Source organism: Sorex fumeus, unplaced genomic scaffold, assembly GCF_029834395.1.
Source record: "Sorex fumeus unplaced genomic scaffold, SorFum_2.1 ptg000007l, whole genome shotgun sequence".
Lineage (NCBI taxonomy): Eukaryota > Metazoa > Chordata > Mammalia > Eulipotyphla > Soricidae > Sorex > Sorex fumeus.
Window position 1 is genome coordinate 44683280 of NW_026606064.1, and position 72089 is coordinate 44755368.

At 39.8% G+C, this 72089-nt stretch overlaps 1 protein-coding gene and 1 pseudogene across 1 annotated transcript; both read right to left on the reverse strand.

The window, feature by feature from the left end:
- Positions 1–9341: 9341 nt before the first annotated feature.
- ADSS2 (adenylosuccinate synthase 2) lies at positions 9342–52173 on the reverse strand. Its single transcript, XM_056133910.1, has 13 exons — positions 51759–52173; positions 36643–36745; positions 35386–35454; positions 31969–32019; positions 30318–30384; positions 29960–30067; positions 27624–27705; positions 25518–25644; positions 23982–24136; positions 20566–20690; positions 18784–18881; positions 11803–11952; positions 9342–10460 (listed from the first exon to the last, which is right to left on the reverse strand). The coding sequence occupies exons 1-13, from the start codon at positions 51939–51941 to the stop codon at positions 10408–10410; spliced, it is 1371 nt and encodes a 456-aa protein (XP_055989885.1). The 5' UTR covers positions 51942–52173; the 3' UTR covers positions 9342–10407.
- LOC130041395 (60S ribosomal protein L36-like) lies at positions 26803–27599 on the reverse strand (annotated as a pseudogene).
- Positions 52174–72089: the final 19916 nt, after the last annotated feature.

Genomic DNA, 72089 nt, shown 5'->3' on the forward strand with positions numbered 1-72089 from the left:
ATTATCTTATACATTTCCTTTTTAAGTCATGTAGGAAGTAAAAAAATGGAGTTATTACCCAAATATGCTGGAGCGATAGCACAGCAGTAGGGCATTTGCCTTGCACCATGGCCAGCTGGATCAATCCGGGTTCGATTCCTCTGCCCCTCTCGGAGAGCCTGGCAAGCTACCAGAGTATTTTGCCCGCACGGCAAAACCTGGCAAGCTCTCTGTGACGTATTCGATATGCCAAACACAGTAACAAGAAGTCTCACAATGGAGACATTACTGGGTCCGCTCGAGCAAATCAATGAACAACGAGAGGACAGTGCTACGGTGCTCTTATCCAAAATACATTAATATTTGCTCTTGGTAGTTACTTCTGGAGATTTTTGTTTCTTCTTTCAGTTTCAGATGCATCTAGTTTCTCTTCACTTCAACCTGAAGGGCCCTCTATAGCAAGTTTTCGGCTACCAGCTTGGGGACTGGAGCAGTCCACAAGTATAAAAAGCCAAAACCACCATTCTACAACAGGGTTTTTGTTTTGGAGGCCATACTTAGCGGTGTTAAGGTCTTACTCTTGGCTCTATGCTCAGGGATCACTCCTGGCAGTGTTCAGGGCATGATATGCAATGTGGGGATTGAACCACAACTGACCACATGAACTGGCCACCTTAACCCCTGTACTATCTCTCCAGCCCTCAAGAACACTTCAAGAGATCATGGTTAGTAAGCTTCTTCTACATTTGCTATTCTATCTTAATTTTTCAACTTTCCAATGGATAATTTTGCTGCACATATAATTCTTGTCACCACATACTAGTTTATCATACAATACCTTATTTTGGAGGCCTCCTGAATGCTGCTCAGGAACAGCTGAGGGCCCCACCAGTGAACCTGGCCAACCAGGCTGGTGGATCAAAGGAAGTGTCTGAAGATGTGGTGCTGCTTGGGCCCGTGGGGCCAGAAATTATCCAGGACATCCTGGCAGAGCTCGAAGCCTCCAGGGCTGCACTCAGAGCTGGTTGGGGGGTTAGGGAGCAGGGAGTGCACTCTATGGCGCTGGGGGCTAACCCAGGCTTGGTGGTATACAAATCGTGTGCCTTATGCCCTATGCACTCCCACTAGTCCCTCCAACATCTTAAGTGTTAGTTTGTAACTTTCTGGCCTCCATGTTTCTGATGAAAAACCAGTTGTTGGTGATACCGAGGATCCTTTGCCTGATACTGTTTTCTCACTGTTCAAGATTCTTCTAGCCTGTTCATGTGTCTCCGTGTGGAGGACTATGATTTTATCCAATTACGAGTTGTGCTTTTTATACTTGTAGAATGTCATTTAAAAAATTATTTTCTCAAATATTCTGCCTCCTCCCAGTGGTAGGGCGTTTGCCTTACAAGCAGCCAACATGGCCGACCCGAGTTCGATTCCTCCGCCCCTCTCGGAGAGCCCGGTCAGCTACCGAGAGTATCTCGCCCGCACGGCAGTGCCTGGCAAGCTACCCGTGATGTATTCGATATGCCAAATACAGTAACAACAAGTCTCATGATGGAGACGTTACTCGAGCTCGAGCAAATCGATGAACAACGGGAGGACCGTGACCGTGACCTCTCATCTTCTATGACACCCATAATGCAAGTAGGAGCACTTGGTGGGTATCCTACTAATCCCATGGCTCTATTCACTTTTCTGTATTTTTCTTTCTCATATTAAAAGAAATTTGGGGTTTTTTTTTTGTTTTTGTTTTTGTTTGGGGCCATATACCTGGCTGTGTCCTAGTTCTGCATTCAGGGATCATTCCTGATGGACCTGGGACCATTTGGGCTGTTGGGTAATTCTGAGTCAGCAACATGCAAGGAAAGCATCATATCCCATGTACTATTGTTCTGCCCCCTCTCTGACATTCAGACTGACCACTCAATTATACCATTTTCAAGTTCACCGATGCTTCTGCCTATTAAAATCTCCTGCTGGACTCCTCTAGTAAATTTTCCATTTTAATTATTATATATGCATTAGAAGTTGTTTGGTTCTTTGCTTTCTCTTTTTTGCTAGACTCATTTTACTTTTTGGGCTTCGGACAGTAATGTTCAAGAGCTACTTCCAGTTCTGTTCAGGAGTCATTCTTAGGTACTACCTATCTTTCAGCATTTAATTATTAATTTTGAGAGCTTCCTAAATACAGGAGTCACGCTCTTACAGGCAAAGCATGTGATTAGCCCATTCAGTACCTCTCTGGCCACTGATAATCTCATTTTGTACAGATATAATTTTCCTAATTTCTTTATATTCTTTGTCCATGATTCTCTTTATGCTCTTTGAACATGTTTGAGACAGTTGACTTACTTCTACTTACTTCTGTACGTCCAGTGTCTGGTTTTCTCAGTAATGGTTTTAACTTTCTCCCCTTAAGAACAGGGCATATATTTCCCTGCTTGTGATTTTGTTGCATTGTTAATGAAAAATACATACCTGAATATTATAATGTGGTAACTTTGGAAAGCATATCATGTCTTCTGCAAAATTGGCTGTCCTTGGCTGTTAAAAGCTTGAGTCACCTGTAATCTGTTTTATAACCTTGTGCAATTCATGACTATTCCATGTCAAATTGGCTACAGGAAGTCTCTTCCTTTACTTGTGTTCAGCTAAGGTTCAGACAGGTATTCTCTTAAAGGCCAAGAATTAAAACATATCGGAAACTTTGCAAATGATGCCACTGTGCAAAATGTCATCAAGATGCACCTTCAATACCTAGTCTGGTACTGAAGTTATTTATATATGACTGCTTTGACTGTTTCTTCATGTTTGTATCCTGGAGCTCAGTCAACAGTTCAAGCCTAGATCTTTTCTAAGCATGTTTACTTCCCTGAGCATGCATGAATATAGACTTTCCATATTCCCCACTAAATAACTAAATACACATTTTTGGGATTTTTTTTGGGGGGGGGGCAAGGGGAGACACTTGCTTGTGCTCAGAGATTACTCCTGGTAGGCTTGTGGGACCGTATTTAGTGCCAAAGATGGGATGTGCAAGGCAAGCACCCTACCACTGTGCTATTGTTCCAGCCTTAAAACAGGCACTTCTGAATGACTTAAATTCTCAGAGAAATTCTCCCCTCCTCTAATTCCTCACTGGAAATAGATTTTCTATTGTGTACCTCAATTCTAATCAGTTATCCCAAGAAATTACAGGCCTTCATTTGTTTTACACTATTTTCAAAAAGTATCTACCACTTTCCATTCTAGTTCACTTTAAAGTTAGCTAAGACAGAGACAAGTGCCCGCGCCAGCCCTACAAATAGTCTCAGACATGTTTAGACAGAAACAGATTAATTTGCCATTTAGGCTCGCTTTAAACTCTTCGTGACCATCTCTCCATGACCAAGAGTCAGGGTCCCACACTGGAACAAAGATTGCTGTTACTGAGCAAGTCAAGAGCAGGTAAGAACAACACAAACATCTCTAGTTTAAACTTGCTTTGTTCTTGCTTGCTCAGATGCTGTACTTTTGCCATCCAGATTTTTCAGAATGTTAATTCTGGAGGACAGAGAGAATAGTACAGGGGTTAAGGCTTACATACAACCAACTCAGATTACATCCCCGACACCGCACTGTCCTTCAAGCATGGAGGCTCCCAGCATCACCAGTTGTGACCTTGGTGATCCCACAAAACTTCAAAAACAGTTCAAAAGAAACAAATAAAATGACAAGTCAAAAGTATCTAATAATTTGTATCTAAAATATATAATGAACTCTTAATTAAAAGACAAGCTAGGGCAGGATCAGAGCTCTGAGCCAAGAGTGGTGTGTTCCCCTCAAATGAACAATAAAAATTTAGGCCTGGGACTGTGGTTCAGAAGTAAGGAACAAGGCTTGCAAGTAAGACTTTGGTTTCCATTCCTGGTACAACAAAAACAAACAAAACAGGTAAATAAAAGATGAAACTGGATCCCTATCCTACCACCACACATAAAAGCTAATTGAAAAGAGATAAAATATTAGATCAGAATTCATAAAAATACATAAGCAGATCTTGCCAGGACATAAACCTCAGAGATATTTTTAAATTAGACTATACTAGCAAAGAGGACAAAAACAAAATGAATGGGACTATAGCAAATTAAAACATTTCTTCATGGCAAAAGATACTTGGGCTAAAATAAAAGGATTCTAATGCATGGAAGAAATTATTTACACACTATACACCAAATAAAAGGCTAATATCCAAGATATATAACACACACACAAAGTTCAAAAACAAAAATCATTAAGTCCATCAAAAAATGGAGAGATTTACAGATATTTCCCTACAGAGAGAACATAGATGGACAGAAGGCATACAAAGCGGTTATTTATTGAGAGTGGCATATATCAAAGACTGGAAACAATCAATCTGGGCAGAGATATGACGTAAAAGGAACCCTCTCTGGGAATACCGTCTGGTTCAGGCTCTGTGAAACATAATATGGAAACATCTCAAAAAAAAACCTTCCTTCAAACCCAGCAATTCTACTTAGCATCGATCCCCAAAACACACCAAAACACTCTAGCACTGTCTTCCCATTGTTCATCAATTTGCTCTAGTGGGCAACCAGTAACGTCTCCATTGTGAGACTTCTTGTTACTCTTTTTGGCATATCAATATGTCACGGGTAGCTTCCCAGGCTTTGCCATGGGGGCAGGATACTCATGGTAGCTTTCCAGGCTCTCTGAGAGGGGTGGAGGAATCGAGCCCGGGTTGGCTGCATGCAAGGCAAACAACCTACCCGCTGTGCTATCATTCCACCCTGTCCCCAAAACACAAAGACATTAATTTAAAAAGATAATTTAAAAACACACAGAATATAAAAAAAGTTTATCTGTATAATTACATATCCTATATAATCCATATATTATGTATATTTACATTATATGAACCATGTAATTCAAATATAGATATATTAATATCAAAAGTTATCTATGTTCATTGCAGTGCTAAGTGCAACGGCCAGGATATGGAAACAACCCAAATGAAACAATGTCCAAAGACAAATACACAAGGGGTGTGTGTGTGTGTGTGTGTGTGTGTGTGTGTGTGTGTGTATGTATAAATATATGTGTGTGTGTGTGTGTGTATTACTTAAAAATGGCAGGGTGCAAAAGACAACATCTGAATATTGCATGGTTTCCTTTCTATGAAATATCCAGGTTAAGACAAAAAATAAATTTGTGAGATTGGAGATGGGAATGGTTAGCTAATAGATCAAAGGACTTTCACTGGGTAATATCAATTGCTCTAAAACTAAGGTGGTGAGTACACAATTCTACAAATTTTCTAATTCAGCAAACTTTTTTTTTCTACTGAGGTATGACTGACATGTAAAATTAAATAATTTACAACAGCTTGACATTTGTATACAAGAGCAAAACGATGACTTCATTAATTCATCACTACATAAATCATTTTTGGTGGATTTTACAATCTCAACTTTCAAATATGTTAACTGTACATTACATTTCCATGAGTTATAACTTTCCATTTGTACCTTTTTTCTTTTGTTTTGCTTCTGAGCCACACCTGGTGTAGCTCAGAGCTCTATTCCTAGCCCTGTGCTCAGAGATCCCTGCTGGCAAAGCCCAGGAGAGCTTATTTGTTGTTGGAATTGAACCCAGGTTGTCTTCATTCAAGGCTAGCATCCATCTACTGTACTATCTCTCTAGCCGTTAAGTTTCACTCTCTTTCTTGCTGCCTTTGGCAACCACCTTTTTGGTTCCCTATCTATATATTTTTGTTGTTTATATGCAGGATTTTTGTTTTTGCTTTTTATTCTTTTGTTTTGTTTTTGTTTTTTTTGCTTTTTGGATCACACCCAGTGATGCACAGGGGTTACTCCTGGCTCTGAGCTCAGGAACCACCCCTGGCTGTGCTCAGAGGACCATATGGGATGCTGGGAATCGAACCTGGGTTGACCTCGTGTAAGGTAAACATCCCACCTGTTGTGCTATTGCTCCAGCCCCTGTTTTTGCTTTTTTGAGGGAGCAGTAGGGGGTTGGGGCCACACCTCACTGTGCTCTCTAGGATAATCCTGGCTCTATGTTCAAAGATCACACACTCCAGGTGCTTCTCAGGGGATCACAGATGGTGTTGAGAATCAAACCAGAATTGGCCACATACAAGGTCAAATTCCGTACTGTCTCTCTGGCCCACTTTTGCTTTTTAGATTCCACATATAAATGAGATCATTTAGTATGTGTTTTTCTGATTTCTTTCCTTGAGAATTCATTCATGATTCATTTACACTGTTGCAAATACCAATACTTCCTTTTTATGGCTGAGTAACATTTCTCAGTGTATGTATATGTGCACCCACATATGCACACACATAGTGAGATCACATTTTATCTATCAATAAACATTTACATTGTTTCTGTATCTTAGCTAATGTAAGTGCTGGAATGAACATGGGACAATATACATCTGAGTGTTAATCATTTTTTTTTGGGGGGGGGGAATGAGAAGTTAAATAGATGACATGCAACCTATAGTCTTTAAAAAAGTAAATATTGTAGTGTTATTAACTAACACCTTAATAAAGTCATTTAAATAAAAGCTGCATGTATGGATCATTTGAATAAAAATAAATCAGGCAAAGAGGCTTCTAAGAAAGGTAGCACTGTCCTCCCATTGTTCATCGATTGGCTCGATCAGGCACCAGTAATGTCTCCACTGTGAGACTTGTTACTGTTTTTGGCATATCCAATATGCCACAGGGAGCTTGCCAGGCTCTGCTGTGTGGGTGGGATACTCTCAGTAGCTTGCCGGGCTCTCTGAGAGGGACAGAGGAATTGAATCTGGGTTGGCCGTGTGCAAGGCAAATGCCTTGCCTGCTGTGCCATCGCTCTAGGCCCCTAAGGAAGGTAAGAAAGATAAATGGACTAATGCAGCATATAGGGATGATCCAAACCTTATTTTCCTTCTCAGAAACATGCATGGTAAAAGTTTTCTCAATTCATTTCTACACTAATAGAATAGGTTCTGGAAGCATTTTCCAAACAATTCTTTGTGAACTAAAACACTGTTCCCTTGCTTTTGTCCCTCAAGTAAAAAAAAAAAAAAAAAAAAAAAAAAAAAAATATATATATATATATATATATATATATAACACATGTAAGGGCTGGAGCAACAGCACAGCGGTGGGGCGTTTGCCTTGCACGCAGCCAACATGGCCAACCCGAGTTCGATTCCTCCGCCCCTCTTGGAGAGCCCAGCAAGCTACCAAGAGTATCTCGCCCGCACGGCAGAGCCTGGCAAGCTACCCGTAATGTGCCAAACACAGTAACAACAAAGTCTCCAATGGAGACATTTCTGAGCCCACTCGAGCAAATCGATGAACAAAGGGAGGACAGTGACAGATAACATGTAAAAAGTTGGTCAAATATACACGTTTCCTTTAGGGTTTCCTGTTTTTTCTTCTATAAAGATTTCCCCCGAGGTTATACATTTTCCCAAATTAATACCATTAAAACTTCAAAATTTTATTCTATCTTAAATTCATGTTATTTTGCTTTTAATATAATCTTTCCCCAATAATATAAAATATCTTATTTATATGCATTATGTAAGTCTCATCTATTTCTAGACAACTTCTTGATTTCCTTTTTGCAAGATCTCTACACACATTCCTTTCAATACAGTATAGTGGAAATACAAAGAATCGCACATAATTCTTTATTGGCATTTAATTCATATACTCACTTGTGAAGAACTCCAATTTCCATTCAACTCTATTACTCAATTAATAAAAATATATACCCGGAGAGATAATCAGGAGTTAAGGCAGTTGCCTATCTGCCTATGTGGCATATCCTTGAATCCCTAGAATTATGTATGTTCTCCTGGGCACCACCAAGTGTAATTCCTGAGCACCTCTGGTTGTGTAGCCAAAAGAAAACAATACTATGCAATAGACCCACTTTTCACTGAAGTACCCGTTTTGACACCGAGTTTCCTTCTTCCAGATTTCAAACATTAGAGTACAAGTTTTTTATTTCAATAATTTTCCAGTGCTCTCATTATGTATGCCTCTTAAAGTACTCATCTTTCAACTTAAACATGTTTTAGCTGTTTAGCTTAGTTTCTTCCTCCAATGTACTGCCAACCTCATGAACCTGACCAGTCATTTAATCTTTTTGAGCATATTCTTCCTGTTTATTTTTGTTTGTTTAGGGTCCACACCTAGCAGTGCTCAGGGTTTACTTCTTGTCAGTCATTATGTATCATATCCTTTCTGTTTATTTTTGGGTCATACCCTGCAGTGCTTAGGGTATATACCTGGCTCTTTGCTCAGGAAATCAAATGCTTGTGAGCTCTGGGATCCATATGGGGTACCAGGGATTGAACTTGGGTCAGCCATATGTAGGGCAAGCAACCTCACTGTACTATCTCTCTGACCTCCAACCTATCCTTTCTGCTTAATGTTAAACCTTTAAATGGTATTTTCACCACTGGCATTTTCTGACACTTTCCAAATTCAATAGCTTCTGTACTTTTCCTTTATATGCCCATAATATCACTTACAAATACATGTTTATTTAACATTGAGTCAACAACAATGATCAAGAGACCAAGTATTTATGACCACTGCATAGTCAGTGCTTATAGAATCTAACATATATAATATTTAATAAAGATTTGTCATTTTAAAGACAACTATAGCAAAAGAGCAGTTTGCTTTTATCACTTTTAAGTAGCAAGCAGTTTACTTTTAAAAATACATGAAAGAGAATCATGAAAACTGGTTTTTAAAAAATGAGCAAAATGTCCATCAACACCAATAGGAGTTTTAATTTTTGGTTTAAAAAAAAAGACCACTACTGACTTGAAGAATGGGTTCTTTATACCTACTTCTAGTTCACTGCTGAAACTGTATTTCAATAATGAAATGCTTATAGCCAAGATAACAATGTGGAGTTTGAAATGCTTACTTCTAAGAGGGCTCTCATCTCTAGGTATAATATAATTTAACATTCCAGCAGCAAGATGAAACAGTAAGGAGAAATAAAAGTCCATTCATTTTACATTAGGATAAATAAAAATTATTTATTATATGTTAAATATAAATTATTTTTACAGAAGTCATTATCGGTCAGTAATGGACTTGTCAAAACATCTGTCATTTTTTTGGTTGTGAGTCCAAGAATGCTGATCTGTTTTAGAATTTTTAAGTAAAAGTACATTTATTAAATATAAAAGATATTAAGTCCTATCAAAGATTCCACTTTGATCTCTCTTTACCTTATCACCAAAGATTGCAATGATAAAGCTCCTTCCTATATACTAGTATTATTACTTCTCTTATCAGAACAAAAACACAGCACACAAAGCATACTAGAAATATTTAGTTCTTTTTAATCAGCTGTTTGATGATATAATAAAATAAATTTAAGTGGCACCTAGTTTAAACAGTTAAAATAGCTCATTGAAGAATAATCTTAACATGATATGTTAAGCCTAATTGTCAAAATAACACCTCTTTTTTTAAAGAAAGGAGAAATAAAGGCAGATCAAAGTTATGACCAACAATTTGGGGTTCATTTAGACCCTTATTGATGATTTTGTACGTATATTGAGAGGCACAAGTTAAAAAAAATCAACCTACTAGATTTAAAAATATAAAGATTTTAAAAGGGAAGCCATACATTTCAGTTCATGTCAAAAAGTAAAGAAAAATAGCCACTAAAAATCACAAATCCTTTAATGACTAAATTTTTAAGCATTAAGATTATTTTGGGAAACACCTTTTCTCTTTGAAAATTTAATTAAATGTTTAACACGTGAAATAATTTACAGAAGTTTTTCATGTTCATACAAATTAAATGACCCATGAATATAACACCCCCAACCCCCCAGCAAGCTCAAGTTTGCAATGGTCTCAGCAGAAAATACATAGCTTACAATTTAAACAGAATTTGCAGCATTACAAAATTTTATGGGACCCCTATATTTTCATTTTTTATAACAGCAAAGATTATAATGACAGAATTGAATAATCAGAATGTAATAAAAATATTTGTGCAAAACTGCATTAGTTATTTTTACCATTTAATAGAGGTAAAACTTAATGACACAATGACAATAATGAAGAAAAACTACATTGAAGCCATTCTATTTTAGGTCTCAAACAACAAGAATTAAACTAATACTAAACATTAAAAGAAAACGTGGCACCATGAGCAGCAGGAGCAATAAATGATTCAGCAATTTGCCAGCTAAAGAAGCTGACAACTGAATTCGCCAAAGTATCTCCACAGCCATATTAAAAGACTGGAGGACTTAAATCGCACTTCAAAGTTGTTGTTATTGAAATTTGCAGATAGATCAAAAAGGAAATATTCATGAAAGTCTTTCCCTCCCCCACTTTCAAGGAGTGTATCTTGTTTCACTGGAAATCCTTAAAAGAGTTGAATAATAGATTCTCTGGATTTTCCTACACCGATCCATTTAACTGGGAGGGAAAAAAACTGTATTAATTTAGTTACATTGCTCAATCTTTAGAATTAGCAGACATTCATTCCCCATTTTTCTCAGTGCCATTAGTGAACTTCTAAAGTGCTTTTTGCTGTTTTTTTTGTTCTATCCTAGAAAAAAATTTTGTGTATTTATAAATATATGGTAGCAAACACAGGGTAAACTGTGTTTTTGTTTTCTGTTTTAATTAAACAATATTTACAATTCCTCAATTCTAATAACTAGAACAGTAAATTATTGCCCAGAACCAGGACAAGTAACTGATAAACAAAAAAAATTAGTTTTTGACAAATGAATGCTAATAGTGATACTAAGAGTGACAACTTTTATACAATAGAAAAGTAAAAATATCTTTGAGATAATACTATTTAAATTCATGTCGGAGTTGCTGACTGTATCGGCAACTATTGGCCTTTAGGAATCTCTAATCAAATTAAACAAAATAGTCAAAATGTTTTACATTTTTCATTGCTAAATTTACTACGGTTTTAATTTTATAAAATATGAACCAAAAACAATAAACTAAATAAATAAAAATAAATAAATAAATAAATAAATAATTACTAAATATAATATCAAAATGAGAAAGGCAGATGGAGAAACAGAAAAAAGCTTCATTTATAAGATGATCCATAAATATAAGTGAACCACAATACAAAATCATAAAAATTACCTAAGAGATTTTATTATATGCAGGATAATCTCAACCACTTTACTTTTTGCCTCTCAAATCTCCAACAGTACAAATTAAAGAAAACAAGCAATATATTAAAATAAAGACTACGCAATTAGTTCAGCCATAACCAGGTCTAACTCTGTGTTTTAAATTAGTAGATTTTATTGTTTATTCTTCTATTTATTTCAAATTGGATGCCCTATTTCCTGTATCTTTTATTTCCTAAGATCTAATCAAGAAACTCCCACACCTCTCAAAGGTAGTTTAATTAAAAAATAACTTAATTAAATTTAAAAATTCACAAACCACAGAAAAGGATTTATAATTTATAAAAGGAAAAAAACAAGAATGCCTGTCATAGAATAAAAATGGAGATGAACAAAATTAAGACAGGGTCAAAAGAATAGGAGGTACCTGGTCAAAAGAGTAGGAGGTACCTGGTAAAAAGAGTGGGAAGTATCTATCTCCTACTACATTAAGGATCAAAGAAAGGTAATTATATTTACTACAAGGAATATAGGTATTTTAGATGATCTCTTTCTGACATTTTAGAAATGAGAACATTCCAAAAGAACAATGAAGGAAGGGAGGGAGGGAGGGAGGGAGAGAGGGAGGGAGGGAGGGAAGACAGAAATATATTTACCTGGAATTTGAAGCTCATCTTCAATAAATCGAACATAATTTTGAGCATTAACAGGTAGCTCTTTAAATGTCCTTGCATTTGATATGTCTGTGTTCCATCCTGGGAGAGTCTTATATTGAACTTCAACTTTATTTAAGACTTCCTGATTTGCTAGAAGTTAAAGAACATATTATTTCAGGGGCTGGAGTGATAGTACAGTGAGTAGGTCGTTTGCCTTGCGTGTGACCGACTCAGCTTTGATTCCCAGTATTCATGTGATCCCCTGAGCACAGCCAGGAAACATTTTACAATCATATTTCTATATCCTTGAGTGCAGAGAGTCAGGAGTAAGCCCTGAGCATTGCCACATGTGGCCCCAAAACAAAACAAACAAAATAAAGCAAAATGAAGCATATTTTGTATTTATACCTATTATCAAACACATTTTACAGATAGAGTATTTTAAATCCTTGGCGCTAGATGCATTTGGAATTTGGAATTTTAAATTTTTGCTTTAAACAAAGCCTGGAATATGATCAATACAAGTGGTAACTAAAGAGGTGAGGGGGAAGGGGAAAGGACCATGGGAAAATGGTGGAGGAATTTTGAAACACTGGTGTAGTACTCTATAACTATAAAATAGTAATTTCAGTAAACCTTATATAGCTTTTTAATTAGAAAAATTAATTAGTTTCATTTTGAAAAGGCAAAACTGTAAAAATCTAGGGCAGTATTTTATAATCATATTTTTATAGCAATGCAGTCCTGTTCACTCTAACAGCTAGATCATTAGCTAGATCATTAGATATAACTATAAAGCTATATATTTCCTAAAACAAAATAACAAAAAGAACAAAAAGAACAAAAAGATTATGGATACTTATAACTGAGAACAACCATGAACAGGATCAACTGAGGCTTTTGCAGTTCACCGTCTCTATCTGTACCCTTCAGAAACACTACTGCTCAGAGCACCTACAAATGAACTACTTATAGTGGCAGCAGGAGTGATGTGAAGAAAAGCAATCTAAAATGGCATGTAAGAGCTGAATCACTAGCTAGCTGACTGGCAATGAAAACAATTACTGACACTAGCAAAAGTATGAGTAGTCTAGATAAATTGCATTAGTGCAATTGTTAAAATGTTCATGTACTGGGAAAACCTGAAGCATTGAAAAATAAAAACAAAGGAAATAGGGTAGGAATGCTATTCACAAACTTGAGAAACTGAAGAAGTGATGAGAGATAGCTTAGTTAAGCAAACTCTGTTTTGAGAAAAAGTGGTACCCTAAAATATCTGGTGATGCACTTGACAAATCCGAATTCTGCAGACTGATAAACTTTGGGCCTACAGAATTTCTGCTATAGGCTAGAACATGCCCTTGCATAAGAATGATACGGAGGCCTGTGCCTTACCAGACAGCATGCAGACCTCTCAGAATCTATCCTTTCCTCACCTAACCAACAAATAGTATCTATGTCTATGGTCAAGTTAAAATAATATAGCCAAGGAAATGCTGTGCCTGTTACAGAAGGTAAGGAACTACATTGTGAAGGATCTGGAGAATCAGGTCAATATTCACCAGTAAAAGCCAAGGAGAAGTACTGAACTGGACCATGAGAGTTCTCGATCAAGAGTAGCAGCTAGTGGTGGACTATAGAGTCAAGTGAGTGTATTGATATTGGAGTGCTTACCTATAATCTATGATATAAAGATGAAACACATATATATTGCTAGGAATTTTTGGGGGGTCATACCCGGCGATGCACAGGGGTTACTCCTGGCTCTGCACTCAGGAATTACTCCTGGCGGTGCTCAGGGGACCATATGGGATGCTGGGAATTGAACCCAGTTTGGCCGCGTGTAAGGCAAATGCCCTACCTGCTGTGCTATCTCTCCAGCACCATTGCTAGGAATTTTTTTTGAAACTTAAGAGTAATTACACAAAGCAGGTATGTCAAAAAGTAGCAAAAGCAATCAAGGGATTCACAAGGTTGGGTGCAGTATTTTAGAAGTTTAGCTGAGCTGAGATAAGAGAAAGATACACTGAAGTTCTAGTGATACCTAATTTAGAAATCTCTTTAGGCCATAGAGATGCCTCCAGACCCCGCTCCAGGCTGTCTTATACAGGGCACCCAGAGGGGGGCAAGTGAGTTCCCCTATAGCCCCAACAGAGCCCCAGCAGCCAAAAACCTCCAGAACTCAATCACCCCATGCTCCCAACCAATCCCCACAGGCTTGGATGAGCCTCACCCATGAGAGAATCTGCTGAAAAAGCCAAGTATGTGGGACTTGTAAGGACTTGTGATGGAAATCTTCGGGTTTGCAACAAGTCGAGAATGGGCAAATTCGCCCCATCTTCCTGTGTTTCTGGTAGTCTGGCAGTCACACCAAGAAACTGCCTCTGGCACCATATAATCTCATTAACAGTCATCACTCAGAGACTCAGAAATAAATCTCTCTGAAGACACAGAATGATATGCCACAGAGATGCCTCCAGGCCCCAAAGCCACCAATCAGTTAAAAAAAAATTAAATTAACCTCAGCTGTATAACATTATTTAAAATTTTAGAATTCCTGGAGCACAATGTGGCAAATGCAGCCACATGACATCTCATTCTTATACAAGAGTTTAATAGCTCCATGGTGATATACAACAATCTTCACATACTTTCCTCTAAGAAATTTTTTGGAACATTTTTAGTGAATTATTTATAACAAGCAATACAAAATAAATTATTTAGATCCTGCTATGGGGACAGGGTTTGGGGGTTAGGGTGGAAACATTCAAAATATAGTGGTGGGTAGATGTATTGGTGGTGGAATTGGTGTAGGAATAAATGTAACACACTATTGTGAACAACTTTATAAAAGTAAAATAAAATAACTTAAAAAAATCTCTTTAAACTGTATCAATCTCCCAGTATCTAGCTGAGATTAAAAAAAGCTGCTCCTTTAATATAAAATACATGCATCAGAGTAAAATCTGTTACAGACTAGTCCTGTGCCCACCTTTTCCTCTACCATTTCTAAAGGTTAAATAAAACTGTATTCCATCAAGATTTACAGAAAAGACAAAATTTGGGGCTGGAGCAATAATAGTACAGTGGGTAGGGAGTTTGCCTTACACGCAGTTGACCTGGATTAGATCTCCAGCACCCTATATAGTCCCCTGGAACTGTCAGGAGAACACAGAACCAAGAATAAACCCGGAGCACAGTCAGGTGTGGAGACGATCCCTCTCCCCCCCAAAAACAAAAACCAAAGACAAAATTTGAACTGATTCATACTAGGTTAGAGAAGCTTGGCAAACACCATGAGCTACATACATAATTAAACTAATAAGAATAAAACCAAGCTTAAGGTGGCCAACCAATAATTTGTACCCTAAATGAGAACCAATACTCTTCAGAGGAAGATATAATAATCTGAGTTAGTCTCTAAAATATCTTAGTCACAATGTCCAACAATCAACCTAAAGTGAGTAAACATAGAAACAGTGATTTATAATCAAGGTAATGAACAGTCAAAAGAAACTAAATCAGATGGTACAAATGTTAGACTAGCATATAAAAAAAGTAAGTAAAGGCCCTCCCGTTGATCATCGATTTGCTCGAGCGGGCCCAGTAACGTCTCCATTGGAGACTTTGTTGTTACTGTGTCTGGCATATCGAATACTCTCGGTAGCTTGCCGGGCTCTCCGAGAGGGGAGACTAGCATATAATGTCTTTACATTTATTTCTAAGAATTTGCAGCTACCCTTAATTCCCAAGGTCTACTCATTAATAAGTCATAAAATCCACCAACCTAATGAAGTTTCACTAAGTTAATATTCCTTTTGGGGCATATTCCCAGGAGAACAAAACAAATTAAGAGTTCCTATTTTTTATTTCATTTGATTTCAAACCCATGTTCTCCTTACACACATATCTTACTTGCTTGTCTCTATGTTTCTTTGCTTGCCTATCTCCATTCTGGAAAAGTCTGTATTCTTTCTTGAACACACTCTTCCATCTTACCCCTCACATCTAAGTTATTTCAATTAAAAATTAATTAAAATTTCAATAAAAAATAATTTCAATAAAATATTTTTTTTTTTTCACAAAAAGGACAAAAACCCAAATGTTCCTATTTTTGAAAGCTGTAAACATTTTGGAATTTCCAGAAGTTTAAAAACATCCAACTAAAGAAAAGCAAACAAACATCCACAATAGGAAGTCTGTATTTACTTTAAACACAGGAGTTGGGAGAGGCAAGATGGCAGAGGCAGGGACACGGGTACTGGTGGATGGATGGAGCAGAAGCAGCTTTCAGAACTCTAAATTGCGAGGTGCAACGGCACAGAATCTCTCCATAATTTCACAGAAATGAATCTGTGTCATTTCTTTAAAAAGGCACTTTCCAAGGTCACCTGGAGCCTGGAACTGCTGTGATGCACCAGGTTTTCACCATGAATGACCAGCTTGGGCAACCGGAGGGCCAGAAAGTGTGGCTGGCTGGACAACTGCTATGGGCTCAGAAGCAATGCCAAAGCTAAAAAACCTCCACTGCCACCCCCATGGTTCAGGGTGCGGGCCATGGAGGTATGGCAGGACCCCAAGTATCCACCATGAGTGGCTGGTTTGGGTGGATGAACAACTCCAGAAACTTGTAGCTAGGCAGGCACCCACACTGAACCCAGTAGCTGTTCCAAGACTAAAGCCTCCACCACTGTTCCTGCAACTCAGAGCCTCTGCTGTCACAATGCCCCAAGTACATTTCAAAAAGAGCACCACCCACAGCATATTATGGAGGAAAATCTCCCTGAATGCCAACTGGCTATAGTCCCAAGACGGGGATATGTGCCCCCTGGTCAGGGTCTACTGGACTAGTGGCTGTAGCACATCCAAAGTGCCCTAGCTGCAAACGGTACCAGCCCTGGCCCCAGTCCTAATTTCTGCCAAGGCTTTGCTGCTGTTTCCACTGAAGCCCGGGGGTTCTGGTACCACCAACAGATCAACCTGGGCCAGCAGGATGACTGCATCCACAGGCTGATGGTGCCTTAAGACTTCCTGATACACCCAAATCGCCACTGTGCCTTTGGCCGGATTCTAACAACTCAGTTTCCCAAGATAGGGAATTTCCCAAATGTTAGGTATGTGAGCCATGTCCATAAACCACCTCTGAGCCCTACAAGCTCATTCATCAGCCTTGCTTCAGAGATAAATCTCGAAAGAGATCAAAAGCCACAGTTAATCTTGGACCCACGCAAAGTTGCACAGACTAGGGTAGATTGGGGATGCGGATAGGGGTGGAGGTGGAAGGGGGTGTTAGCCTGGTGCCTGCCCAAACTGAGTCCCTAGCAGCCATTTGCTCCCACAATCCAAAATTGCCGCCATGCCCCAAGCTGGACTCCACTGAGGTTTAGGACAAACCTCACTGAGAAATTAACATGCTAAGAATTTGGGTATGCAGGTTATGTAACTGAAATCCCCAGGCTTTCTTGGAGCCAGGATGGGCAACCTCCCTCACTTCCCTGTACTTCTGAAGCTCTGACAGTCACCCCCAGGGTCCAACTCTGACGTTACCATGTAAGAGCTTTCTCCGACCTTGCTTCAGAGATTCATAAATAAATCTTGAGAGAGATCTAAAGTCACAGTAAATCTTAGGCCCACACATAGCTGAATAATCTAAGGCATATCGGAGGGAAAGCGGATTAGTAGTGTCTTTCCAAACAGAGCCCCTGATAGCTTATACTCCCACAATCCAAAACCACCACTTTCCCCAACCAGACTCCACCATTTTGAGATGAACCTCACAGAGAAATTAACCTGCTGAAAACTCTGGTATGCAGATTTTGTGACTGAAATAAAATCTCTAGTCTTTCTTGGAGTGGGGATGGGCTACGTCCTCCCATTTCCCTGTATGACTGAGGCCTGGCAGTCACCCCCACAAACTAACTCAAGTGCTACCATTAAGCTCTTCCACTGGCCTTGCTCCAGAGACTCATAAATAAATCTCGAAAGAGTTCAAAAGCCACAGTAAATCTCAGACCCAAATATGGCTAAATAATCCAGGGCACATGGAAGGGGGTGAGGGGGTGGCTAGCATAGTACCCACCCAAACAGAGTCCCTGGCAGCCACTTGCTCCCACAATCCAAAATCACCTAGCTGGACTCCACCATTTCAGGACAAACTTCACCAAGATACAAATCTACTGCAAATTTGGGTACATGGGTTTTAGGACTGAAATCTCCAGGCTTCTCTCGGAGTTGAGATGGGATACCCTTCCCCACAATCCTGTATTTCTGGAAGTCCTGGCAGTTAAATCTGCACCCCAAAGATGCCACCCAATTAAAAAGGCTACTCCAGCTGTACTTTCCCGATAAAAATACTGAACACACTGAACAAACACAATGACCTCTTGGTATCAGTATTGCAAACCATAATGTACAAAAGAGAGAGAAAGAAGGCGGGGAAAGGGGTTTTGGGGGATGGTGAGAAATTGGGGACATTAGTGGTGGAAAATGTACATTAGTGGAAGATGTTAGATCACTCTATGACTGAAACCCAATCATGGACAGCTTTGTAATGGTCTATTTAATGATGATTCAATAAAAAAAAAAGAAATAAACACAGGAGTTAGAAAAACTCATTTGTGTGACTTTAAGAACAAGGCATGGTAATAATTTGAGGGCTATTTTTCTTGACAAGCAATGTTCTTTTCTCCCACCCCACGTTTCTCAAAAGAAGGAAGATAAGATTCAGGGGAAGCATAGCTAGACCCAGAGGTAACATGCTGCTTCATTTCTATTTTGAGTTTAAATATCTGTTTGCAAAATTCAGAACCCAAATACAATAAATAGTAGTTAAGAAACAAGTGAGAATAAGTGAATCTAGATACACTATTAACAAAGGACATAATAAATCTATGGGTATGTATCATTAATTCCAAAAAGCTTTCTGATACTGCTCTAATAATTCACATTATAATATTATACATAAAATCTAAGAATGATTACCTGGAAAATGAGGTATGATATCACCGTCTAACTTGTAAGCTACTCCAACTTTTATTTCTGTAAACATGTCCAAAATATCCAATTTGGTAAGTGCCAACCTAATTTTGGAAGAAAAAGCAACATTTAAACAGCAAACCCTTAGTGGCCTTAATGTCTAGTATAAAAGAAAGTAAAACAACATTTGTGCAAAGCTAAAAGTTTTGAAAACTATGTATATATCTATAAAACAAACCACACATAAATTTCGTCATAATAAAAAAAAGATGAGAACTGACTCACCAGCGAATAATTTTTAACAACAATAATAGTTTTACTGACCCACAACCACTTAGCTTCCTTTTTTTGTTTTGTTCTGTGGCAACACTCAGTGGTGCTCAGTGCTTACTCCAGACTCTCTGCTCAGGGATCACACATGGCAGGGCTGGGGTGGGGTTGGGGGTGGAGGGAACCAGGGATTAAACCTGGGTTGGCCACATAGAAGGCAAGTACTCTATCTGGTATATCATTACTCTGATACCTTGCTTAGCTTTATTAAATGATCAACCCACAACATGTATTTGGAGAAGTATTAACCAAAATAAAGGACACATTCTATAGTCCTGAAACAAAGCGGAACTCACTGTTTTAGACGGTTAATTACAAGATATGCCATCAATCCCCCTTTTCTTCACTCTGGCTATCATCTCTACTCTCCAGGCAAAAAAAAGACAACACATCAAGGATCCCTCTGATACATCAAAAAATCTGATTAGGGGCTGGAGCAATAGCACAGCGGATAGGGCGTTTGCCTTGCATGCAGCCGACCTAGGTTCGATTCCCAGCATCCCATATGGTCCCCCAAGCATGGCCAGAAGTAATTCCTGAGTGCATAAACCAGGAGTAACTCCTGTGCATCGCCGGGTGTGACCCAAAAAAAAAAAATCTGAATAGATTTTTAAGAATAAAGATGTGGACATACAGGGTTGAAATTCTCATCCATAAATTCTTTATCCCTTATTTTGTTATTTACAGAAGCTAAACTAAAAAAATGTAGGCATAATTTCAAAATAGTAGGTGATATCCACTGATCCTTGGAGGCCACATGGTGCCAGGGAATCAAACCCAGGTCAGGTAACTTGCACGCATGCTGAGCCCTGCACTACCTCCCCAGCCCCAAAGCAACCGTCTGTATTTAAAGGGTACAATTTCAGGACAGTTCAAAATGTTACCATAACACAACCCCCCCCCCCCCCCAAAAAAAAGGTATCTCTCCAGCACAGTACGAGTTCCTCTCCTCACTTTGATCCCTCTTCTTTCCCACAAAGAAAACCCCATTATTTTATAATGTTATTATGCAGCTGACACAGCCGACCAGAGTTCGATTCCTCTGCCCTCTTGGGGAGCCCGGCAAACTATCGAGAGTATCTCACCCACACGGCAAAGTCTGGCAAGCTACCCATGACGTATTTAATATGCCAAGCACAGTAATAAATCTCACAATGTTACTGGGCCTGCTCGAGCAAATCGATGAACAACAGGAAGACAGTGACAGTGACAGTGACAGTTATTCTGATTATATATTTAAAAAAAGAACATGCTATAAGTTATCTAGATCTATGTTATAAAATGATGAATAGGCACAGAAATATTAACTTGTACAGTAATATAGCAATGGATCTGAAGTCTGAGTATAGAAATTAGATATCAGGCTAAATTATTATTTATTACTTTAAGTTTATATGTATAACATTTAAATGTAATCTATATTGTCCAATAGGACAAAATGATCTGAAGAGTACTCACGCAGTAAATCCATTAATCATATGAGCATATTTGAGCAAAACAAGATCCAGCCATCCACATCTTCTTTTCCTTCCAGTAGTTACGCCAAACTCTCTACCCCTCGTTTGCAATAATTCTCCAATTTCCTAGAAAACAGAAAATTAAACTTTTAAGATCAAAATATCAGTGGTATAAGACTACTGTAGTGGTACTTAACAGAACATGAACAAGTCAAAGACTGCTTGAGACAAACATCTGTTCAAAAATAAATTGAAGACAGAATTACTTAGATGATGGAGCGAAAGGAAGACATTAGAGTCCAAATAATCTGTTTGACTTCATTAGCACTATAGCACTGTCTTCCCATTGTTCATCAATTTGCTCGAGCGGGCACCAGTAATGTCTCCATTTTGAGACTTGTTACTGTTTTTGGCATCTCAAATACATCATGGCAAGTTTGCCAGGCTCTGCCGTGCGGGCAGGATGCTCTCAGCAGCTTGCCAGGCTCTCCAAGAGGGACAGAGGAATCAAACCCAGGTCAGCCGCGTGCAAGGCAAATACCCTACCCACCGTGCTATCGCTCCAAATAAAACAAGTAACAAGTCTCATTTGACTTCATTACAAACAAAAAAAGAACCCACAAAACCAAAAACAACCCAATAAGATAACACAGTTATACAGCTGTACATACAGTTTTCAGTTTATATTGAGGTTTTTTGGAAGGGAATGTTTCTAAGCTTAAAGGGTCTGAGGCACTCATGTTGATACTTGGCCAACTCAGCCAGAAGTTCAGTGCTAGTACAATGATGCAGTGCTGCCAAAGACCTCCAGGGCAAACCTGGTGGTGTCAAAGTCACACTCACTGATCCTTGGAGGTCATTTGGTGCCAGGGAATCAAACCCAGGTCAAGTGGCTTGCACGCACCTAACCCCTGTACTACCTTCCCAGCCCCAAAGCAGCTTTCTGTGTTTAAAAGGTACAATTTCAGGGCAGTTCAAAATGTTACCATACCACAACTACCACCAAAAATAATGCTATCTCTCCAGGACAGTATACAAATTCCTCTCCTCACTTTGATCCCTCTTCTTTCCCACATGGAAAAGCTCAATATTTTATAATGTTAGTCAAATTCACTTGATCACTTGACTACTTGATCCCCCGTTATTCATCGATTTACTCGAGTGGGTGCCAGTATCGTCTGGATTTATCCCTGTTGCGTGCTAGCGTAGCCCAACGGCATCTGTTCGTTTTAGGAACATGCAGAGCCTCAAACCGATCATTCAGGGTCTTGACGAAGAAGTCTGACCATCTTGTAGGTGGGCATCCATGCGATCTTTTGACATCCCATGGAAACCAGTCAGTAATGGCTCTAGTTCAGCGGTTGTCTGTAAACCTCATTACATGTCCAGCCCATCTGATTTTTGATGCCTTGGCAAATGAGACAGCGTCCCTGATTCTTGAGCGTTGACAGAGGATTATATCTCTCATTTGAGTGAAGCATGATACTCTAAGCATAGCTCTTTCAATTCCTCTTTGGGAGACCCGAATAGCGTTCTCATCCTGTTTTCCTAGGGCCCAGGTCTCTGAGGCATATGTTAATGCAGGAAGAACAGTAGAATCGAAGAGATGTGCTCGTAGCTGGAGGTTCTTTGTCCTCTTAGTTATTTGTTCAACGCTCTTGAAGGCATTCCAAGCTGCTCTCTTCCGCCTGCGTAACTCAGGTGCCAGGTCATTCATCATGTTGATTTCTCAACCTAGGTATAGTTGCATTCGGAGATGGTCATTCCGTTGAGAGCGAATGGAGCATCAGGAACGAAGCTGTTTCTCATAAACATTGTCTTCATAAGATTAAGCTGTAGTCCGACCTTTCCACACTCATGGTCAAAGTTGGTCAGCATTTGTGCCGCTTGGCTGATATTTGGTGTTATTAGAACAATGTCATCAGCAAAGCGGAGGTGGTTAGTTAGTTAGTCAGATTACATATTTTAAAAAAGAACCACACACTATAGGTTAAGAAACTAAATGGGTTTGGGGGAATTCTTTTTGGTATGGGGCTATACCAGGCTAAATACTCAGAATTACTCCTGGCAGAACTTTGTGGAACATATGACATTAGGGATCAAACCTGGCCTCCCACTTGAAAAGCATGCACTACAGCCTTTTATGCAGTCTCCCAGTCCAGAACTAAGTTGTTAATAGGTGATTTTAAGTCATTTACTCCAAGAACTTAAATGATTTTCCTAAAAATCAAGAGGCAAATTCACATCTAATAAGCATTTATTTATATATGACAATACCCTTTTGAACAGATTTAAGATGGAAATCCTGGGAAAAGAACTAAGCTACCACTACTTTCTTCAACTTAGTATTCCCTCTATTATCTAACCCCTATAAGTTTTACCTTTCTGATTGAAAAAAAAAAAAACACAACCAATTTCATTACCTCTTATTCTAACATTATTGCAATTATGCGACATCTTATCATCTCATTCCTACTTTGGACAAACTGGCAAGCTACCAAATGTAACCTGCCCACACGGCAGAGTCTGGCAAACTCCCCGTGGCGTACCCAATATGCCAAATACCAGTAACAATGAAGGGTCTCATTCTCCTAACTCTGAAAGAGCCTTGAATATGGCACTTTTTAAAAATCTCAGGGCTAGGACGAAGGAGACATTACTGAGACCTGCTCGAGGCAATTGACGAATAACAGGATGGTCGTGATTGTGATGTATTTATTAGAAATGCTGCTCTGGGGGGCTGGGGCGATAGCACAGCAGGTAGGGCATTTGCCTTGCATGTGGCTGACCCGGGTTTGATTCCCAGTATCCCATGTGGTCCCCTGAGCACCGCCAGGGGTAATTCCTGAGTGCAGAGCAGGAGTAACCCTCGTGCATCACCAGGTATGACCCAAAAAAAAGAAATGTTGCTCTGTCCTCTTTGAGTCCCACCAGTTTCATGAAAATGCGCAATTTACTTCACTCTCCACGTTTAGGTTTCAACATGTGTAGAATAGGGACAGTGATACCACACAACTCTATCTGATAAAATTCTGAAGTACTCAAGAGTTCCTCTCTGCTTTCACTAGGACTAAAATGTGCCATGGGCACATTTTTTTAATAAATGCTGCTTTGGGGCCAGAGCGGCAGCACAGCAGGTAGGATATTTACCTTGCAAACAGCCAACCTGGATTCAACCCCTGGCAATTAATTCATCTGAGTTCTTGAGCCCTGCCAGAAATGATCCCTGAGCACAGAGCTAAGAGTAAACTCTGAATACTACTGAGTATCGCCCCAAAATGAGCGGGGGAGGAGGGGGGAGGCTACTTTGATCAATCTTGCAAATTAAGAGAATTGCATAGAAGATCAGAATTCATTAAGGTAATAACATAAATACTTCCAAACTTTCAAATTAGGTTCACTAAGAAATAGGCTTACATTGTCTTGCTCTGTAGGAAAGGCACCAATCCCAACCCTGGTTGTATAAGCTTTCACAACGCCATATACTTCTCCAACGTTTTGAGGTGGCATACCTAATCCAGTACAAACACCTCCAACAGTACAGTTTGAGGAGGTCACAAACGGGTATGTTCCTAAAGATAGAAGAAAATATTAAAATATGTAAACAAATATACATGTTCAACCAATTATCATGAAAATTTATTTATGTATACTTCAGACTATTATATTTCAGACATATTTCACACTATTATACAAACATGACCACAAATTTGTCTACCCTCTCAAAATCCTCCATGTTAAATTCCTGTTTCTTTAGTCCATGAGATTCAGAAACCGTGGTGAGAACAGTAACTACAAAAATTCTATGGGAGGAATCCTTTGAGTTCATTCAGCTACCAACTCAGCTTTGGATGGCTGGTATTCAACCACAGTAATGAACAATTTAATACCAAAACCATAGACTCAGTCCACTATTTAGAAATTTAGAACACATGATATATATATATGTAATATATATATATATATATATATATATATATAGTCCTCTAATAGCTTAAAACTTATTCTGCTCCTCACCTTTTGAGAATCCCAGATATACAAGAGAGTAAGTGGAAGAGTGGGATACTTTGTCCTCATAAAGATCCTTGACATTATTTATCATGCTAATTTTTTTTCAGAGTTGTTAGACATATTATGCTATCAAAGTATCTACTAAATAAAAATATACCTTAACTGGTTTAAGTCATAAGTCAATAAAATACCAATAGCTCTGAACATTCAGACCTATCTTGAAAGATCATGTTTAGATGGAAAGGACAATAAACTATTGGGGCAGTAGCAGTTCTAAGACATTAAATATTTTTACTTATTGAAAATTAGAAAAATGTTCTCAATTTATCCAGAATTTTAGCTCAGGGAATCAAACTAACATCCACAGGTCAAAGGATATTGAATCTTTTTTTTTTTCCTCTTTGGGTCACACCCGGCAATGCACAGGGGTTACTGCTGGCTCTGCACTCAGGAATTACTCCTGGCAGTGCTCAGGGAACCATATGAGATGCTGCGAATCAAACCTTGGTCAACCCGGTGCAATGCAAATCTCCTACCTGCTGTGTTATCGGTCCAGTCCCAGGATACTGAATCTTTAGTAACAATGTTTCTAATGTTTAAAATACTGAGCTAATTAAAGATAAAGATCTTGCCCACAGGATTCATAAATCATACAGTTCCAAAGAAATGAGGTCTGGAGTTGACCCATGAGTTAGATAATATAAATCAGACTCCTACGTCTACTAAACTCTAATAGTGATCTTATTTTTCTCATGAATTACAAAACTATGTGTTGTTTCTTCAAAGCATCATTTACAAAGATTGACAAAAGATGACAAACTTCCATCACTCTTTAACATACAAGCCAAAAGTCTTGTTGTTAGAAGTACTTATGCCAAAATTAATTAATGCCTTAAATATTTTAGGGGCCCAGTTAAGCTTTTTATGTCATATTTCACTTACCAAAGTCAATATCTAGTAGCGCTGCATTTGCCCCTTCTACCAAAATTTTCTTTGGTGGTCCATGTAGAGCCTCATATAGAAAATAAACACCATCTCTCACCATTGGTTTAATTCTTTCCATATAACCCTATATGCAAATATAAAAGTCAGTTCCAATGTACACTAGTAAATTTATGATAACTAGCACAAGAAACAGTTACTTGATTTATAATATGAAAATTGAGAAATACAAAGAATAGAATTAGTAACCATGTTCACCCAACGGCGACATTTGGGTTAGCTTCAGTCAATTAAGCTCATTCTCCAGGATCAGAAAAGAGACAATACCTCAAAAAAAGTAGATGATACTATTTCAAAAATTCTACATTATTATCATCGCAAATAAAGACAGCTTTCTAAATAGTCAAGTACTCACATTACACATCATTAATCAGCTTTCAAGAAAAATTAATATTAACTTTTATGGGGGCTGGAAAGAAAGTACAGTAAATAGAGTGCTTGCTTTGCCTGCAGTCAACCCAGGTTCAAACCCTAGCACCCCATATGGTTTCCTGAACCCTGCTAGGAGTGATCCCTGAATGCAGAGCCAGGAGCAAGCGCTAAGCACTGCTGAGTTAGCCCCCAAACAATAAAAGTTAACTGTCACTGTCCTCCCGTTGTTAATCGATTTGCTCGAGCAGGCCCAGTAACATCTCTATTGGAGACTTTGTTGCTGCTGTGTTTGGCATATCAAATATGTCACGGGTAGCTTGCCAGGCTCTGCCGTGCTGGCGAGATACTCTCGGTAGCTTGCCGGGCTCTCCGGGAGGGGTGGAGGAATCGAACTCGGGTCGGCCATGTTGGCTGTGTGCAAGGCAAATGCCCTGCCCGCTGTGCTATCGCTCCAGCCCAAAAATTAACTAAATTTTATATATATATATATATATATATATATATATGTTTTAAAATTTCTATTAGGGTGACTCTCAAAATAACAAAGGGCCACAAATCACATTTGACTACTAATATATATTTTTTTGCCAGTAGATTAAACTATCCTAGCAGAGTTCCAATGGTACAGTGCCCAAATACAACCAGCAGTAGTCCGAAAAACAAAATAATAATAAAACTTACTGCTTACAAGAATGAAAAGAAAAAGGCATTCAATTTTAAGCAATAACCGATATACTGAAATCCAATACCTAAAATTTAGATTCTTCCTTGAAAGGATTGCTTTTTTTTAAAGGAAGTCATGAGTAAATGAAGGTCTACAATCGCCTCAAAATGGCACAAGGTCCGTTAAGTCCCTATTCAGTTCTAGAGTTAATACTCAGACTGATTTACAGAAGAGGAATAATGGTCAGGTACATTAGAAGTAATCTAAAATTGACCAAAGACTATGGACAAAAGGTGGAAAGACAAGAAATTAATAAAGGTATCACTTCAGCCTGATAGTTACAACTGTATTGCCAATTGCCTTACACATCTCTCTCTTCTTTTTCCCCAAGACTGAACGTAGGAGCTATTTAATTATGATTAAAGAACTATTTCCAGAACACAGTGCCTGCGAGCCCCATGCCCTGCGCCTGTGCTCAAACCCATCACCATTTCCGATGCCAGTGGGGCTCAATCCTTCTTGGCTGCCGCCTTGCGCATGGTGGCCAGCACATAGCTCAGCAGCTCCTCTTCCTCTTGGTGTGGAGGTGGGTGCCCACCCTTTTCGTAATAAAGTTGAGGGCACTCTTGTCCTTGGAAACCTTGAGCAGCTCCATGGTGCGTCGCTTGTAGGGCGGGAAACCGCACATTCTCAGATCATGTCCTAAACGAACTTGGTGTGTGTGGGGAGACGCCTGCGGCAGCTGTGCCTCGCCTTGCTCACGTGTGCGTGGTCACCTTATGGCCCTTGTCAAGGCCCACAGCCACTCTTCAAAGGCCACCAAAGTGGCAAGACCAGTGCCGCACGGGATCTGGGATATCCGTAACTGTCTTATAGGTCTCTTAAGAGTACAGTACTAAAGAGATTGAATCTATAAGTTTCATTCCTAAATGAGCTAGTTAGCCTTATATGAAAAATATCAACTTGGTAAACAGATTTAAAGGCATTTTTAAAAGGTGAAAAAATATTACCTTGAGTTTTTGTAATTCACCTTCAATGTCTATTTCCAAAGTGGGATATATTGATTTATACTGGTTAGCCAGAACTTTGAATCTGAGAAAAACACAAATAAAAACATAAGCTCTATCTAAAAAATATTCTAATATAATTTAATTCAAATGATTTCTGTAGTTAAGTGGTCTTACTAATATATTAAACTGAAGTTATATTCACAAAAATGAACTTAAAAGATTAGTTCTATGAATAATACACAAAACACATTTATATTCACTTTGGACTATCAATAATATATTAAAATAGGAGGAGTGGTGGGGAAGGCTGAAAACAATAACCACAAGACTTAAAGCTGACTGAATAATACTCTGTGAAAAACAAAAGAAACAACTTACATGTTTTTAAATAGACTAAGGCAAACATTAACAATCTGTCTAAATTCTAAGTTAAAGGTACCTGTCTTCAGAGGAACTCCTGAGAAAAAATGGACACAGCTTGATAAACCTTTCACAGACCCTGTTATTAAAGGCAACCAACTTCTTTAGTGTGTTTTCAGAAGGTCCAGCGGCTCTCTATCTCTCCCGCTGCCCACGTTTGGTAGTCTCGAGCTGTTTCCCCCACCCCAGGGAGGTCGATGATGATGGGCAGGCGAAGGAACGAACGAGGGCCAGGCTGGTCAGTATCAATTGTAGTTTATTCCAATCCTCACTCTCACCTCTGATTCTGCCCTCTGGAGCCCAAGCTCCCGAGCCCAAGCCCAAGCCCGAGCCTCAACCTGAGCCTCAGTCTCTGCTCTCTCGAGCCCCAAACCCAATTCCCCAAACCCCCTTCGAGCTTACTGTCTTAGTTTATATAGCAATCACACAAGGTGGTGACACAAAGGTGGGTTGAACATTAACAAATAGCAAAGAGAGGTAAGACCATTCCTCCAAGAGATTAACTCAAGGATTAAATCTCATCTAAAGAGATTTGCTCGAGCGGGCCCAGTAACATCTCCATTGTAGATTTTGTTGTTACTATGTTTGGCATATCGAGCCGCACATCATGGGCGGCTTGCCAGGCTCTGCCGTGAGGGCGAGATACTCTCGGTAGCTTGCCGGGCTCTCCGAGAGGGGCGGAGGAATCGAACTCGGGTCAGCCATGTTGGCTGTGTGCAAGGCAAACACCCTACCGCTGTGCTATGTTCCAGAGATTTATTCCAGATTACTAGGAGATCTGCTCAAGGGTGGGATCCCAACAAGGGTGTATTCTTTCCTCAGCTAATAATCTACTTAAATAGTTGTAGTAAGTCTACTTCTAATATTTCTAGCAATGTCATTCTGTATGAGCACAATAAGAGATAAACTTAGTTTGGTTCTTCCTGAGGACATCTCACTATATATTCATATATATACATACATATATATATGTACACATATATATGTATGTATGTATATATATATTACAGTCCTCAGGCCAGGTTAGTCTTCCTAGCCCTCAGCAGGGTCCTAGTCTCATCGTTACTTACTTTTGGATCATGACAGCATTTGTCCATGACCATGTCCTCAACTTATAGTTGAGTATCGTGGCGCTTTGGCCTGGCCCATTTCGATGCCAGAGTAGCTCACAGCTTGCCCTGGGTCCATTCAGTCCTTCGTCGGGACCCTGCTTTTGGGGTGCTAGGAACTAAGGGCAACTGAGTCAAGAAATCAGATGCCCAGGAGTAAATATTATTTGGAGTCAATCAACTCCCAAGTTACAAAGCATAATGTTAACTGTCTTCCTGTGTCCATACAGAAAGGACATTGCTTTAAGGTAAACTATGCAAAGGATATAACTTACAAGTTCAGTGTCCTTAGAAGGATCTGATCTTACAAGCTAACAGAATCTGATTAGGGAGAAAAGGTGATTAACTGGCTAGGGAGGAGAGCACAGAGAAGAGTTTACAGATAAACAGAGGAATGGGAGTAACTCGGGAGCACTGTGATGGGTGTAACCTGAGCTCCTTGTGGCAATGTTATTCTACACTTTACCATTGAAAAACCTTACGGCTTTATGACAATATCAGACTTTCCAAGGAAATTTTTCTCCAAGAGTGTGAATGTGGCATTTCTACTTTGAATGAAAGCATGACATATAATACTCAAAAGGTTAATTGCTCTGGTGAAAAGACATAATGGAGTCTCTAATCCTCTGAGACCAAGACCATAGAATGCAGGGATTCCACTAAAGGATTGCCACAAAAAAAAAAAAAAAAAGCTTTAGTATTTCCAATAAAATAGTATCAGTATCTAATCAGGATACCTATTTGCACCCTTGACTTTAAAATTCTAAAAATCCATTCTTTTTCTATTTCAGAACACAAATTAGTTACCTCTCAGAGAAGCCATCAAAGTCAGTAACAAGATCACACATTCTGAGTCCACTCCGAGCAGCTTTGGAAGAATAGACTGGGCCGATGCCCTTTTTTGTGGTACCCAAACTTAAAAATAAATGAAAGTTTTGAGTTAGACAAGAGAGATGCAGTTCTTGTGACCAGATAGATCATCACAGAAAATAATGATAGTAATTTTCTATTTATCCAAATTCCTGGAAGTTTATTTTTACTATCATACTGATTTTCTCAGAAGTAGAAACAATATTCTAACACTTATTTTTCTTGAACTTCTTTCCTAAAATTTAAAACATTTGTCTCTGGATATGCTTCAAATGTGCACACATAAAAATCATACTTTTTTCCTGCTTGTTCTTGTCTCTGTTGTTCCTGGATACCATCAGCAGCTTGATGAAAATCAAACACTGAGAGGGAAAAAAACATCAAAATCAAGCTGTTAAAACAAAAATAATGTACAAAAAACACATTGCATTTTAAAAGACAAAAGTTAAAATCTCTTTACCTTATTTTTACTAAGCAGATACATTTTTAAAAGTGTCACACACTTAGTGGTGGTTCTTGCCAGTGGTTACAAGCTTAGTTATACTGGGCTTCTTTCTCTGATTTACCTCTTCTCCTCTAAACTTACCACTGTATGCAAAGGAATATTTATTACACACTTAGCTTATTATTATCATCTATTTTCCCTACTATACTGGAAGCACCTGAAGGAATTCTATTAAATCTTCAGTGTCTAGAAGTACTGTACCTGGCACAAAGTACTATCTATTAGGTAGTTATCGGATCAACGGATAGTCAATAAAACAAAATTGGCAGGGGGTGGGTGGCTGGGGGGTTATGCTTCTTTTTTGAACCACAACTGATAATGTTCAGGGTTTACTCCTGGTCCTGCGATTAGGGATCATTCCTGGGGAAATTGGAGGACCATATATGGTGTTGGGGATCAAACCTAGGTCAGCTACTTACCTGCTGTACTATTATTCTGGACGCAACAAATCTGAATTTTAAATGTGTAAAAAATGTCAAATTGGGGCCAAGGAGATAGCTCAAAAAGACAAATGGCTAGAGTGCATGCTTAAAATTCTGACACCCCAGATCTGATCCCAAGTGATACATAATCCTCCAATTAATGAGCCTGCAATGAGCACTGCCAGATATGGCCTTAAAACAAAGTCTAAGTTATTTCTTAGGCCAGGTCTTTCACTTAATAAGCACCTCATGTTATACATTTGTTATGAAATTAATGAACTAAAGTAATTAGAATGTAATAGTTCCTGATATGCTTGTTTTAAGTATGCTAATATAAATAACTGGCTGACAATATTAGCAGAAAAGACTAAAAGCACTTATTTCTAAAGACCTTAGATTAAATGTCGTATTAAGTGAATTTTTTTCTCCTTATGGCACAGTCATACCTGTGGTTTTATATCCCTGTTTCAGTTATGGAGAAATGAATGCCTTAAGAATGCCTTAAGATAAATTACTTACTTTAAAAAAAAAAAAGCCTAACATTTGGATCAGGATTCCTAAAATTCCAAAACCCACAAGTCTATTATGTTTAATTTTCTAACATAAATGAGTGAAATGAAACTAGACATGACAGTGCTCACGGCTTATTACTGGTTCTGTGCTCAGGGATCATTTCTCGTGCTGCCGTGATTAAACCCAGATCAATATTATTCAAGGTTGCCTTACCGACTGTACTAGCTCTCCAGTCCAAGCATTTATTTTAAATAGCATTAGAGTTGCTTCATAAAATACTGCTGTATTATCAGTTTGTCTAACTCTACAGAAAATTTAATCTAGTCCTTATAAAAAGCAGGAAAAAAAATTATACTCCATGTGTTTGTTTGGAACCCAATTACAATCCACACAATTATCTCTCTATTTGTTTTCATAAAAATTAAAAGACAAAGTATGTTACTACATGCTTTTATATTTATCATCTGATAAACTTCTCAAAGAATAAGTAAATGCTTGCCCCTTACCAATATGTGCTCTGTCAGATATAATAAGTCTTTTCTCCCAGCCTTCCAGACCTAGAGGAAAAGAGGAAAAAGACAATAACTTAAACATTTTGCACAATATTTTTTCAACTAGGCTGGAGCAATAGCACAGCAGGTAAGGCATTTGCCTTGCACGCACCCAACATGGCCAACCCGAGTTCGATTCCTCCGGCCCTCTTGGAGAGCCCGGTAGATACTCTACCGAGAGTATCTCACCTGCATGGTAAAGCCTGGCAAGCTACCTGTGATGTATTTGATATGCCAAATACAGTAACAATTGCCACAATGGAGACGTTACTGGGCCCGCTCAAGCAAATTGATGAACGACGGGAGGACAGTGACAGTGACAGTGATTTTTTCAACTAAATGTCCCAGAAATATTGTATTAAAAAGTATCTTTTTACTGAAGCACTTTCTTATCAATTCTTCTACAGAGGAAACACTTCTAACAAGAATTTTCTTTTCTCTCATTCATTTTATATAAACTCAAACATAAAGGATACCTTTCCAGATGTGCTACTCTAAATACTAGCTCCAAAAAATACACCCCGTCCCTGCCCCCACACAAATGGTTCTAAGAATTCAGAAATAAAATTATAAGATAATATATTATTTAGAAATATTACTTCTATTAGGAGGCCAATGTAGACTAGGAAAGAAATTTTGAAAAAATAAAGTTAATTCCAGCATTATAAACCTTTCTCAACAAATTATAAAACACTGTGAAGTAACAAAACTTTCCCACTAATCCCTCCAAAACACTAACAACTACTCTGTCTCCCCCCACGCCCAACTTAATTGTGAATGGCTGAGAAAAGAGATGAGTTTTCACAGCATGGTCCAGTAAATTTATTTTTTAATGCTGATGAACACATAATGAATAAATGAACTAATAATATAAGTACCTAGTCTGAATAGCTGTTGTTGACATGCAAACATATATTCTAAAGCTAGTACAGATACCATTCTAAAAAAAAATATTAAGAAAAAATCAGGAAGATGAATTCAACGTAGGATAGATAGGCCAGAAGAAAAAAAAATAATAGTAGGACAAAATGATTAAAGAGGAAAGAGACTGGACAAGGAAACCTCAAAAAACAAACAAAAAGCAAATGCTAACACAGTTAAAAATTCAGGGACAATAATAGAGATGGTAACAAGACATGATTCTAGGAGTTGATATTTTGTCAGGGACAGATTGTTTGCTACCTTTTAAATTTGAACAATAAAATCTAAGGAGGTGATTTTAATTGAATCTTGAAAATAAAGAGCTAAACCATAAGGAAATGATACTAATGATTTTCTGTTCATTATCAAATTCCCCTCAAACTTTAACAAGATAGCCAATGTAAACAAGCCACCAAAAATCCAAGAGGAAGGCAGAAAAATCAAGGCTTTTGAGGTTGGGTTTTATTTTTCTTTTGGTCTTTTTAAAAGGAGATTATAAGTGTATACATTGCTTAAAAGAAGCACTTCCTTCATTCAGAGGAAAAGATCTACAGTCTTTTATGAGTTGTAGCAATCAAGGAGAACAACAGATTACTTAGAAACTAAGAGTGAATATGTACAAATTGGGCACAGTGGTTGCTCACAAGTTTCCAGTCCTGCCACCAACATATAGCAATTCCAGCAACCTTTTACTAAAGTTTGCAGGTGACCAATATGTTTTAAAAAATAAATAAACCAAGAATTACACAATGACAATAATGATCTTCTGTTTGAATGAGGCAATTAATTTCTAAAAATACATACTGAAATGACTTGAACACTTTAAAGTATAAGACATGAAATGGAGTAAAGATAATCTCTTTAACAAATGGTGCTGGAAAAACTGGATACCCATATATTAAAAACTGAAAGCTGGATCCGTATCACACCCTTACACAAAACTCAATTCAAAGCAGATCAAAAACCTTCAGATCCAACCAGAAACTATAAAGTACAGTGAACAAAATATAGGCAGAACACTCCAAGATTTGAACTGTGAAGATATCTTCAATGATCTGATACCACTAGCAAAACAAACAGAATCAAAAGTAAATGGGACTACATCAAAGTTTCTTCATAGCTAAAGAATTGTGGGTTAAAGTTAAAAGAGAGCTAACTGAATGGGAAAAAAATATCCTCATTCAACAGGTAAAGAGTTGATATCCAGGATATATAAAGTACTCGCAAAGATCAACAGCAAGAAAAATTTTAAAATTCATCAAAAAATGGGGAGAGGAAATGACAGACAGTTCTCAGAAGAAGACAGGCACATGAAAATGTACTCAAGACTTATCATTAGGAAAATCCAAATCAAGACGACAATGAGATACCATCTAATACCAGTGAGAATGGCACATATTAAAAATAGTGGCAACAATCTGTGTTAGCATGGATATGGTGAAAAAAGAAACTCTCATCCACTGCTGGTGAGAATGCTGTTTGGTCCAACTCCTCTGGAAAACAGTATAAAAGTTGTCAGTGAAAGTACTGAACTCCCAGATGATCCAGCAATTTCACTTTGGGGCATTTATCCCAGGGTATAAAAACAGTCATTCAAAAGTCCATAAACACACCATTATTCAAGGCAGCACTTATTACAACAGCTAAGATATAAAACCAACCTAGGTGTCCAAACAGTTGAATGGACTATGAGGATGTGGTATCTATGCACAATGTCATACTACTCAGCTGCAAGGAAAAATGAAATCACACAATTTGTTGCAACCTGGTTGGAACCAAAAGATACCACGTTGAGTACAGTAAACCAGAAAAAGGACAAATACAGAATGATCTCACTTATTAGTGATATATAGAAATGGACAAGGAAATGTAATGTGGTAAAGGGGGGATGCTTAGATAGTACTTGACCACAGAAAAACAGAAAGAAGAGGAAAAGGAAGAAAAAGAGAAAGGGAAATAATGGGGGAATAAGAGTCTGGGTCCTCTGTTACACCTGTAATGTGGAAAAGTGGCATAGCTACATATCCAAAGCACAGACTGAACAAAAAACATGAGTTCTAAACTACAACCACAGAACTTTGGAATGTGTCTATCAAAGCAGTAGATAAAAGAAGAGACAGGAGGGAGCATGGAACACCAGTGGTATGATTGTTGTCAAAATATTGCTTGCCTGGCACCAGAGTGATACTGCAGAGGATAGAGCATTTGCCTAGGCCATGGTCGACCCGGGTTTAATACCTGTTTTTGAGACCTGCCTGGAATAAGTCCTGAGCACCACAACCGTGGCCCAAAAACCAAATGCCAAAATAAATAAATATTGTATGCATAATATTATTAACTGTAAATCACAGTTCTATAAATAAAAAAATTTAAGAAAAAAGTACAAGACAAAAATGTAGGTCTGACATACATTTCTATAAAACCATTTTAAAAAAACAGGCAAGCTCATACCTTTTCCTTTTTGAACATTTTTATCTGCTTCCTCAAACAGTCCAGGCAGATGTATTACGACACCATTTCCTAAAGAAACCAAAACAAATCCTAACCTTAAGTGACTATATTTATAATCCAGACAAGCAATATTAAAATGCACATATTTATATAACCCTTATACAATAATACAAGAAAATTACAAAAGCTAAGGACTTAAATTAACAGATCTCTCTTATTATCAGGGAATTTACCACAGAAATAATCCCTGGGCTAGATAGTATAGTACAGGGGTAAGATAGTACTTGCCTTGCATGTGGCTGGACTCAGTTCAGTGCAGTGCTCACTCAAGGCCTTGGTGCTTGCCAAGGGTGACACTCTTTTATACTTGCACACTTGCTTGCTGGGGTGCCACATTCTTTAACTGTAGTACTCACAAATTATGATTATAATGCTTATCAGGAGTTGTTGTGCTACTCACATATGTGCTGACCAGGGGTTTCCTTTCCTGGCCACGATATCAGCACATTTTTTAGCTGTGGTGTTTGTGGGGGTTGTAACCCTTTAGCTCTGTGTGGTGCTCATACTAACACACACCATGTATGTATGGAAGTATGATGAAGCTGAGTAACTTGCAGTACCAGGTAGCACATACAGAGAGCTTCCAGGACCGTGCTTGGCACATGTAGCAACTAAACTCTGACTTGCTTGCAAGTCAGGAACTCTAAACAACTCAGTTATTCCATAATGCTCCATAATTTCACATTTTTTTAAAACAAAGTGTCTTAATTTGGATATCAATATCTTTCAAACTGGGGTATCACATTCCATTAATGATCATCAAATTCAATTTAGTGAGCTGTGATTAGTACTTTTAAATACTAAACTCTAAAGCAGAAAATATAATGTATCATGTAAGGATTCAAACTCAATCCAGTTTTCTCATATTTCTTCCTCAAGTTCATACTTCTTTTCCAGTATATGGAAAACTATTTTGGTTATCTAATACTCCTTTATAGAATTAAGACTGCAAATGATCATAGATAACTGCAAAATAATAATTGCCCAAAGTATGATTGTTAAAAGAACTAGAAGAATTATAAAATAGATACATTCCACAAAGTATAAAAGTCAACATTAATAAAAGATCAATGAGTCACCTGATTAAAGGTACAATCAATCAGTATAATAAAAAAATAATCATTATTATCAATTGGGGAAAAATGAACAAGTGGTGTGGTTATATACTATGCTCATTACAACTTCAATTATACTTACCAATAAATGCAGTAACATTTGGATTAATTATTCCACTGGGTAAAAGATGAAAATCATATTCCACAGAATCTACAACAACTGTATGGCCGGCATTATTTCCTCCCTGAAATATAAGATAGAGAAACATTAAACCCACTAATAATTATGACAATTTCTCCATTTAAACTAATGCTTTCAACTAATGTCAACTAGTGCTTTTCTGCTGAAATGCTGATAAAACTTAAACCCTTGGATTTCCATTACTATACTGACAAAACTTAAGAAAACTCAAGTATTCTTTAAAGGCTTAAAATACTTTGCCTAACTTTCTTCCTTTCCACACTATGATACACCCAAGTGGTTATTCCTCCCAGAATGTGGAAAGTGGAAAATTCAGGTTTCTGGAAGATAGGAATACCCCTTCTTAAAAGAGAAAAAAGGAAGTGAAAATAGCGCAGGAGACAATTCACTGTTATTCTGGTTTTGGTACTACTTACACAGAGCAATCGAAATAGATTTATTCATGGAACTAGCTAATTAGAAAATAAATTCCTAAAATATAACCAGAAAAACAATTATTTATATAGTCCCTAAAGTCTTGATATTTTTACATGGACTTACCAACTAGAAAATCTCCTGAGCTACTTTATCAAATACTTAACTTTTTAACTTTACAATTCACTCTTGTGAGTGTGGTTAGTAAGAGATCCCTTGAATGTGTTATCTTTAAATAAACTAATACACGAGGCAAGTAAACAGCAAGTCAAAGAATCGTATTATAAACCCTGAGTGACACTTCCACTCTGAGGTTCATACCTAATGGTCAATAAAAAATGTGAAAAATAAAATTATTGAAAAGTAGATGCACAGAACAACCTGACCCCATGCCAGGTTGTCTTCACCAGGGCAACTTAGAGGGGAACGGGTTGAGTTTCCCTCCTTGCCCAAGCAAAACCCTGGCAGCCAAAAACCTCCAGAACCCAACCACACAGCCATGCTCAAGGCGGCTCCTCCACAGGCTCCAATGAGCCTCACCTATGAGGGAACCTGCAGAAAAACCCAGGTATGCGGGACCTGTGACTGAGATCTCCAAGCCTGCTTGGAGTAGGACTGTGCCTCTTCCACCAGTTCTCAGTTTTCTAGTAGGTTGGCAGTCACACCCACAAACTGCCCCCAGCACCATATAACCTCATCAACAGCCAAGATCCAGAGACTATGAAATAAAACTCCTGGAAGAGAGCAACACAGACACACCTCCTGGAGCACTTTGCGGCCATTCAACCTCTAATACTCTACCCAACTGATGTACCAAAAGTAGTACATTTTTGTTTGGGTTTAACATAGTGCTTGTAATCTCTTATACAAGGGCTTAAGCGGCTCCAGGATGATATACAACAATCTTCACACACTTTCCTCTTATGGTGGTGGGAAGGTACATGGTGGTGTATTGGTGTTTGAATATTATCTGTAATGAACTATTGTGAACAACTTTATAAAAATAAAATTAAAAAATAAAAAGTAGATGCAGAGAAATAATAAGGGAAAAGATGATTTTTCTACCTTTTTTTTCTTTTGGTTTTGAGACCACACCCAGTGATGCCTGGGATTCCTCTCTGGCTCTGTGCTCAAAGAACACGCAATGCTAGGAGATAAACTTGGGCTCCTACATGCAAAGCATGTCCAGTTCTTTGCATTATTTCCCTGATATTTTTAAACAAAAATTAGAAAAATTGGTGATAAAACACGGAGGTAAAACAAGACTGACTATATCCAAGGAGCTATAATGCTCAGGATTCTATAGAGGGTCAACTATATATCACTAAGTTAAAAGTTGCTAAGAAAAACTAATTTCTCATGATGACCATCTGCATACAAATATCAAATGATTATTGTATACAAGAAACTAAAATGGTATCAAAAACCTACTCTAAACATAATATTGTTAAAATAACTGAAAGAAGATAAAGGAATGGTGTGATTACATGTTTATGGCTTGGAAGAACTTTTGTTAAAATGTCTATTTTACGTAACTAAAACGAACAACAGTTTCAATGCAAGCCCTATCAAAATACCAATGAATTCTTTTAAAGAAATTTAACAAACTCAGATTTGTATAGAAATACAAAAAAAAAAAAGAAACAATAAAGAAGCCCTGAGAGAAAGCAACAAAAATAGATATATCACATCTGATTTTCAAAATGGATTACAAATTACTAGTAATGAAAACAGCATGGTACTGGAGCAAAATGGGTAAAAAACCAAAGGAATAAACATAACAGGAAAATCCAAGAGCCCTCCTCCCCAACACACACACACACACACACACACACACACACACACACACACACAATAGGGCTGGGAAAAGGCTAGTATACATGTTTTGCATGCAAGAGGCCTTTAATTTAATACCTGACATCACAAGGTCAAATGAGCACTGCTGGGAGTTACCCCTGAACACAATGCCAGTATTAGTCCAGACACCAAGCAGGTGTGGTCCCAAAACAAAATATACAAAAAAGTAACTGACTCTATGTTCAAACTTTTGTATATTATTAACAAAAAAAATTAAACAAGCTACTATTGTTTTATCACCAATTTTTCTAATTTTTGTTTAAAAATATCAGGGAAATAATGCAAAGATCCCTGCAAATTCTTTATTTACGAGAAATAAATTTAAAGAAACTCTTATGGACTATTTGAAAAATAATAATCAAAACTGCTCTTGAGATTGCTAGTCTAACTTATTAACAGGGTTACATGTTAAACAAAAAGAAAGTTGTTTTTTAATCAAATCATCAATCACAAATTCACAAAATGCTAAAGGAATGCCTGCTAAAAATAAAAACATCAGAAAAGCAAACGCCAACTTGTACTTTTGAATCACAGAAAAAAATTCTTGCTTAAAAACCAGTATATACCAAGTTTTGCTTTTGTTAAGATTTTGTAGGGGCTGCACTCAGCAGTGCTTGGGAGCCAAGACCACACTTAGAGGTGCTGGGGAGGGCAAAGGTTGATGGAGCCACTCCAGAGGGAAACAAGGGGGCCATTCATGTGTGAGGATCTAATCCAGGGTTAGCAGAGAAGGCATGTTATGTGGCCACTGAGACACATCCTAGCAAAGTTTGGCAGCAGTGGGCTTCTGTCTACAAGATAACAGATGGGAGGCAGGACTTAAAAAGACAGAAACAGGTGTTAAACAACACCTACTTCATGTGATAGCTACAAGAAAGAGTATGCTTCATGGTTTTTTAAATGCGAAACATCTGCACATTATAGAAAAGGTACAAAAGAGTCAAGAGTAAAAAGTGGTCTTTTTTTAACCTTCCATTCCTCTGGTTTCCTGCTGCAAGAAGAGCAGTTTCCACCAGTGTGTCCTTTCTAAGTTAATTAATACACAAACATCTGAATACTTTTATTCTAAGTATACAGATGGCAGGAAAATATATCTAACTATATACCCAGGCAACTTGCTTTTATTTCATTTGACACATCTAAAAGCCATAACCATCTTTTTTAAACAGCTGTACTGCATTCTTTCTTATATGAACAAATAACAATTTATTAAACTGGTCCCATAGCGAGGCATCCCAGTTGTTTCCAATCTTTTGTCACTGTAAGCAATGTAGTACCATACTTCTCTGTTTCCAAGCCAATACTTTATTTTTTATTTATTGCCAATGTTTTATGATACTGATAGAATCACAAAACATTATTACCTACCAAAAAAAATTACCACTCTTAGAATTTTTTACATAATGCCTTGCACGCAGCCAAGATGGCCAACCCGAGTTCGATTCCTCTACCCCTCCCGGAGAGCCCGGCAAGCTACCGAGAGTATCTCGCCCGCACAGCAGAGCCTGGCAAGCTCCCCGTGACGTATTGGATATGCCAAACACAGTAACAACAAAGTCTCCAATGGAGACGTTACTGGGCCCGCTCGAGCAAATCGAAGATCAACGGGAGGGCCTTTACTTTACTTTACTTTTAGACAATTCTTACTAGATGTTCATCAATTTATTTGCCAGCATAAACCTTTTTATTAATTTTATTTTGGTTTAATAAATCTCACCCAAACTTTAAGAAAAAATTCAGAGAATGAGGTAGGGTGTTTGCCTTGCACACAGCCAGCCCAGCCAACCCGGGTTCGATTCCTCCACCTCTCTCAGAGAGCCCGTCAAGCTATCGAGAGTATCTCACCTGCATGGCAAAGCCTCAAGCTCCCTGAGATGTATTCAATATGCCAAACACAGTAACAACAAGTCTCAAAAATGGAGACGTTACTGGGCCCGCTCGAGCAAATCAATGAACAACGGGAGGACAGTGTTTGTTTTTGTGTTTGAAGTGCATTAAAAACTTTCTAGATATGGGACAGATCTACATTAGAGCAGAAAGGCCTTGCGCATGCAGAACTGCGTTCAATCCCCAGCACCCTGAGCCCACTAGGGGTGAACTCCGAGCACAGAGACGGGAGTAACCCCTGAAAGCCTCCGGGTACACTCCAAAACAAACCAAAAAGAGCCCCCAAATTTCTCTAAATCCTAGGGAAAAAAAGCTAAACTGTTTTTAGGGTTTGGTTTGGTTTTTGTGGTAGAGTTACAAATACATAGGGATGCTCAGCTGTGTGCTCAGGGGTACAGATACAGAGCCAGAAATTGAACCAGGGTCAGTTTCATGCAAGGTAAGAGCCTTAACTGCTATACTAACTCTCCAGCTCCCACTTTATTATTGTTATAATTATTTAATTCTAAATTGCTATTACCAAATTACATATTTTTTTAATGAATTGGAAAACTAAGACTTTTTTGCATAAAAAAGAAACTGTAAACCAATAAAACCACCAAAGACAGTTCTTGAGGTTTTTTATTCATTTGTTTTTGGCTTAGGGGTGGTACCTGAAATGGTCAGGGATAAATTCCCACTAACACCTTGAAGAACCATGTGGAACTAGGGATTGAGCCCATGTTCCCTGCATTCAAAGAATATTCTCCAGTTCTTTGAACCTTCTCCAAAACTCCATAAAAAATCAATTAAACAAAAAAAATTGACTTAATGTGAGACTTAAATCTCAAAAATTATCTTATAGATATACTAATAATCAAGAAAATAATTATAAACTGAGTTTTACAGGACAAAGTTCTTGTATAACAAAAGTCTAAGTCTTAGATAATAATTTACCAACTTGGGCAGAAACAATGGCAGTAACCAAAATTGAGAGACAATAGCTGATATATTTATTTGAGCAAATGACTGTGATTTCTCGTGGATGAATTTGGGGGTAAATTGGTTTGGTCCTTAAGTTCTTCCAAGTTTGTAGGTAATAAAAAGTCCATCTATAACAAGTTGAAATTACACTTAAATGAACAGCTTGTTCACTAAAATATTTACCAACACTGTTAAATAACCAATACCTTATTAGCTATCACTATATCATCTAAATCTCACTTAAATTCTGTTTGAGTATAAAAATATGGTTACTATCTCTAGAAAAACTAGCTTATAGCATAGTATATTTAGCCAACAGTGTTGTACGGGGGTGTTTGGGTGAAAAAGCTTTTGATTTTAAAACAGGTGCTCTGTAGAAGACTCAGAGGTTAACTGAGAAAAAATTAGTTATGAGCTTCTTGATAAGGTATCTAAAATGAAATAGATATTAGCATTGTGTCAGATTAAATTTCAGAAGTATACGCATTGGAATGCTAGGATAATGTAGTTGTAGCACGGTACGCACAGTCCTCCCGTTGTTCATCGATTTGCTTGAGCGGGCCCAGTAACGTCTTCATCATGAGACTTGTTGTTACTGTGTTTGGCATATCGAATACCTCACGGGTAGCTTGCCAGGCTCTGCTGTACAGGTGAGATACTCTCGGTAGCTTGCCGGGCTCTCCGAGAGGGGGGGAGGAATCGAACTCGGGTTGGCCTTGTTGGCCACGTGTAAGGCAAATGCCCTACCGCTGTGCTATCGCTCCAGGGCTGGAGCGATAGCACAGCGGTAGGGCGTTTGCCTTGCATGCGGCCAACAAATGTAGTTATAGATTGTGTGGAAAATACAAAATTCACCTTGAGGACACTCAGGCAAGTGTCCTCAAACACAACTTATATAGATCCCACAAAGAGATCACTTATATAGGTATACAACAAAACGAAGGTTTCAGTAATCACACCATTGCCAACTATCACCCTACTCTCCCAACTATCAGCAAATTACAAGGACAGATACTCTCAAGCTACTGTATCAGTAAGAGAACAGCTTCTTACACAGGCAACTCTACACAGTGCACACCAGGGCTATTAGCAAACATACTTGCTTAATAATTCTCCTAGGAACACTAAGGAGGTCAACTAGTACTGAGCTACACATATTGCTCTATGTGTGCTCTATTAGAAATAACACATGGTCCCTTCTGAATCCAAACTTCCCCCCAACCAAACTTGATCAATTATTCCCACAAAATAGTACTAATCATATTAACAGTCAGTTGTAACTCTTGCTGTTTTGTAAGTTAAATTCTTGTAATACTTTTGATCCCAATCACTTTGTATATTTAATAAATAATTTAAATTGATAAATTTTAATAAATATTTTAAATGATACATTTTATTTATTAATTATATATATTTTTAACTAAAAAATGCTCTTAACTTACATAATACAAGCTTAATAGCAACTAGTGTTGTCATCCAGATCAATTATATTGAGAAAGAATATTAATGATCCTTAAATGTATTTAATTTTTTTAAAATATCTTCACTTTTGAAGTAGACCTTCTAAAGTCCTATGAAACTATTGAAAACTGTGACCCCCAAAGTGGGTACATGCAATGTACAAAGTTTGAGTAAAATCATGTTTATAACATCTTATATTTTTTCTTACAATATCGAGTTTGTTGTATTAAAGACTAAAAACATAAAAGAAAAAAAATGATCAAATCCCTCCACAGTCACAAACATACTGTACTTTGGTATTTATTTTACTAAAGTTTTTACTACTATTCCTACATTAGGATTAACTCTAGTCAGGGGTGCGGCTCAAGTGATAAGCACATGATTTTTATGACTAAGGCTCTACGTTCAATCCCGGACATTGTATGGTCCCTGAGAATCACTAAAATACTCTGAGAAGTAAATCCCAACCCCTCCCAAAAGATTAACTATAAAAATATAAGCTTTTAATGACCAAGAAAAATGTTTATATGGTCTAGACTCTACACCCTTGCTTCTTACATGGTTGCTCACCCACACAGTCACATAACTTAGTGGTTTAAAAAAGTTTTTAACAAAAGTTTACAAATAAATTTATGATTTACTAACAGTAACTTTTACTTATATTCCTCCTTCTTTATACCTATATAACCCAGGGAATAAAAAATTTCTCAGGAGTGGAAAAAAATTTAAGAAGTCCTGGTCTAGAACAATGTCATGACAAAAAAGCTTCACTAAAATGCTGTGTTCTCCAAGAGGAATTGTAGTTCAGTGGAAGAGGGTGTGTGTGTGTGTGTGTGTGTGTGTGTGTGTGTGTGTGTGTCCCTGGGCTGCTCCCCAGTACAGCCCCAATATAATTCTGTTCACAAACTGGAAAGCAATTCTTCTAATATGCCCCTTCACATACTTTAAATTAATACAGGTAGAGCTAATTTTCATTATTCTTAATCATAGTTAATAAAGACCCATGTAACTCCAAATATTATTTTCTTTTATAAAAAAAGCCAAAAAAAAAAAAAGCCATTAGCAATCCAGCCTTTTAGACTGTTAGAAACATCTTAAATAAGAGCCCAGAACTGCTTATTCATTTCTTATTTTTCTATCTGAAATTAAAGCTAGGGCTGCTATCTCTAACTTTTTTTTATATGTAACTCCTCTTGTTTTTTATATGCAACTCCTCCCACCCCCAGATATAAAAAACTTAATCCAGCCAGAGTCAATTAAGCTCTTCACTCTTAGAAAATTGAGTATGAGACTCCAGGAAGGCAGTTAGGAGTTTGAGATAGATGATCATGATCAAAAGGGGCATTCTCAAGAGAAGGGCTGCCAAGTTCTGAGTGCAAAGATCCTAGGAGATGTTTTCGATTCAGAGGCAACTCTGAGGTCTGGCAATTCATTTCTTTCTTCAAACAAATCTCCTTTCTGCTTAAGAGTTACTCCATTGCCCACAAAGAATTTCAATGGCTGACCAGCCCATTGAAACGTAGCATATATACAGCCTGCCCTCCAAGTTCACATTTTGCACTAGCAATAAAACTATACATAAAATTATAACTTGCAAAATTAAATATTTATACTTTCAGAAACAAAAATCTGGGGCTGGAGCAATAGCACAGCGGGTAGGGCATTTGCCTTGCACACGGCCAGCCCAGGTTCGATTCCCAGCATCCCATATGGTCCCCCAAGCACCGCCAGGAGTGATTCCTGAGTGTATGAACCAGGAGTAACTCCTGTGCATTGTGACCCAAAAAAGCCCCCCCTCCTCAAAAAAGAAAGAAACAAAAATCTGAGTAGGAAAGAGCACTGTCCAATACAGGATAATATGATAGTACTTAGTCATTCTATAACTGTTCTGGTCTTCCATGTGCATTTTTTTCTTTCCCAGTTTGATGTTAAACTGAAAGATATCCACGTCTTCCTGGTGGTCCTTGGGCATAACCATCTGCACTTCACTCATTGTCATTCTTCTCATTTGCAGGTTGGAAGGATCTTTTCCTATGTACTGTGATGTCTTTGATGTAAGCATGTTACATTTCTAGCTACTGGAGGGGAATGCCTGACTCCAAAAGACAATTCAACATGAAGCAAGCACTGAGTTTGTTGCACTCAGTATCTAGGTCTAGTATACACATTTACTAGACATTTTTTCTTACATTTTCAGGTCTACACTAGTTAGTACAATAAGGGAAAAAGTGATAAATATGGAAAATTAAGTTATAGCATTCATTGTATTTTATTTTGCTCTCTCGTTATTTTATTTTCCTGCTGCTCCACACCTTCACTCGTGCTGGGTGGCAGGCCTTTCTGCCCACCCACATCTGCGGGGTACGCCCTAACCCCAAGAAGCACCACTCACTGACATCAGCCACTTGATCTCAAGTTAACCTTTTTCTCTTTCATTCTGTGGTTTACTGTAATGATTTAATAAAACAGAAACAGTTCTTCTGCAAATAAATAAATAAACTGAAAGATATCAGAAGACACTGTTTTGAATTCTCTTCCCACGACTCCTCAGAAACATGGCTGTCAAGAATCAAGTTTGGATCAAGAAAATTTGATAGTATAAGTAAATAAGAATCTCTGAAGATTCGGAACAAATTAGAGGAGGAAAGGGTGTTTGGAAAGAAATGAAATTACTAGTCTACAAAATTAACTACGAATTTCTTAACTCTCACATCTTTCTCTGTCCAAAATTAACTATATTCCTACAGTAGTAGAGGAGGTAGATTGCTGAATGGTCTCTTATGTTCTAAACCTAAAATGGTGTCTCTTTTCCAACAAGAGTAGAGTCAAATACGAAGAATGAAATTTCTTGATCATAGCTCAAAGGTATTGATCAGTCTCTAATACAGTTTGAGAATCATCACTTTCTCCTTTTTTATTCTGAATAGATGAAAATTCTCATCATAGAGCTTAATATGAACATCAAGGAGTGTGGAGTACCATTATGAATTATTACAATAGAAAGCAGCAATATTTCAGATTCCATTTCTTTGAATTATTTTAGCAACTGGAAAAGGTTTTCTTGGCTGGAATCATCTATAGTATTAGGAATCACCTTGGGTTTTAATTTGTTAGTGGGGAGCACAGCTGGCACAGCCAGAGGTACTTAGGGCTTCTCCCTGGCTCTATCTTTAGGGATCAATCCTAGAGGATTTTGGGTAACCATAATGTGGTTCTGTGGATTGAACATGGGTCAACTGTGTGCAAGGCCACCTATACTATTGCTCAGGCCCCAGGAACCTAACAATCCTTTGATAGCACTACCAATGCTGCTTTCCTGGTAATTATAAAATACTGTCTCTCTTTCCAGATGAATCTATTAGTCAAAACTAAAACTTACTCACTAATCCATAGCAATGAAGCAGTTGTAAACAAGAATGACTACATTTAAATAATCATATCATTACAATTAGCTTATGATTTCAAAGGACAGCAGATTAAGCAGTAACTTGACCTTTACACAGTAGTTGATTAAATTAAACTACTCAAAATTAACCACGCTAGATGGAAGAGAAAACACACACCGGGTATCTGATTTCTTTTCCAGTAAAGGCACTCTAGAGCCTAGTTCTGTTATTTTTCAAAGATTTAAAGATATTCATTTCACCTTACATTATTATGACTATCTTCCAATTTTGCAGATAGATAAATGCTACAAAAATTAAGAAAATCTCAGGTACCATCTACATCATACCTTAAATTACTATTCTAAATGGTTTTGAAAGGGGCTCCTAAGAAGTTAGGAATTTTCCATCAAACTCTTACACTAAATGAGATGGAAGAATCAAACATATAGCCCCAAAATGTGTAAACCAATGATGAAGCTTGTTGTAAATCATGACAACCACTGAATCCATTAACAAATATTTTTCTTTCTTCCGGGGGGTGAGGGGAGAGAGGACGACTAGAGTGTAACGAGCAGGGATATCTGGTTATAATCAGGGGAACCATAATGGAGATTGGGAAGTACTGGGAGACTATGTGGAACCAGGGACCCATCCCAGGGCTCCCACAGTAAAGCATGTGCTCTAACACATGAGCTTCTTCCCTGAACAGAAAATGGCATTTTCTTAAACACAAATGAGAACTAACTTACGGGGCAGTATCATGGATTTTGTACATAGAAGGCCCACATTTGATCTTTGTCACCACATGGTCCCCAGCACCACCAGGAACAACTCTGATCACTGAGCCAGTAGTAGCCCCTGAGCACCACCAGGTATGGCAAAAAAGAACAAGAAAAATCAATGAAACTGAACTGCAGAGTTCAAGTAAAAACTTTTAGTAACGCAAATAAATCCCAACATTGTATTCTTGAAACTTTTTAACAGTAATGTAAATCAGAATGTCTAAACAAAAACTGGAAAAAATTTTAATATACAAAGAAAAATCCCACGTTAAAAAAAAATAATGAAGGACTGGAGATAGCAGCACTGTAGCACTGTCCTCTCGTTGTTAATCAACTTGCTCAAACGGGCACCAGTAACGTCTCCATTGTGAGACTTGTTGTTACTGTTTTGGCATATTGAATACGCCACGGGGAGCTCATACATATGAATTTCATACATATGAAATTCCTTAAATTATATAAAAGTAACCCAGAGAGGAGACACAGAAGAGTCACTGTTAGTAACTTGAAGGAATGGTTTTACCTTAAGTGCTCTTCTTACTATCTTCAAAAATAGCAGAAATAGTTTATGAGAAAAACTTAGCTCTTTAAGGCAGCACTGTAGCACTGTGCACTGTGCTCCCGTTGTTCATCAATTTTGCTCAAGCAGGCACTAGTAACGTCTCCTTTGTGAGACTTGTTATTACTGTTCCTGGCATATCAAATACGTCATGGGGAGCTTGCCCGGCAAGCTACCGAGAGTATCTCACTCTTTAAGGCAAATACATTAAATTACACTAAAATTATCCCTTTAAAAAAAAACTTATCTATTTCAAAAAAGAAAGTCTCAGTTTGCTTCTGGCATAAATGTTACACTTCTGTGTATGTTTTGGTTTGGTGTGAGTATTGCAATACCTGGCAATGCTCAGTGATTACTCCTAGCTGTGATTATTCCTGGGTCATTCACAGTGGTGCTCAGGGGACCATGCTGCATGACTGAACCCAGGGTTCCACCACACACACATATCAAGTCCCTAGAACCATCTTCTTGATCCTATCAGTAACTAATAGCTGATGCCAGAACCTTCAGCACATACTAGCATCTGGCTACAAATAAGCACTTTTCATTGTATTTACTTTTATAGTAAGCTCATATATAGCAAGCAGAATATACTTTTGCTTTACAATTAACTTTAGTTAATATTTTGTCATTAAAATTGAAAACTGGGGTGAGTGGGCATGCACATAACAAAAGAGTATTATTCTAGCTATTCTGATCATAGGCAATTTCATGTGTGTCACCAAGACTATCCAATCTTCCTTTCTCTAATTATAAATAATTACTTAAGGCCTGGTATGCTATGAAGGAATTAAAACTGCTGTGGTTTCTACTCAACAATACACATGATACATCTGAAATTAATATCAATTTTATCTCAATTAAAAAAACAATAATGAAAAGAGCATCTAAATATGTGATTGCTAACTTGAAGAGAATTTGAGAGGACATGAAGTTTTCTTCCTAAGAAAACATCTGTGATGCCAGAAGTAGGTCTTTTTATTCCTACATTTTATCCCTTCGAAAAAACCTGTACTATTCCTCTATGTCAACATCACCTATTCATACACACTTGTCCTGTAGACTGTAATGTCCTTTAGGGAACCAATGCTTGTCATCTTTAGCTTTTAAACTCAGGGGGCTATGTTCATCCTGTATACATTCATGCAAATGATTATGAAAATGCCAATAGCCTTGTATTTATTGTGCCCCCCAAAGAGTATTTTACATATGAAAACGTCGTATGATATATACATAAAGTCAAGCACAGCGGTAGGGCGTTTGCCTTGCACACAGCCAACATGGCCGACCCGAGTTCGATTCCTCCGCCCCTCTTGGAGAGCCTGGCAAGCTACCGAGAGTATCTCGCCCGCACGGCACTGGCAAGCTCCCCGTGACGTATTCGATATGCCAGACACAGTAACAACAAAGTCTCCAATGGAGACGTTACTGGGCCCGCTCGAGCAAATGTATACATAATTTTTGAAAATATACATTTTAAAATTGCACTTTATATTTGAAGAAGTTCCCTAGTTAATAATTTCACACTTGGAAATATTGCTACATCCTGTGCATACCATTCTGGAAAAATTACAGGACAAAATTTTAAGTCCATATCATGAATGACAAAATACATATATTTAACTCTAACAGTTCACACTTTCAATTAAAACACAAGACTTCAAACATCAAACCAGGCAATTTAAATTCAAAATGTCTTTTACTAATGGTGACTTTTCTCATCTCTATATATTAAGAATTTCGACACTCCCCTGTCTTATAAGGCTGTAACAGACTGATTACAAACTAGGACTGAAGATAGTAGTTACCAAGGTGAAATACAAAAGTGACAGGCTTATACTGATTCATTACTTACATTCTTTTCTAAGAATGTAACAGTCAGAAGCCACTAGAAGAACATACAATTTTTAGAATTAAACAAGAGTTGACAGTGAGAAAGTCTGTTGGAACGACCTGTCATATTTCTTCTCTATATTCAGCTAGCATTTTAGAGCCAAGCACGGCTCCTCCTCAATCACTTTCCTCTAGACTTTTCAAGGGCATCTGTTCTCTTAGCTCCTTCAGTACAAAGTTTACACTAACAGTAACATTGACTCCAACCCACACTACAATGAATTGTTTTTCTGAGGCTCTTTCAGAGCAAAGGTAGTAATCTCCCTAACTGGTTACATTTCACAAGTCCATAATGTAGCTAAACTTGAGTACTACTATTTTCAGAAGTCAGACAGAGAAGGAGACCAGACAATCTCCCCTTGACCCAACATAAGAACTGAGTATTAGCATATTTACTCTCCCAACAGCATAGCCAGATCTTATGTAAAGATCAAAACAAAGTGAATAGGGTGTTAGTGAACCCAGTTTCAAAGGGGTGGGGTGGGCTGGGGAGTGGAATGGCTTAGGATTCAATGGAAACACCTTTAATAGTGCTATTAAACAAGGTAGGGACACCTACTGCCTGAGGGGTGGAAAATAGAAAGCTGGAAAGGAGGGAGAGGTGTTGGGGAGGTGCTAGTAGTAACGGGAATAGGAAACTGGTGAGACAATTACCTAAACCAACGAATGGGGGGGTGGAGGGGTACATGTCAAAAAAATAGTAAGCCTGAGAATATCTGCACATACCTTTTTAAACTTTCTGAGACCTTGTTTCGTCACCCTGCCAAGAAATTCACTTGCCAGAGGAAGAGCTTAGAGCCAAACGAGCCTAAGTACTAACTTGTCAGTATATACACAAACAGGGAACCACACCTTATGTCATATGCATTCATAAACAAGAAAGTCTTGCCACCTAAACAGAGCCTAGGTAACATCAACGAATATGCAGCCATTTCTTTTGAAAGTGCTTATTGCACAACTATTTAGAATTTTGAAATGGGGACTAGTTATCTGAGAGCCTTTTACAAAGGCCTAGCCTCCAGGTTGCCTCGAACGACAAATGGGAAGGAAGCAGAAAACCACGTGCCACCGGTAGGAAGTATATTATTATTACTACCCCATTTCCCGAAAGTTCACGAATCTCGATGTGAGTGCAACATTCTATCTCTAACCCTCCTGAACCTGCAGGGCCCGTATCTGACTGGTCTTCCCTCGTCATGGGGCTGGGATGCCTTTCTGGGGTCCAGCCCGTTAAGCCTCGCCCTTTCGTATCAATAGCCGGGCCACTGGGCAAAAAAATCCCGGGGCCACGTAAACACAGTCCAAAGCGCAAAGGAGGGTCAGGTGCCACGGCGAAAGCAGAGCCCGGCACGCCCGGGACCCGCCAGAGAGGTGCGGGTGGAGGCTCCAGGGCGTTTCGGCACCATCCGCTCCTCCCGGGTCTGCCCGGGTTGGGCGGCTGGGGGCGGGGGGGGGGGGGGGGAGTCGGCAAGGTTCCGGCGGCCGCACTCGGGGTCGCGAGCAGGCCTCGGTCGGTCCCCCGCCGACTCGGAAGGTTCCCACCCCCGCAGCGGTCCCGGTGTCGCGGGCAGAGGATTCGGAGCCCGACACCAACCTGCAGGTGCCGCCCGCACCGCGCATCTCTCGGAGGCTCCCGGCCAGCCCCGCGTTTCCCTCCAGAAGAACCAGCCCAAACCTTCAACCCGAGGGACCCTCCCCCGCCCCACGTCAGGGGTCTCTAACCTCCCGCCATTTCTCCACGTCGCCGCGGCTCGCAGCCCAGCGTCAAGGTGACACCTTGGAGACAGCGGATCCGGGTTCTGGGCCCGAGCTCCCGGGCTCGTCTTCCCGCCACTGCCCGGTCGCCTCCCTCACCTGGCAGCGGCAAACGATGTCGGCGTCCTGCGCCAGCAGATCCACCACCTTCCCCTTGCCTTCATCGCCCCACTGCGCCCCGAGAACCACCGTCACCCGGTTCCCTCCGGGCCGCGCCCTGGGGCGGCCGCAGTCGCCATTGGGCAGGGAGGAGGCGGCGGGGTTGGTCTCGGCGAACGCCATGGCTCTGCGACGCGAGGAGCGCCCTGAGGAGACGCGGACGGCGAGGAGTGCGCGAACGGAACTGCTCCGCGGCCGCCCGCCACATGCGGAGGAAGACGGAGCCAGAGGCCCGCCCCGCCCCCGCCCCGCCGGGCCGCCAACCTCCAGCCAGGCCCCGCCCCGCGCTCGCCACAGCCCACTCAGGGGGGACCGTGACGGCCCCGCGCGCGCCGAACTCGGCAGCACCGCCTCTAAGGAAGAGGCCCTGCTGGAGGCAACCTCCGCCACCTGAGACCGAGGCCACGCCCCTTCCGCGGCAGGACGCGCCACTTCAGTGCGAACCCCGCGGAAGGGCGGGGGGCGGGCGGAGGGCGGAGCTAGAGCACGTCGTAGCGTCAACGACCTGCCTACCCGCCTTGCTCTTTTAAAACGGAAGAAGCCGGATGTGCGTCCCTCGCGGTAGGACTACAATCCCCAGCATGCACGGGAGGAAGAGTTTTTTTGGTTGTTTTTTTTTTTTTTAAGTGTCCTAAGTATCTGCCATCTGCAGGTTTCGGATCCCGAAACACATTCACTTTCAGAGGATTTTTAGTTACTTGGTTTTATTAAGGGATGATTCTGTATACAAAATACAAAGATTGAATTTCGAAATAAAGTGGAATGAGGCTGAAGATCACAACTTTGTTTCTTGTATTGTTTTGGGGCCACATCCGGTGGTGCTCAGGGCTTACTCTTGTTCTGCAGGCAGGGATCATTCCTGGCGGGCTTGATTGAGTCAAGGAGCAGGGAGAACAAACCCAGGGATTGAACCAGCCCCAAAACGCACAGGTTTTTGAATGGAAAGTAAAGTCCAGCGCTAAGAAGGGACAGAAACTTGGGAAAGGATCTTCGTGTGAACTAAAACAAATCGTTTTTGCATTTTGGGTGAAAGAACTCTGATCATCTTAGTGCCTGAGGAGGAAGTCGGACAGTATTCTGCTGTTCCTTCAACCAGGAGAGACTAAACAGCAGGCTTAGGTTTATATTCTTTTTGACAGAGGAATGCCTTCAATAGACGTAAAATTCACCTTTGAAGTTAAGAAATAAACTTGTCTTCTGGCAGTCTCTTGGAAATTTCCAATTCTATGATCTTATCGTTTTCAAAATCTGAGGTAGGAACTCATACTAAGAGGCAGCCCTCCAGATTAAAATGTAAGGTTTTAAACATGTTCATAAGAATGCCAGGCTCCAGGGCACATTTGTAAAAGTCGCCTATTTAGCATAAGAAGCTGAAATTATAAATTGAGTGCTTCCAAAGTCTAAGAAAAAGGGTTTTGGTTCCCAAGAAGAAAGGTTTTGTAAGAAGACACCCCTTTTTCTCCAGGATCAAAAACAGTGGGGTTTTTTTTGGGAGGGGTTGGGTTTTTTTTTTTTTTGTAAAGCAATATGGCAAAGAATTTTAACTGAGAATCTAAAAATTAAATAGAGGGGGTTTTTTTGTAAGCTTAATGTTTTTTTTATTTTTATTAGTGAAACACCATGAGGTACAGTTGTTCACCTTACAAGTTTCTGTACTTGAATTTCAGTTATACAATGATCAAGTACCCATCTCTCCACCAGTGCCTATTCTCCACCACCAATGATCCCAATAACCCTCCCACCCCTCCCATCTCCCCATCCCATCCCGCATCTGTGGCAAGGCATTCCCTTTTGTTCTCTCTTTCCTTTTGGTTGCTGAGGTTTACTAAAGAGGCATTGAGTGGCAAACATCTATAGTCTACTTTCAGCATGCATCTCCTATCCTGGGAGGATTCTCCCAACACCTTTTACTTGGTGTTCCCTTCTCCGTCTGAGCTGCCCTTTCCCCTAGCATGTGTGGCTGGCCTTCGAGCCATGGAGTAAACCTCCTGTAACTTATCTCGACTATTCTAGGATGTTAGTCTCCTTTTTTGTTACTTTTTATTCCCCAGATGAATGCAATCTTTCTATGTCTGTCCCTCTCTTTCTGACTCATTTCACTTAGCATGATACTTTCCATGTAGTACCAAATAGAGTTTTAACCTTCCTTCACTTAGCATGATACTTTTCATGTAGTACCAAATAGAGTTTTAACCTTCCTCAATTTCACATTAGTATACAAACTCAGGATTAAATTTACAAAAGTCATATACTATAATGCACTTTGCTTTTTAATCTCCACTGCTGCTCATGCATCTGACAGTGGAGATGAGCATCTGACTCACCCCTGAGGCGCTGACCTCTGAGGCGCAGTCTGGACGGTTGAGAAGCAGATGAGGACCAGACTTCAGGTCAGCATAGAGAGTGCACGATGATGTAGTACTAGTGTAATGCTGACATTACATGTAGTATAGTGTAGTACTAGTGTAGTATGATGTAGTACAATGTAGTTCTAGTGTAGTGCTAGCAGTGCTGGTTGTCTTCAGCACCACACCCATTAGTGCTCAGGGGCCATGTAGGGATTCATGCATTGGAACACTGACAGGGCCAGGTGATGCCAGGAATCATATTTAGAATCTTGTGCCTTATAAAGCATACCTTTCAACCCTTTGAGCTATTCCCCAAGCCCTAGAGTAAAAGACTTTAAAAATTATTTTTTGGGGGCTGGAGCAGTAGTACAGTGGGTAGGGCATTTGCCTTGCACGCGGCCAACCCGGGTTCAATTCCCAGCATCCCATATGATTCCCCTGAGCACCACCAGTAGTAATTCCTGAGTGAAAAGCCAGGAGTAACCCCTGTGCATCACCGGATGTGACCCAAAAAAGCAAAAAAAAAAAAAATTATTTTTCTACTGTACTGACCTTGTTTTTGTTGTTGTTGTTTTGAATGAGGTATACACCGCACACTTTTCCAAAAAAGGTTGGAGCAATCAGCAGATATTCCCACAAACAGTAAATTTTTTCCCAGTAAAATTTTTGCATGCCATCACTGGTGGTTTTGGTTCTTTGTGATATATGCCAGTCTCACTGGTGTAAAATGAACTCTTATTGATTGAATAAAATATGTATTTAAAATTACTTTCACTTATTTCTTCATGCTTTCTTTTTTTAAAGAGACACATATCTTTATTATATTATTAAATAAGGTTTCCATATTCAATTATGACAACTCAAAGTAGCAGAATTGTAGTAGTAAAATATCAATTGTTATAAACAATACTTTGAAATACCTGAGATATTTTAAGATCATTTTTTTCCTTAAATTTTTATTAGTGAAACACCGTGAGGTACAGTTGTAGATTTACAAATTTTTGTGCTTGGGTTTCAGTTATACAATGATCGAATACCCATGCCTCCACCAGTGCCCGTTCTCCACCACCACTGATCCCAGTATCCCTCCCACCCCCTAACCTCTCATTCCACCCTGGCATTCCCTTTTGTTATCTCTCTCCTTTTGAGCACTGTGGTTTGCAAAAGAGATATTGAGTAGCGATCATATTCGGTCTATAGTCTTCATTCTTTCTTAGTTTGACTACTAGAATGCTTTACAAATAGGTGTTTTTCATTATTTATTTTTCTTTAACAACCCTGCTTTTAGCTTGACCAAATATACAGAACTGAAACAGAGCAATGATAATGAATGAAAACCAATAGCTGTTTGCTCTTTAAGTGCTTCAAGTAAAAATATAATTTTTCCTATTTTTACCTTTATTCATTTTATTTTAGCTCAGTTTATAAGTGCAGGAATTAGAGCCAACAATCTTCAACTGTTTTTCTCTTTCGAAAAAAGAAAAAGAAACACCCAAAAAAGTATTTCTATATAGTTCTGTTTTCTTAATTTTATTTTTATAAGGTTGTTCACATTAATTGACTACATTCAATATTTCAACACCAATCCCACCATCATTACACTTCCCCACTACCATCATTTCAAATTTTCTCACCACCATTCAAGTCTGACTGCCAGGGCAGATACTAGATAATTTATTTTCTATTATTTACTATGAATATCATGAGAGGTTACAAGCTGCAAAAGTGGCCATGTGCTTCTGGAATTCTAAAATTGTAAATGGTTGGGGTCCAGAGACATCTCTGTAGGGAGCTAATCCATTTTGAGGTTCATTTGGGAGTCTCTGTATCAAGGCTGTTGATGTGCTGAGATGGTGCCCCTGAGCACAGCAGCCAGGATCCCAAGGCGGGGTGGGGGGGGGGCGGGGGGGGCGGGAGGAGGAGGGAGGAGATGGGAGGGAACAGCCAGTCTCCGCTGCCACCATGTGGCCTGGAGTCTTAATCCCTAAACCCATGTACCTGGGTTTTGCTTTTGGAAGCTCATGGTCACCAGGGCTTCATTTGGAATGGGTGGACAGGGCATTTTATAGTTCTTTTATTTTTTTTCCTTCTATTGAGCAAATCTGAACAAGCCTTGAATGTTTGTATAGGTCTGTAATATCCCGTGACTACTATTGTTTTTTTCCAGGAAGCTTCTTGGGCTGGAATGTAAGCTTTTGACAGGAAAAATATATTCTCACTTTGAATAGGCCCTCTCTTATTTGGAGGAGAATATAGTTCTTTTTTTTTTTAACTGTCAAAACTAGCTTTATTTTTTTTTAATTTTGTTTTTAATTAGTGAAACACCATGAGGTACAGTTGTAGACTTACATATTTTTGTTCTTGGGTTTCAGTTATACAATGATTGAGTAGCCATCCCTCCACCAGTTCCTATTTCCCACCTCCAGTGCTCCCGAAATCCCTCCCCCCACCCCATCCCTGTGTCAGGGCATTCCCTTTTGTCCTCTCTCTCCTTTTGGTTGCTGAGGTTTGCAAAAGAGGCATTGAGTGGCAAACATGTTTGGTCTATAGTCTACTTCAGCATGCACCTCTCATCCTGGGAGGATCCTCTCAACACCCTCTATTTGGTACTCCCTTCTCTATCTGAGCTGCCTTCTCCCCCAGCATGTGCGGCTTGCCTCCAAGCCATGGAGTGAGCCTCCTGGTACTTATCTTGGCTATTCTTGGGTGTTAGTCTCCCAATTTGTTACTTTATATTCCCTAGATTAATGCAATCTTCCTATGTCTGTCCCTCTCTTTCTGACTCATTTCACTTAGCATGATACTTTCCATGTAATACCATTTGTATGTAAATTTCATAACTTCATCATGACACCATGCAAAAAAGTCAGATCAAAATGGATTAAAGATCTCAACATGAGGCCAAAATCCATAAGATACACTGAAGTTAAGGTCGGCAAAACCCTCCACAATATTAAGGCTAATGGTATCTTCAAAGACGACACTCCACTGACCAACTAAGTGGAAACAGAGATAAACAAATGGGACTATCTAAAATTAAGAAGTTTCTGCTTTTCAAAAGCTACAATAACCAGAATACAAAGACAATATACAGAATGGGAAAGGCTATTTACCCAATACTCATCTGGTAATCTTATTATGACATCTTATTATCTCCTTCCTACTTTGGACAAACTGACAGGCTACCGAATGTAACCTGCCCACACGGCAGAGTCTGGCAAACTCCCCGTGGCATACCCAATATGCCAAATACCAGTAACAATGATGGGTCTCATTCTCCTAAAGAACCTTGAATATAGCACTTTCTTAAAAATCTCAGGGCTAGGATGAAGGAGACATTACTGGAGCCTGCTCGAGGCAATAACAGGATGGTCGTGATTCATGATACCCATCTGATAAAGAGTTGATATCAAGGATATACAAAGCACTGGTTGAACTCTACAAGAAGGAAACATCTAACCCCATCAAAAAATGGGGTGATGAAATGAACAGAAACTTTCCCAAAGAAGAAATCCGAATGACTAGAAGGCACATGAGAAAATGCTCTACATCATTAATCATCAGGAAGATGCAGATCAAAACAACAGTGAGGTATCATCTCACACCACAGAGACTGGCCCATATCCAAAAGAACAAAAGCAACCGGTGTTGGCGCAGATGTGGTGAGAAAGGGACTTCATTGCTGGTGGGAATGCTGATTGGTTCAGCCCTTTTGGAAAACAGTATGGACGATTCTCAAAAAATTAAAAATTGAGCTCCCATTTGACCCAGCAATACCACTTCTGGGAATATATCCCGGAGAGGCAAAAAGGTACAATCGAAATGACATCTGCACTTCTTTTTTTTTTTTTTTCCCTTTATTTTATTTTATTTTTTTTAAAGTTGTAGATTTACAATTTTTTTGTGCTTTGGTTTCAATTATACAATGATCAGATACCCATCCCTCCACCAGTGCCCATTTTCCACCACCATGGATAATATCCCTCCCACCCCCATCCCCCCATCCCCCCTGTCTCTGTGGCAGGGCAATCCCCTGTGTTCTCTCTCTCCTTTTGGGTGTTGTGGTCTGCAAAAGAGGCATTGAGTGGCAAACATGTTCAGTCCATAGTCTACTTTCTTTTTTTTTTTTTTCTTTTTTTTTTTTTATTTTTTTTTCCCCTTTATTTTATTTTATTTTTTTTAAAGTTGTAGATTTACAATTTTTTGTGCTTTGGTTTCAATTATACAATGATCAGATACCCATCCCTCCACCAGTGCCCATTTTCCACCACCATGGATAATATCCCTCCCACCCCCATCCCCCCATCCCCCCTGTCTCTGTGGCAGGGCAATCCCCTGTGTTCTCTCTCTCCTTTTGGGTGTTGTGGTCTGCAAAAGAGGCATTGAGTGGCAAACATGTTCAGTCCATAGTCTACTTTCGACATGCATCTCCCCTCCTGGGAGGGTCCTCCAAACATCCTTTATTTGGTGCTCCCTTCTCTATCTGAACTGCCCTTTCCTCTAGGATATCCGGCTGGCCTCTAAGTTATGGAGTAATCCTCCTGGTGCTGATCTCAGCTATTCTTGGGTATTAATCTCATACTTTGTTATAAAGCACAGATTTTATTCAAGATGTTTTCCAGAGGAACAGCGCTCTCTTCTTAGGAGGTGGCATAGGTTCTTCAACCTGCTCTGTGCATGGCTCTCTTGTGGTTATGAGTTTTGGATACTCAATTAACTTCTTTCAGTTCTGACTCCATCTCTCATTCAGGGAGAGTGAAAGGTTGCCTGCTTTTGGAGGTGCCAATGGCTCTAGATTCTTGTGAATGCACATTGTAAAGCTGTGAGACCTAATGCAGTTATTAGCTATCACCACTAGTTCCCTACTTAATTAGACCCTATCTAATTACAAAAGGTGAGAGTGCTAGTATCATTCTCTTAATAATTTTAGCTTTTTTTTTTTTTTTGCTTAACCTTTTATTTGCATTTCCAATGCCTTTTCTTTATGCAATTAGGGCTCATAGTGGACTGTGTTTATATATAAAAGAATGAAAAGATATCTGTCTAGAATACAGCTTTTGTTTGTCATTTTAGATTATACAACTAGAAGCCTATTTTGAGATCTTAGAAACAGATATTTCTTTTATTCTATTAGACTCATACTCCTGGATCAATAATGCAAGTCATGGACCAGAGACATAGCTTAATACTTTGCATGTAGGAATTCTGGGGTTTGATCCTTAGCACTGCATGGTTTCTAGAGCACTGCTGGAAGTGATCTCTGAGCACAGAGACAGAAGCTCCTAAGCACCTTAAGGTATTGCCTCTACCCTCATTCAATAATGTGAGTTATACTTGCCCTTTGCTAAACATTTTGAAGTTATATTATAAATCATGAGAGATTTTAATCCCTCCTACTTGGAGAGGAATGGAACATTGTACTTGCTCAGTTTAGTCTATTCCTCTACCCATTTTTCTCTGCCCCAAGTTCATGCTGTAAGTAGACCTACTTTTCTGCCCCCTCATTACTTACAAAGCTGCTCCTGATAGTATCTATGCTTTAGTAACAGAGAAGAAAAAATGCAAGGTCAGACTGCATTTCATCCAAATATACCTGAATCATCAGTAGTCCAGTAGGTTCTTGGATCAGGCTTGGTCAGGATGCTGGCATGATTACATGGTTCTTTCACCTGCTGTCCACAAGGCTCCCATGTGGCCGCCATCTTTCTTTCCAAAGAGGAGAGGGCGAATGGGGCAACACCCTTTCCCCTCCGGCAGACTTGATGGCCTGGATCAATGCAGAGTCCGTTCACTTTTCTGCTCCAAGCTGCTGGGTTCTGCATTAAGTCCTTGTGCTTCTGGGGCTGTGGCCGTGCTGGAGAGCCGCTCGCGGGGGGCAACTGGTGACCTCGGTAGGGCGTGAAGGACGGACCAGAACGCCCCCCTTCCCATGAGGTTTTAGTCGCCCCCACACCCCCGGCTCATACCTGCTGTCCACAAGGCTCCCATGTGGCCGCCATCTTTCTTTCCAGAGGGAGGAGGGCGGAAGGGAGCAACACCCTTTCCCCTCTGGGCAGAAATGATTGCCTGGATCAACGCATAGTCCTTTCACTTTTCTGCTCCAAGCTGCTGGGTTCTGCATTAGGACATTGTGCTTCTGGGGCTGTGGCCGTGCTGGAGAGCCGCTCGTGGGGGCAACTGGTGGCCTCGGTAGGGCGTGAAGGGTGGACCGAAACGCCCCCCTTCCCATGAGGTTTTAGTCGCCCCCACACTCCCGGCTCATACCTGCTGTCCACAAGGCTCCCATGTGGCCGCCATCTTTCTTTCCAGAGAGGAGAGGGCGAATGGGGCAACACCCTTTCCCCTCCGGCAGACTTGATGGCCTGGATCAATGCATAGTCCGTTCACTTTTCTGCTCCAAGCTGCTGGGTTCTGCATTAAGTCCTTGTGCTTCTGGGGCTGTGGCTGTGCTGGAGAGCCGCTCGCGGGGGGCAACTGGTGACCTCGGTAGGGCGTGAAGGACGGACCAGAACGCCCCCCTTCCCATGAGGTTTTAGTCGCCCCCACACCCCCGGCTCATATCTGCTGTCCACAAGGCCCCCATGTGGCCGCCATCTTTCTTTCCAGAGGGAGGAGGGCGGAAGGGAGCAACACCCTTTCCCCTCTGGGCAGAAATGATTGCCTGGATTAACGCATAGTCCTTTCACTTTTCTGCTCCAAGCTGCTGGGTTCTGCATTAAGCCCTTGTGCTTCTGGGGCTGTGGCCGTGCTGGAGAGCCGTTCGTGGGGGGCAACTGGTGACCTCGGTAGGGCGTGAAGGACGGACCGGAACGCCCCCCTTCCCATGAGGTTTTAGTCGCCCCCACACTCCCGGCTCATACCTGCTGTCCACAAGGCTCCCATGTGGCCGCCATCTTTCTTTCCAGAGAGGAGAGGGCGAATGGGGCAACACCCTTTCCCCTCCAGCAGACTTGATGGGCTGGATCAACGCATAGTCCTTTCACTTTTCTGCTCCAAGCTGCTGGGTTCTGCATTAAGTCCTTGTGCTTCTGGGACTGTGGCCGTGCTGGGGAGCCGCTCGTGGGGGGCAACTGGTGACCTCGGTAGGGCGTGAAGGACGGACCAGAACGCCCCCCTTCCCATGAGGTTTTAGTCGCCCCCACACCCCCGGCTCATACCTGCTGTCCACAAGGCTCCCATGTGGCCGCCATCTTTCTTTCCAGAGGGAGGAGGGCGGAAGGGAGCAACACCCTTTCCCCTCTGGGCAGAAATGATTGCCTGGATTAACGCATAGTCCTTTCACTTTTCTGCTCCAAGCTGCTGGGTTCTGCATTAAGCCCTTGTGCTTCTGGGGCTGTGGCCATGCTGGAGAGCCGCTCGTGGGGGGCAACTGGTGACCTCGGTAGGGCGTGAAGGACGGACCGGAACGCCCCCCTTCCCATGAGGTTTTAGTTGCCCCCACACCCCCGGCTCATACCTGCTGTCCACAAGGCTCCCATGCGGCCGCCATGCTTCTTTCCAGAGAAGAGAGGGCGAATGGGGCAACACCCTTTTCCCCTCTGGGCAGAAATGATGGCCTGGGTTAATGCATCGTCCGTTCACTTTTCTGCTCTAAGCTGCTGGTTTCTGCATTAAGTCCTTGTGTTTCTGGGGCTGTGGCCATGCTCCAAACTTAACTCTGATTTTCAGGGAGAAAGATTGGGTGGTTTACTTCTCATTCATTGATCACTTTGTATATAGAGAGATGTCGCGCGGCCGCGTAAGCGGCCGCGCGGTTTTGAGAAAAAGTTCTCGTTCCCGCATACTCGAGCTGTGTTTGTAGAGGCTTCTGGTCACCAGGGTTCCATCTGGGGGAGGCGGGATGCGGCGCCTACTCCATCTGGAACTTCCCGGTGCTCTCGGCTCTTTTTGGAACCTGTTTTTTCTTTTTTCTTTTCCTCCGGGATCCCGCACCCTCCATGTGTTCCTTCTCTTATTCTGAACGTTTCAAAGATGGCGCTGGGGGGCGGGCTGTGGGCGTGACTTCCGGAATCAGAGGTTACCTGGGAGGTGTAGTCCGGCAGATTTGAGAAAAAGTCCTCGTTCCCGCATACTCGAGCTGTGTTTGTAGAGGCTTCTGGTCACCAGGGTTCCATCTGGGGGAGGCGGGATGCGGCGCCTACTCCATCTGGAACTTCCCGGTGCTCTCGGCTCTTTTTGGAACCTGTTTTTTCTTTTTTCTTTTCCTCCGGGATCCCGCACCCTCCATGTGTTCCTTCTCTTATCGACATCTGCACTTCTATGTTCATTGCTGCACTATTCACAATAGCCAAAATCTGGAAAAAACCCGAGTGCCCGAGAACAGATGACTGGTTAAAGAAACTTTGGTACGATATACAGCCGCAGAGAAGGGCCACATGGAGGGCTGGCTCCACAGCTCCTGGAGAAGGCTCCAGCTTCCAAAAAGAGCCGAGATCACCGGGAAGTCCCAGATGGGGTAGGTGCCGCATCCCGCCTCCCCCAGATGGAACCCCGGTGACCAGAAGCCTCCACAAGTATAGCTCTAGTATGCAGGAACTAGGACTTTTCCTCCAAACCGCGCGGCCGCTTATGCGGCCACGCGACATCTCTGTATATACAAAGTGATCAATGGGAAGTAAATCACCCAACGTTTCTCCCTGAAAATCAGAGTTAAGTTTGGAGCATGGCCACAGCCCCAGAAGCACAAGGACTTAATGCAGAACCCAGTAGCTTGGAGCAGAAATGTGAACGGACTATGCATTAATCCAGGCCATCATGTCAGCCCAGAGGGGAAAGGGTGTTGCCCCATTCGCCCTCTCCTCTCTGGAAAGAAGATGGTGGCCACATGGGTGCCTTGTGGAGAGCAGGTGTGAGCCGGGGGTGTGGGGGCAACTAAAACCTCATGGGAAGGGGGGCATTCCGGTCCGTCCTTCACGCCCTACCGAGGCCACCAGTTGCCCCCCACGAGCGGCTCTCCAGCACGGCCACAACTCCAGAGCACAGAAACCAATCTCTTATTTATCTGACTCTCAGTAGAAATACTTCCAGGGTTAATTAGCAAAATAGCGGAAATCCAAAACCAACATTTAATTCTTGAACCCAGCTGTCAAAAGCGAATCACTTCACAATGCTTTCTCAGCATGTCTGATTTGGGGGGAGGGGGTAAACTCTAAATAATAGTGGTGCATCTTTTATTGCAACAATGAATCTAATCAAAGCAGATAGAGTGTCAACTAGAATTCATCTGCCTCGCAGGCATTGGAAGGGGTGGGACTGGGGTTTTATTGGGGTTCTTCGTGGTAAAATAAATAAATAAGTAATGGTAAAGGGAAAGGTGTTTGATATTTGCATGACTGAGACCTAAATCTGAAAGCTTTGTAACTTTTCCCATAGTGATTCAATAAATAAATAAATTATAAAAAAAAAAAAGAAACTTTGGTACATCTACACAATGGAGAACTATGCAGCTGTTAGCAGAGAATATAGTTCTAATGTTCACACTTGACCTTTTCTTTAACAGGTATTCCTGTAACAGCCCAAGCTTCCTCATTGCTGGCAAGAGAACCACTGTAAGTGTTGAACATTTTTAAAGGTTAGTGTTAATGTTTAATGCCAGAACATAGTTTATCATTTCTAGTTGTACAGAACAGTGTAATTTTTTAGATTTTATTTACTGTATCTTACTTCAATTCCTTCTACAGATTCCCTCTCCAATAAATTTTCTTAAATAGGTATGTTGCAGACATAGGTAGGGTAATGTTGTTTTGAGTATTTTTGTAATTCAATATTACAGAATTGTATGGCACAGATAAATGTTCATGCAATATATTTCATGAGCTACTGAGAATGAAAGAATTTGCTATTAATTCTTACTTTGGGATAATTGGTATTGGAACTATCTAAACAAATTCCAATAGCTGATAACGCAAACTATCAACTGTTTTCTATTTAAAACTATTTTCTTCCCTTTTGGTTTTCATTTTCAAAGTTCTAAATACATTTCATTTATATATTAACCAAATATTGGTTTTAAATGTTTCAGTTCTCATTTGCTACTCTCTTGTGTAACCATTAACTTTGACTATGGATGACTTATTTTTTTTTATTATTGAATCACCATGAGATAGACCATCCCAAAGCTATTCATGATTGGGTCTCTGTCATACAATGTTTCAACACCCATCTCTCCACCAGTGTATATATCCTACCACTAATGTCCCCAGTTTCCCTCCCACTACCCCTCCTGCTGTTAGGGACTCTGGTTTGTGAGCAACAGGCTAACTGCCCCCCTCTAGTTTACCCTGGCCTCTTCAGCTTTGCTCAGGTCCAAGATTATCTGTGGCACGGGTTCTCTTTCAAGATTCATTTATGGATCTCTGAAGGGAGGTCAGTAGAGGAGCTTCCATTGTAGCTCTGGAGTTGGTTTGTGGGGGTAACTGCCGGTGTTTCCAAAAGAACAGGAAAGTGGGGGAGGGGATTAGTCCATCCCAACTCTGTGAAAGCCTGAGCATTTCAGTCACAAAATCTGCATACCCAAATTTTCAACTGGTTAATATCTCGGTGAGATCCATCCTGAGACAGTGGAGTCCCAGGGCATGGGGGGCAATTTTGGATTGTGGGAGCCAGCAGCTGCCAGGGGTCTCTGTTTGGGTAGGCACCAGGCTGACCCACCTTCGATCTACCCCAGTCTGTCCAAGATTAACTGTGACTTTTGATATCTTTGAGAGCAGAGGTCGATAAATGAGCTCATATGGCTGGGCCAGAGGTTGTTTGTGGGCGTGGCTTTATATACCTAACTTTTGGAGGTTAATTTCTTGGGAAACTTGGTCCTGAGTTGTTGGGGTCCAGCCAACAGCAGCAATTTTAGGATTTCAGGAAGTCTCAAGGCACCGTCAGGCTGCTGATGCACTCCTCACACAGGTCCAAGTTGACCTGGGAGTACTATGACCCCTGGGCAACAGAAATCAAGATTCCTGGCAGGGACCAGGACCCAGCCAGGGCTGCTACCATTCATGGTCTGGGCACTCTGAGTGGGCTGCAGTCACCATTCCATCAAAGCTCCACTTTGATTTTTTCATGGATGATTTTTTTTTGGCTTTTTTTGGGTTACACCTGGTGATGCTCAGGGGTTACTCCTGGTTCTGCACTCAGGAATTACTCCTGGAGCTTGAACTCACTGTTTGGTACTATCCTTTGTTTTGTCTCTCTAGTTTACAAAAGAGTGAGATCATCAGTATTTGTCCTCTGACTTATTTTGCTTAATATGATTTTCCTCAATTCCATCCATATCACAGTGTACTGCATGATTTTCTCTTTTATTCTACCTGCACAGTATTCCATTGTGTATATACACCACAACTTCTTTATCCATTTATCTATTGTTAGATGTTTGTGTTCTGTCTGTATCCTAGTTATTGTCCTAAGCACTGCAATGAAAATAGGTGTGCACATATCCTTTTGAATTAATGTTTTTGTTTTGGGGAGAGATACCAAAAAGTGAGGATTGAGAGATATTCAAACAAGCTTTTTAATATACTGAAACAGATAACATACCCACTGTCTTATGCCTAATTTCTGGTAGATAGAGCTATCTCCCTAGTTTTATTATTTCATTTCTCTGATATCATTTATGCGGCTGGGTAGTGGAGGTAGTGGATCATTGACGTCCAGAGAGGGGTTCGGCAAGGTGATACCATTTCACCGAAACTCTTCAGTGCCACCCGCGAGAACATCATGCGACGACTGGAATGGGAAGGAATGGGAGTGAAGATAGATGGTCGGCAACTACACCATCTCCGCTTTGCTGATGACATTGTTTTAATAACACCAAACATTAGCCAAGCAGCACAAATGCTGGCCGACTTTGACCGTGAGCGTGGAAAGGTCAGACTACAGCTGAATCTTACGAAGACAATATTTATGAGAAACAGCCTCGTTCCTGACGCTCCATTCGCTTTCAACGGAATGACCATCTCCGAATGCAACAGTTATGTGTACCTAGGTCGAGAAGTCAACATGACAAATGACCTGAGTTGAGCAGGAGGAAGAGAGCAGCTTGGAACGCCTTCAAGAGCATCGAAGAAATAGCTAAGAGGACGAAGAAACTCCAGCTCCGGGCACATCTCTTCGATTCCACTGTTCTTACTGCATTAACATATGCCTCAGAGACCTGGGCCCTACGCAAACAGGATGAGAACGCTATTCAGGTCTCCCAACGAGGAATTGAAAGAGCTATGCTTGGAATATCACGTTTCACTCAAATGAGAGAAAGAATCTGAAGTTCCAACCTCTGTCAACGCTCAAGAATCAGGGACTCTGTCTCGTTTGCCAAGGCATCAAAAATGAGATGGGCTGGACACATAATGAGATTTAGAGACGACCACTGGACTAGAGCCGTTACTGACTGGATTCCACGGGATGTCAAAAGACTGCGTGGCCGCCCATGTACCAGATGGTCAGACTCCTTTATCAAGATCATGAACGATCAATTTGAGGCTCTTTGTGTTCCTAGAACGAACAGACGCCATTGGGCTACACTAGCACGCGACAGGGACAAATGGAGACGTTACTGGCGCCCCGCTTGAGCAAATCGACGACTAACGGGAAGTCAAGTGATCAAGTGATCATTTATGCATTCTCTTTATTTTTTTAAATATGATTTATATAAATGTAATTCTTTATAAATAAATATAAATATAATTCTATAATTAAGCATTTAATAGTCTTTATTTTGTGTATATGTTGGAGGAGGGTTTATTTGAAAGGAGGGGCCACATGGCAGTGATGCTCAGGGCTAACTCTTGGATCTGCATTTAAGGATTACTCCTGGTGGGCTTGGGAACCATACGTGGTGCTGGAGAATGAATTCAGGTCAGCAGTGTGCAAGGCAAGGATCCTATTCATTGTACTATCACCAATATTACTCATGTAAAATCAATCTTTTATAAAGTTCTCCACTGTTTCCTTATTATTTTATGTAATGACAGATATGTCTCTTTAAAAGGTAATGTGGTCATAAAAAACAACAAAATTGTGTCTACAGAAATGCAAGGGAATCAGTTTGATTATCAATGAGGACAAAAGTCAAAAGAACAGATGATAAATACTAAAATTAGCCTGAAAGTAATATTCAAAGAAATATATATGTATACATGTAATATTCAGGAATTAAGCATTCCATGATTCATGTTGATAGAAAGTACTTTTGTCAAGTTAGCATTGATCAACAACACAATTTCAGAGATTGTACACCATAAGGAAGCAAAGAGATGGTACAGTGGATACGGTGCCTGCTTTGCATGTGGCTGACCCTGATTTGATCCCCAGCATTCCACATGGTCCTCTGAGCCTACCAGGGGTGATTCCTGAGCACACAGAAGCAGGAGTAAGTCCTGAGCACTGCCAGGTATGCACTGCCTCAAAAAAAACAAACCACTGATATTTTATATTGTTATAAAGAGAAGCCACACCCACCACCAAGGTTCCAGAGCCCATCCACCACCACAAAGAACTTTTACCTGTTACCCCTATCTCATTTCCCTTTGGTTACCTCTGTATTTTCACCAAGTTTAGAAGTAAGTTTTTACTTCATTCAGTTCATTTGCTTTAGATATTCATATTTCCATATGGGTGAAATCATGTGGTAATTGCCTTTCACTTCCTTACTCTATTTAACACATCACTTCAAATTCCATTTGTGTTTCCCCAAAGGCATGGTTTGGGCATTTGCCTTGCACGCAGCCAACATGGCCGATCCGAGTTCGATTCCTCCGCCCCTCTCGAGAGCCCGACAAGCTACCGAGAGTATCTCACCTGCACGGCAGAGCCTGGCAAACTACCCGTGATGTATTCGATATGCCAAACACAGTAACAACAAAGTCTCCAATGGAGACGTTACGGGGCCCGCTCGAGCAAATCGATGAACAATGGGAGGACAGTGACAGTGACAATGACATGTATACCATAGCTTCTTTTATCCAGCTCTTTGTTCACAGGCATTTAACTTTATTTTATATCTTAATTATTGTGAATAATGTTGCTATGAACATAAGAGTTGGAAGTATCCTTTCAAATTAATGTTTGCTTATTTTTTCAATAAATGCCTAGGAGTGGTATTTTTATTTTTTGTACATAATATCTACATCATTTTTAATAGAGGCTGTACCTAATAATATCCCTCACCCTCCAATGGTATACCAGAATTCACTTTTACCACTCCTCACCAACACATTTTAAATCTTTTGATGTAGATTATTCTCACCAGTATGAGGTGTTATTTTGTTCCTCAGGGTATAAACCAAGAGGTGGAATTGTTGAGTCAAATGAAAGCTCAGCTCCTGGTTTATTAGAAATGTCCATACTGTTTTCCAGAAAGACTGTACCAATCAATTTTCTCACCAGTAGTGAACACCCTTATTCCTCACATCTATACCAGCACTGGTTGGTCTTGTTCTTTTTGATATGTGCCAGTCTCTGTGGTGTTAGATAATATCTCATTGTTGTTTAGATTTGTATCTCGCTAATGATTCATGATGCAAAGCATATTTTCATGTTTCTGGGATGGATGTATATTTCTCGTAAAATTCTATCAGTGCTTTATATAATTTTGATATTAAACCCTTCTTAGAAGAGTGGTAGGAAAATAATTTCTCCCATACTGTGTGCTGTCTTTGTATGCTGTTCATCATTTCCTTTGAGGTGCATTTCCTTTAATTTATATGTTGTCCTATTTGTTTATCTTTGCTTCCACTTACTTGGTCAGTAGTGTTTAATCCTCGGGTATGCCTTTAATTTTAATGTTATGGAGAGTCCTGTCTATGTGTTCATCAATGCACCTTATGTATTCAGGTCTGATATCAAAGCCTTAAATACATTTTTATTTGACTTTTCAGCATGGCATTAGAAAAAGGTCTGAGTTCATTGTCTTGCATGTAACTGACAGGTTTTACCAGCACTACTTGTTGTAGAGATTTTCTTTGCTCTACTTCATATTTTTTGAACTTTTATTTTATAGTTTGACCCTTTACTATACAAATCGTTGTTTCTATGAGGCTTTTTGTAGTCTTTAGGATTTTCTAAAAATAGGATCATGTTGTACTTTCATGGTTAAGAGTTTGATTTCTTTATTTTCAGTCCGGGTATATTAATCTTTTTCTTGTTTAATTGCTTAATATCTTGTTTAATTGCTTAACATGTTGTTTAATTGCTTAAAATACTTAGTATTTTTTCCTGGTTAATTGCTATGGCAAGTACTTCCAGTGCTGTTTGGAGTGGTGAGAGTGGGCAACCTTGTCTTGTACCTAATCTTTGAAAGAATGTTTTTAGTTTTTCCCCACTGAGCACAATGTTCGTTGTGGGCTTGTGGTAAATAGCTCTGATTATGTTGAGGAACATTCTTCACTTCCCATTTTGTTGAGGTTTTATTATGAATGAGTGCTGGATCTTTTCAAATGCTTTCTCTGCGTCTATTGAGATGATCATATTTTTTTAAAAATTTTATTGATATGGTGTGTTAGGTTGATTGACTTGTGTATGTTTAGCCATTCTTGCATCCTTGGTATGAGTCCCACTTGGTCATGATATTTTTAGTTTTTTTTTCTTTTGAGTTTTTTGTTTATTTATTTACTCTGGTAAAACCTAGTGTGCTCAGAGACTTCTCCTGGCTCTGTTCTAAGGGATCAATCCTGGTGGACTTGAGGGACCATATGGAATATCAAGGATTGAATTGGAGTCAGTGAATGCAAGGCAACACCCAACATTCTATACTATCACTCCAGCCCACTGTTTATAATCTATTTGATGAGCTGTTGAATTCTGTTGGCTAGTATTTTGTTGAGGATCTTTGCATTTGTGTCTATCACAGATATCAATCTGTAACTCTCTATTTTTGTGGTATTTCTGTCTGCTTTTGGTATCCAGGTGATCTTTGCTTCTTAGAAACTGTTTGAAAGTGTTTTGGTTTCTTCAGTTTCCTGGAAGAGCCAGAAATGTAGGTCTTCTATATAGATTTAAAAACTTGTGAATCTAACTGCACCTGGCCTTTCTGTTTGGGGGAGATTTTTTAATGTCTATTTTAAATCTAAAGTGATAGGTCTATTCAGGTGTTCCATATCTTCTAGGTGCAGCCTTGGGATGTTAGAGAATCCAAGAATATTTCCATTTCTTCTAGGTTCTTGAGTTTCTTGATTTCATTGATATTTTGTGGATTCTAAATCATTAATTTGTACTCTGTTTGATTTTTTTTCTTCTGCTTTGGCCTCCTTTTGTTGATAATCTTCTAGTTTCTTAAGTTGTGCAGTCAAGTTATTTGTGTGGGGCATTTCTTCCCTCCTAGTGAATGTTTGCAAAGGTATGGACTTTCCTCTTAATCCCTTTTGCTGTGTCCCACAAGTTCTGGTAGGTTGGGCCCTCATTCTCCTTTGTTTCCAGGAATCTTTTGATTTCCTCTTTAACTTTTTTCTTTGATCCTCCAGTTGTTCAATAGTGAGTTGTTTGAGCTGTTTCATATCCAAGAGTTGTCTCTGTTTCTTATTTTTTTCTTTAGGTATTTTATGTATTTATTTATTTATTTATTTATTTGGTGGGGCAGGGCACCCTCATGGGTTACTCATGGCTTTGCACTCAGGAATCACTCCTGGCATTGTTCATGGGACCAAATAGGATGCGGGGATTGAGCCTGGGTTGGCTGTGTGCAAGGCAAGCACCTTACCCACTGTACTATCGCTCTAGCCCCATTTCTCTGTTTTATTTTGTGATTAACTTCTTTTTTTAATGTTAATTTTTTTTTTAATGAATCACCATGAGGTACAGTTACAGACTTAGAAACTTTCGGGCTTACATTTCAGTCATACAATGATCGAGTACCTATCCTTCCACCAGTGCCAATTCTCCACCACCAGTGATCTCAGTATTCCTCCCACCACCCCCACCCCATCCCCCCACCCACCCCGCCACTGTGACAGGGTATTTCCTTTTGCTCTCTCTCTCTCTCTCTCTCTCTCTCTCTCTCTCTCTCTCTCTTTGGTTGTTGTGGTTTGTAATATAGGTACCTATGGGATTAACTTCTACTTTGATCACATAATGATCTGAGAAGATAGCTGATATGATTTCTATCTTCTTCATTTTCTGGAGGTACACAAAATAGATTTAACAAATATACAGTTTATTAAGAGTAAGGAGAGGACAATTAAGAAAAATTTAAAGAGAAAATATGAATAAGCCTACAAATGTATATAAAAGGGAGGTTTATTATAAAAAGGAAATATTGGCTTTATGCTAGAAAGTATAGATAATGTGTAAGTATCTGCATTAATAAATAAAATATGAATAAATAAAATATTTGTATTGATAAGCAAAATATTTTAAAATCCATAGTTATAAAAAAATCACCTGAATTGAAATGGACCATTCAATAGAACTGGAGCATTAATTCATAATTGAAAAATATATTCTTTAGCAATCACTTGATCACTTGACTTCCCCTTAATCATCCATTTGCTCAAACGGGCGCCAGTAACGTCTTCATTTATCCCTGTCGCGTACTAGTGTAGCCCAATGGCGTCTGTTCATTCTAGGAACACGAAGAGCCTCAAACCGATCATTCAGGGTCTTGACAAAGAAGTCTAACTATCTGGTAGGTGGGCAGCCACGCGGTCTTTTGACATCCCATGGAATCCAGTCGGTAATGGCTCTAGTACAGAGGTCATCTCCAAATCTCATTAAGTGTCCAGCCCATCTGATTTTTGATGCCTTGGCAAATGAGACAGAGTCCCTGATTCTTGAGCGTTTGACGAAGGTCAGAACTCCGGATTCTTTCTCTCATTTCAGTGAAACATGATACTCCAAGCATAGCTCTTTCAATTTCTTTTTGGGAGACCTGAACAGCATTCTCATCCTGTTTGCGTAGGGCCCAGGTCTCTGAGGCATATGTTAATGCAGGAAGAAC

Coding starts and splice junctions, on each gene's coding strand:
- ADSS2 (XM_056133910.1), bottom strand. CDS start 51,941: ATGGCGTTCGCCGAGACCAACCCCGCCGCCTCCTCCCTGCCCAATGGC. Junction 30,068..30,317: donor CAAGAACAAGCAGGAAAAAA/GTATGATTTTTA, acceptor TTTATTTTTAAG/TTTGGGTACCACAAAAAAGG. Junction 27,706..29,959: donor TTTGATGGCTTCTCTGAGAG/GTAACTAATTTG, acceptor TGTTTTTCTCAG/ATTCAAAGTTCTGGCTAACC.